This window comes from Phascolarctos cinereus, unplaced genomic scaffold, assembly GCF_003287225.1.
Source record: "Phascolarctos cinereus isolate Bilbo 61053 unplaced genomic scaffold, phaCin_HiC Scaffold_8;HRSCAF=390, whole genome shotgun sequence".
Lineage (NCBI taxonomy): Eukaryota > Metazoa > Chordata > Mammalia > Diprotodontia > Phascolarctidae > Phascolarctos > Phascolarctos cinereus.
The window spans coordinates 74223468-74280156 of NW_027556291.1; the positions used below are offsets into that span (position 1 = coordinate 74223468).

The window sequence follows — 56689 nt, forward strand, 5'->3', positions numbered from 1 at the left end:
GCTGTGTTCCTAGAGCATTTGGCTGAAGTATGCTGTGGCAGATTCCACCATCTGGGGCTGAGATTTGAAAACAGATACTATCAGAGCCAGAAGCTCTTTGGAGCCCTTGGCTGCTCATCCAGGAGCAGGATGGTGGTGAGACAATTTCATCCTTCCCCTGAGATTTTGAAAGCAGAGAATTGGAGACAGCTGCAAGTGTCCCAAAAAGTTATTTGGGTACAACTGGGTAACATGAGGCACAGAAGATGGGATGGATGGTGGAAAATTGGGATTTCAGACTTTAATAGGAACAGTGAGGTGCTACTGCTCATCAATTTTAAAACTAACATTTAGTTTTGTCTTCACTAAAGTAAAGTGCCTCAGGGAGCTGAGATTTCAGACTGCCCAGGATCAACCCTACTGCTCCTGATTAATATCTTCATAATAATTTTGATTCCACTGTAGTTTTTACTACAGTGCTATACATGTACTATAATCTGTACATGAGACAGTAATCCTTTTGGGTCATGAAGTTGGCAAGGAGGTTAAATCTCAATGAGTTGAGGCAAAAATGAGCCAAATTAAGTTATGAATTGGTCAGAAATATTGAGTCTTTTTTTTTATTAATTTATTTTGATTTATCAACAATCACTTCCATATGCTTTTGAGTTGAAAATTTTTCTCCCCCTTCCTCCCCAAGACTCACACAATCTGATATAGGCTTTACATTTACATACCCATTAAACAAGAAATATTGAGTCTTAAATAGGGGGTTAGATTAGACCAGTGATTCCCAATGTTTTTTGTTCTTCAAACCCCTTTAAACAAAAATTTAAAATCTACTGTGTATCCTTAGGGTAACTGAATATGCTACTCACATACTACTAAATCTTTTAGATTTATTCATTTGGTGCTTATAATAATTTACAATAATAACTTCTGCCCCCAAAACTCCAAATTAAAATTTACACTAAATAATAAAATATAACATTTTATTCTACCTATAATTATGAAAACTCTAAATACAAAGTGATAAAACTCTAAATATAAGACAGTTACAAATATTTTATGTGGGATATTCTGTGTGACTTCTTAAAAGGAGTAATCCAGCAAAACCTCATACACATTTCACCTGCAGGACTTCATTTGAAATTTCTTTATTTTATAAATCTCGTTGAATATAAATAACATTTTAGTGAAATAAGTTAAAACTTGGAAGATAATTAACATGAATTTCATTGTCAGAGTTTTGTACCTGAGCAAAGTTTTGCAATGTTTGGCTCAAAACAATCTGAAATCTAGTTTAACATGGAGTTAATTGTTGCATTTTTATTTAAAATGAGAATACTGAAAATGTTTTCTTACACAAATACACAGTAGAAAATGGTAGAATTTTACAAGATCTCTCACAGAGATGGAAATTCATTCTTTTCTTTTTAGTCACCTAACCAATCAACAAAAATGAATAATTGCAATATTAAACATTTACTTTTCTACCGGCTAATGACAAACACCATATTAAATGATAAATGTACTTAAAGTGCTGCTTCATTTTTTGTTGTTGTTATTTTAGGCAATGGGGTTAAGTGATTTGCCCAGGGTCACAGAGCTAGTAAGTGTTATGTGTCTGAGGCCAGATTTGAACTCAGGTCCTCCTGAATCCAGGGCCGGTACTCTATCCACTGGGCCAGCTCACTGCCCCAAATATTTTTTTTCTTTAAGGCAACGGGGGTTAAGTGACTTGCTCAGGGTCACACAGCTAGTAAGTGTCAAGTGTGTGGTCTGAGGCCAGATTTGAACTCAGGTCCTCCTGACTCCAAGGCCAGAGCTCTATCCACTATGCCACTTAGCTGCCCCTGGTGCTGCTTCATTTTTAACAGTTTCTATGTAAACTAACCTTTGTAAGAAAAGAATCTTGTCAGATGTAACTATCTTCTCTTATATCCTTGGCCCAGCAGCCACTCACTCCTAGAAACTCTACAGAACAATTGCCACATTGCCAACCCATTCATTTAAAAATCTGTCAACTAGAAGAATAGTAACATAAACTGAGAATCAGTTTAAACCAGAAGACAGTCTTAATACTGCAATGAGAAGAACCTATGATGAAAAATGCTATCCACCTCCAGAGAAAGAACTGATGGAATATGAATGCAGATCAAAGCATACTGTTTTATTTTTTACTTTCTTTTTCTTTTGTCTGTTTTCTTTCACAAACATGACTAATATGGAAATATATTTTGCATGACTACACATGTATAACCTTTATCAAGTTGCTTGATAGGGAGGGGAGGAAGGACAGGAGAGAATTTGGAACCCAAAATTGTAAAAAGAACAAAGGTTAAAAATTATTTTTACATGTAATTTGGGGGGAAATATTAAAATTAAAAACAATACTGCCATGGGAGGCAATGCAAGATTTGTTTCTACAGACTGTTTATGATGGTTTCAAGACCATGGTTTTCAGCCTGACATTAATGGCTCAAGAAAGAAAAGGTTCGTAACATTTTAATCATGTAATTTCACAGCTAATGAGGTAGGATCACAAGGGAATGAAGGAGCTACTCCGGGGCAATATACAGAACCCAAATGAGGGTATGAGCCTGACCATATGTTGGGAATCTGTGCTGCAATGTTGAACACTCAGGACAATCTGGAAATAATTTGACAAGTTGAGAAATTGTAAGAAGGAAAACATTGTTTAGTCAGAAGCATAGTTTAATGTAATTGCTGCACAAATAAAAGTGTTGTGTGTATGATCACAATGGTTTCAAATCTCTGCAGAAACAAAGCTATAATACTTCAATGTACATGCTTATTGTCACAGAGGAAAACATATTTGTAGCATACATTCATAATTGTTGAACTCTTAAGGAGTTCTTGAACCACTGGACTAGGCCAAACCTCGTATGGTCACTAGGAAAAACACTAGAAAGTGTGGGGACCCAGGCAAGACCCATGTGTGCATATGCACCAAAAATAAAATAAAGAATAACTTTTCATAAAGAAAACTATTCTGTACTTTTTTACGATCTCCAATTCACAAATGTTTTCACTAGTCCTATTGCTTTTGGAACATTTCAGTAGGATGATATGGCTATTCTTCTAGCATTTCCCATGATCCTTCAACAAATTTCTTGTACCCCAAGGTGGGACCCCGCTAACTCAGAGAATCTACTCTAGGGTCAGCTTTTATGTGGTCAAAAAACGGTGCTGGAGCATCTCGAGATTGGAGCGCCACCTGACGGCGGATGGTTCACTTGCATTCTGCGTCTGAGGTGAATGCAATCAGAGGAAGATAAGGACAGAGGACTAAAGGAGAACATAATGGGCAGACAAAGTAATAAAGGTTAGTAAAAATGGGTCGTGAAACAAAGGAGAGAGGGCAGGAAAAGGAAGGAGGGTGACACTGGCCAGTTAGGGAGTGCTAAGAGGCTGTAAAAAGGGTGCTTTGAAAGCGCTTAAAGCTAAGGTGCGAACATTCCTGGGGAAACTTGGGCAAGTCATTGTCCCTCCGGGGGCCTCAGTTTCCTCCTGTCTAAAAGTAGATGGCCGGGAATCGTTCTACCGCTCGGAACCGTTCCCGAACAATGAAAAGCAGGGAGCCCAGAGGCCTCCACCCCAAGACGAGACAGTCTCTCACCCGCAAGGTAAAAGGAAGCGAAGGCTTATGGGGGAACAGGAGGAGCCGAGATTTTGCTTGTTGTCCCGGTTACAGGCTCTGCCCCCTCTGAAATAGGACCAATTGCATTCCCGAGTTTCCACCCTGTGCGCTGGCTTTGGTTGGTTCCCGAATCTGTTTCCTTTGGAGTGCATCAAGGCCGGAAGTACCGCCCCCTCCGTCCCGCCCTTCTTTCTTCAGCCGGTCTCCGATCTTCCTGGTCTGAAGGCGCGAGGGGGCGGGGGCGGGGCCGTTGGCTTCGAGCCTTTGGTGGGCGGGGAGGAGGCGGGGACTTTGTGCCCTCGGGGGCGGGGCGGAGGCGGGGCTTTGCGCCCTCGGAGGGCGGGGCCGGGACGAACGCTTGCCTGCTCTAATGCTGCCTGGAGTTGCGGCTTTGCTCTGCTCAGTTTGGCTCGGCTCCGCTCCGCCCCGCCCTCCAGCCGCCACCCCGAGGCTCTGCCAGGATCTCAGGTGAGAGTGCGCAGCCCGGGCCGGGAGGCCTTGGCCTGTTCTATCCTCTGCCCGGAGCTGGGCTCGCTGCCCCCGTGCCCGTTGAGTCGCGCGTCCCGCCACCGGCCCCCATCCCTTTCTTTTCAGATCGGGCTCGGCGGTCTTTCGCCCCGCCGCCGTCCCTAGGCAGCCGCGCTGCAGTGCCTCCCATGCGCCCCCAGCCCTCTGGCAGGGCACGGCACGGCCCGCGCCACCTGTCGGGAACTCTCTGCCAAGGCCTTCCTCCCTCGGGTTCCTGGCTAGCCCTGTTCTCTGGGAGAGCCTCTCCCAAGTTCCCACAGTTAGGTCGCCTGCTCTCCTATGTTCGCCGTTTTCTCCTATCTGTGGATTCTTTCTCTCCTGCTTTCCTTGGCAATGACCGGGAGTCCTGTCTATTCCAGGGTTTCCGGCAGTGCTTATTTTCGGTCCCTAAACGTGATGAGGCGGCCTTCTAGGGCTCACCTCCCTGCCTGGTGTGCCTGCCCTGAGCAGGAATGGGTGTTCGTCAACTGCTGGGAGCTGACTTCTCCCAAAGCAGGTGTCTTTCGGACAAGCCCAGAATCCTCAGCTCTTCTGCAGGAGCTAGCCTCTTTCCAGTCACTCCTGCTTTCACCACATCTTTTACACTAAAACAAAAACCATTTCCTCCAGTATATAGAGACCTTCGGTAAAAACTGCCTTGCTTATTCAGCCCAGCCCTCGGTGTCAGAAAGTATTCTCTTATCCCTCGTATAATAGCTCTAAGCCTGTTTAATCCTCCGGAAATATGGAGGAAGAGCTGATGTCAACACTAATCCTTCCTAGTCTTAAGAAACCTCAAGAAAAGACCATTTTCTTTTCCTTCCCATTTTCTGGCTCTTTGGGGGGAATCTTTCTTATTCTTGCTGAACTGTAACACCATTGCTTTTAAGCAACTAGTTGGATAAAGTGTTCCTCAAAGTCATCTCACTAGGGCTACTCTCCTGAAATCCAGCCCTAAGGAAAAAGGGGGTGAAGCATAGTGGGAACCTAATGAAGTTTTTCTTTTGTCTTCATTTGCCATTTAACAAATTGTGCAAGAGGTATGTCTGTATGTATGTCAAAACTGTGGACTCACCCCATTTCGACAGCATCATTCCCTTCCCCTTTCCCCAAGTCCTTTATAATGGGAGTGTAGGGTAGATAATGTAAATGGAGTTAAAATCTCCCCCTGGGGTTTCTGGACTTGCTACAAGTAGTATGGAGGCCTTGAGGGTAGCCCTGGGTCAGTTACCTATCTCAGGTACTTCCAAGTTTCTTTTTCCCCAGTGCAGTGCTAAGAATTGGGGGGAGGGGGATCAGAACTATGGTGTATTAGTGCAGAGCACTAACCTAGAAGTCAGGGGTTCTGAGTTCAAGTTCTAGCCTGCTACAGGAACTAGCTGTTTCACTTTGAACAAATCCTTTCTCTTTTCTGGTCACCAGTTTTCCCCTCTGTAAATTGGTGGTGAAGACAGAGACTGGAATGCATAGCTTTTTTTGTTCTTTTTATTAAAAAATGTTATTTTTTTAACATTTAAGAATATTTGAGTTCCAAATTCTCTCTTTCCCTCTCACCCCTCCCCAAAAAGGTAAGCAATATATCAATTATACATGTGAAATCATGCAAAAAAAAAAAGCAAGAAAACTATACTTCAATTTGTGCTCAGAGTTCATCAGTTCTTTCTCTGGAGGTGAAAAGCATTTTTCATCATGAGGCCTTTGGAATTGTCTGGATCACTGTATTGACCAGATTCGATAAGTCTTTCACAGTTGATCATCATTACAATGTAGTTACTGTGTACAGTGATCTCCTTCTGCTCGCTTGCTTTGTATCAGTTCATATAGGTCTTCCTATATTTTTCTGAAACTCTCCCCCTTTATCATTCCTTGTAGCACAGTAGTTCTCCATTATAATCATATGCAACAACTTGTTTGACCATGCTCCAATTGATGGGCATCCTCTAAATTTCTAACTCTTTGCCACCACGAAAAGTTGTAATAGGTATTTTTGTACATATAGGATCTTTTCCTTTTCCTTTGATCTCTTTAGGGTATAAACCTAGTGATATTGCTGGGTGTACAGTTTTATAGCCCTGTAGGCAAAATTCCAAATTGTTCTCTAGAATGGTTAGACCAGTTTACAACTCCACCAACAGTTCGTTAGTGTACCCATTTTATCTCATCTCTTCCAGCATTTGATACTTCTGATAGGTATGAGGTAATACCTCAGAGTTGTTTTAATTTGCCTTTCTCCACATCAGTAGTGATTTAGAGCATTTTGGCATATTAGAGCATTTTTTCATATGACTATAGATAACTATAATGTGTTCTTCTGAAAACTACCTGTTCATATCCCTTGACAATTTATCAATTGGGGAATGGTTCTTATTTTTATAAATTTGACCAGTTCCCCATATATTTGGGAAAAGAGGCCTTTATCAGAGAAACTTGCTGTAAAAATTTTTTTAATTACTTCATTGTCTATAGCACTTTTTATGAAAATGTAGTATTCCCTGATTATCTCTGTTAATTAGGTCTAATTTTTCTTTTTCTTTGTCTGAACTCATGGTTGCTACCCCTGCCTTTACTTCAGCTGAAGAATAGTAAAGTCTGCTTTATCTCCTTATTTTAACCCTGAGTGTGTATCTTTCAGTTTCAAGCATGTTTCTTGTAAACAACATATTGTTGGATTCTGATTTCTCTTTTTTTTTTTTTCAATTGGGGTTAAGTGACTTGCCCAGGGTCACACAGCTAGTAAGTGTCAAGTGTTTGGTCTGAGGCTGAATTTGAACTAAGGTCCTCCTGACTTCAGGGCCAGTGCTCTAACCACTGCGCCACCTAGCTGCCCCAGGATTCTGATTTCTAATCCTTTCTGCTGATTTGTGGGTGAGTTCATCTCATTCACAGTTGTGATTGCTGTGTATTTCTCTCCATCCTGTTTTCTTCTGTTTATCGTTCTCTCTCTCTCTTTTTACCCTGTCCCCCCTCAGAAATCTGTTTTGCTTCTAACCACTGCCTCCCTTATCTTCCCTCCCATTTTAATCCCCACTCCCTTTCTCTCCCTTCTCCTATTAACTTGTTGGATCATACAGATTTCTATATCCAACCTGAGTGTATGTGTATGTGTACGTATATGTATTCTTCCCTCCTTAAACTGATTCTGATGAGACTGAGGTTCAAGCATTGCCCTCCCATTTTCTCCTCTGCTAGAAAAGCTCTTCCTTGTGTGCCTTTTTTATGTGAAGTAGTTTCTCCCATTCTTCCTCTCCTTTCCCCCTTTTCCCAGTGCATCCCTTTTTCTTACCCCTTAATTTTGTTTTAGATCATCCCAACATAATCTACTCAGACCCATTCCCTGCTTCTAACTTCCCTAATAATGATAAAGTATTAAGGAATTACACATATTATCTTTCCATATAAGAATGTAAATAGTTTAACTTTATTGAGTCTCATGATTTCTCTTTCATGTTTACCTTCTTATGCTTTTTTTTTTTTTGGCTAGGCAATGGGGTTAAGTGACTTGCCTAGGGTCACACAGCTAGTAAGTGTTATGTGTCTGAGACTGGATTTGAATTCAGGTCCTCCTGACTCCAAGGCCAGTGCTCTATCCACTGTGCCACCTAGCTGCCCCAAAGAGAAAGTTGGACCTAATTCTTCTTTTGCTTTTTTTTTTTAAATTAGGCAATTGGGGTTAAGTGACTTGCCCAGGGTCACACAGCTAGTAATGTCAAGTGTTTGGTGTGAGGCTGGATTTGAACTCAGTCCTCCTGATTTCAGGGCCGGTGCCCTATCCACTATGCCACCTAGCTGCCCCATCTTCTTATGCTTTTCTTGAGTCAGGTTGGAATGTCCAATTTTCTATTCCACTCTGGTCTTTTTTTGGGGGGGGGGCAAAGCAGTTGGGGTTAAGTGACTTGCCCAGGGTCACGCAGCTAGTGAGTATCATGTGTCTGAGCCCGCATTTGAACTCAGGTCCTCCTGACTCCAGGGCTGGTGCTCTATCCACTGTGCCACCTAGTTGACCCCTTAGTTCTGGTCTTTTCATCAAGGATTGCTTGAAAGTGCTCTATTTCATTAAATATCCATTTTTCCTTGATGGATTATACTCAGTTTTGCTGAGTAGGTTATTCATGGTTGTAATCCTAGCTCCTTTGCCTTGTGGAATATCATATTCTAAGTCCTCCACTCCTTTAATGTGGAAGCTGCTGTATCTTGTGTTATCCTGACACGATGTTTGAATTGTTTCTTTCTGGCTGCTTGCAGTATTTTCTCCATGACCTGGGAGTTCTGGAATTTGGCCATGATGTTCCTGGGAGTTTTCATTTGGGGATCTCTTTCAGGAGGTAATCGGTGGATTCTTTCAAATTTCTATTTTACCTTCTGGATCTAAGATATCAGGCCAGTTTTCCTTGATAATTTCTTGAAATATGATGTCTAGGCTCTTTTTTTTTTTATCATAGCTTTCAGGTAGTCCAAGAATTCTTAAATTATCTCTCCTGTATCTGTTTTCCCAGTCAGTTTTTTTTTCTGTTGAGATATTTCACATTTTCTTCTACTTTTTCACTCTTTTGACTTTGTTGTATTGTTTCTGAGTGTCTCATGGAGTCAGTAGCTTCCACTTACCCAATTCTGATTTTTTTTGTTTTTACATGTAATTGGTGGGAAATAAAATATTATTGTTTTAATTTTAGACTCAAACACCAGAACTCAAATGTAGAATATAGAAAAGAAAGAGAAACATATCATAAACTTAAATATTGAAACTTAAATACAAAGTAAGAAAAGAAAAAAGAAGCATATCATGTGCACAGCAAAACATAAAGAGGATTCAAAATATATAGCAGTAAATTTTCATTTCAAGAAAGCCTGTATGATAAATAGTACATGTTGTGTTAAGAGCTGTCCTTCTTTGCTTCCTTGTAAGTTTTCCTTTGTTCTCTGCTGTGCACTTTTTACTTTGTTCTTTTTTCCCCCTTCCTTCCTCCCCAAAGGCTACAGTTAAGTGCAGGTATATGTGTGTGTGTGTGTGTGTGTGTGTGTGTGTGTGTGTGTGTGTGTGTACGTGTGTGTGTACACATATACATATATGTATGTGTACATATACATATACACATGCGTGCATATATACCTATGTACATAGACATATACTTTCCCTAACAAATTGTACTACTGATCTTTGTTTTTATGTTTGTGCTTATCTCTTATTTCCTATCCCTCCTGACTCCTCTTCTTTACTTCTATCCACTACCTTGCCTTCGTATTACTTAGCCTACCCCTCCCCTCCAAGGATCCCTCTTTCATCCTCCCATTCCCATAAATCTAAACACCCTTCTATACCCCTTTTAACCTATTCCCTCGCCCTCCCCTCTAAAGATCTTTCCTTTATCCTCTCCCCGATCCCTCTCCCCTTACCATTTTATTTCTTCTGAATTTAGAAGACTTTTATTCTCTTCTAGATATATATGTATTGTTCCCTCTTAAACTCATTCCCAATGAAAGTAGGTTTCCAGAACTACCAGTCCTTCTCCCGACACAGACAGAATCTGTGTTGATTTTGCCTCTTGCACCCCATTTGTATAAAATAATTACTTTTTTTAAGCTGTTCCTAAATGGTTTTACTTTTTAAAGTCATATCATAGTCAGGTCTACCCCAATCTTTCTTACGAACTACCCAATTACTAATGACAATCTTGGACATATGTTTTACATTTTACATACATAAAAGGTAAATGGTCTGTCCTTATTGAATCCCTTGTAATCAGTCTTTGGTATGTACCTTATATTTCTTTTGGCTCTTGAATGTCAAATCTTCTATTAAGTTCAGGTGTTTTTTTGTTTGTTTTTTTCCAAGTCCTGAAAGTCTGACAGTTGATCATGTCTCCATTTTTTTTCCATTCAGGATTATACTTAACTTTGCTGGCTATGATATTTTTGGCCACAACCCCAGTTCTTTTGCTCTTTAATATATAGTGTTCTAAGACCTGCGGTCCTTTAGTGTCTCCACTGCTAGGTCTTGTGTGATTCTAATTGTGGCACCATCATATTGAAATTGTTTTTTTCTTCTGGGAGTTTCAGAATTTGACGATAATATTCCTATGAGTTTTCTTCATAGGCTCTCTTTCAAGTGGGGATCGATGGATTTGTTTCCATTTCTACTTTCCCACCTTTTTCTAATACTTCAGGGCAATTTTCTTTAATTATTTCTTGTATTATTGTATCAAAATTCTTTTTTTTTATCGTAGCTTTCAGGTAGTCTGATTATTCTTATGATTTTTCTTCTTGATCTGTTCTCCAGATCAGTTGTTTTTCTTATAAGATATTTCTCTTTCTCTTCTATTTTTTCCTTCTTTATATTTTGTTTAATTATTTCTTGATCTCTTTTTATTTTATTTTATTTTTTGGTTTTAGGCAATTGGGGTTAAGTGACTTGCCCAGGGTCACACAGCTAGTAAGTGTCAAGTGTTTGGTCTGAGGCCGGATTTGAACTCAGGTCCTCCTGACTTCAGGGCCAGTGCTCTATCCACTGCACCACCTAGCTGTCCTAGTTCTTGATCTCTTATAACTTTGCTGGCTTCCCCTTGCCCAATTCTAATTCCCAGGGTGTCATTTTCTTCCTTAAGATTCTGGATCTCCTTTTCTAAACGGTTTACTTTCTTTTCATAATCTTCTTGGTTTTCTTGGATTGTTCTTGTGACTGACTCCCAGCTCACCTCTCCTCCCCAGAACTGTGTATGGGCAATAGAGTTGCCAGTGGGTGCCAGCTACACTCACTGCCAGGAAAGGGTCCCCTGTAATCTCTTTCTGACCAGTTGTCTGACTTCCTTACCATCTCTGGACTTCGAGCTCCCAAAGCTACTGCTGCTGTTAGGGCTACCTCCAAGGCATACCTTGGGTGCTGCAGATTCATGGCTGGCTCCCACCCTGGTGTCACAGACCTCTCCTGACAACCTCCTAAGTTGTCTTAGGCTGGAAAAATATATCACTGATCTTTTGTTGGCTCTGCTGCTCCAAAATTTGTTTTTTGGCATTATTTTAAAGTTATTTGGAGGGGAATGTTAGTAGAGTTTGCCTGGGTTGCTGACTCTAATCTGCCATCTTGGGTCCACCACCGAATGGATAGCTTTTAAAAAATTTGTATTAATGCTGTTAATTTTTACTTTACCTGCCTCTTCAAATGTGCCCTTCCTCCACTTTTCCCCATACCAGTGTGATGATAATACATACCCCTTCCATACCCATGAAAAGAGAGTGGTATGTTTTCTCATCTCTTCTCCATATAGATGGTCTCTTTAGGTTCCTACTTGTTCTAAAGTCTGTGATCCTAGGAAGGAAGAACTCAATATCTGGAAGGCTGAAACCCAAGTACAGGAAATAGTTTGAGAGAAACTGAGTCCCATGATCTCAAGAACCTGATAAATAAATCCAAGTATCAAATGTGCACTGTCACCAAGATACCTGACATGAGCTTCACTTCCCAGGGCCCCCAGAGTCATGTTTGCCCTTCATCAGGCCCCCATCATTTGACAGAACTGGGGAGGCAAGAAAATAAGAAACTTGCCTTTCTTGGTCTCGGGGGGTGGGTGGCAACAACTTGAGGGCCTAGTCCTTTATCTTGCCCTAGCCCAAATTCAATGCTTTTAGGTCTTTGAGGGAGCTGCTACTTTCTAATCCTAGGCAGAAGTACAGAGTAGGTATGTCAAATAGGGATTTGTCCACAGCCTCCAATTTTGCATGCACCAGTGCCGTGGTCAAAAACACATAGACTTCATGCTGGGAGGGACCATAGAAGTCATCTGTTTCAACCATCTTACTTTACAGATGAAGAAACTGAGGCACAGACAGCTTAAAGTAACTTACCTAGGCAGTAAGTGGTAGACTAGGGTTTGAATACAGATCCCCAAGCTCAGTGGCTCCCTATGGTCAGCAGGCTACAGCTTGGCATTCCAGATGTTTTATAATCTGACCACTACTTCCCTTTCCAGCTTTCTTTCGCACTGTTTCCCCTACATGCACTGTAGTCCCTGGCTAGACTGATCTTTCCGTTCCCCCTCACTGATGTCATGTCACACAACTATTAAGTACAGTTTGGCACAGGGGCCTGGGTCCAGAAGGAAGAGGATGATGATGACTCCCATTCTGCCCTAGGCAAAAAGGGACTGGGTGGGCACTTCTTACTCTGTGTCTCCTGAGCATGTGGGCACAACTGTCAGAGTGACAACAGAGCCTTCAGAAGTCAGGGCTGGCTTTTCAGACCCTGTATCAATATGATCCTAAGCACAGCAACTCCTGTGGCTGAGAACGATGAAGGCCTCCTTGAAGTGGGGAGGGGGGCGTGGAATAGAGAAGCAGGGAGTGGGGAGATGGCCAGAGAGAATGATCTGAATCCTAGATATGGCTCCTCTGAATTGGGGGTGGGACAGCTGGCCACTGCTGGTGCTGCCACTCACTCAGTTTTGAGACCAGAGTGGAAATAGTTTCTAGGGATATCTGAGGCTCTAGTGGCACTGTTTTTGGTAGCTGGAGGTGTGAAACCTCATGTCTACAATGAAGGAACTACTGGAGGGTGGTGACCTTTGTCTTTTGCTTCCCCAGCCTGGCATTCTTCCATAGCACTACATCCTAAGGCTCTCTGACCCACCCTACCTGCTGCTCTCACACTTCTCCATCTCTTCTCTCCCCAGGCAGGGTTGTGCTATCAGCGACAACAGCAAGAAAATTGTCAACTTCCACAGATCCATCCCAGAACCAACCAGTGGCACTTGTTTAGGATGCACTGCTGAGCCCCACGGGACTGAGGCAATCCTCCCTTCTCTCCCCACCTATTTGAGTGGATGGCCCCAGTCCTTGAGCAGAGATGGCATTAGTTAGCAGGAATGGCAGAACCAGGGGAAGTGCTGGCATTGGATGGGACCATGTCTGCTCATCTCCTGTAGACATGCTCTGGTGTGCCATGCTACTTGCCAACCAACTATGGGTGGCTCAGGGAGTACCAGACACTAACTTCAGCGTGGCCCCAGGCTCCAAGACCCCATTCTCAAGCAGCAGGTATCTGAGCATTGGGGAAGACTCAGTTATGGAGTTTGAGTTCCCAGAGAAAACCAAAGGGATCATTGTGGTCTCCAGTTGTTACCCAGGCCAGAGCAACAGGACAGCATTTGGGCCTGTGCTGAGTGTCACCTCTCTAGACACAGAGGTGCTGAGCATTGAGAATGTGACTGCCCAGAGCTGGGATAATAGCCACTTTGTCGTGAACATCCAATCTGGCCTGGCGGGACTGGCGCCACTGCACATTCAGCTACTCGACCTCCAGAAGGTCCCCCCTTTGTTGATTGAGGAACGACAAGACTTTCTCATCAAAGTATCTCCCGTGGAGGACGATGCCACTGCCCGCCAGGGCGCACTGGGCCGCTTCTCAGAGAGCCCAGTGCTCTACATGCTACTTCCATTTGTCTTTGTCAACAAGTGTGCATTTGGCTGTAAGGTGGAGCTGGAGGGCCTGAAAGGGCTGGTGAAGAGTCCCCACCCTGTGCTGCTGGGCATTGTGGGCCAGTTCCTACTTATGCCTCTCTATGGTTTTTTGATGGCCAAGGTCTTCACTCTGCCCAAGGCCTTGGCCCTGGGGCTCATCATCACCTGTTCCACACCTGGTGGGGGAGGAAGCTATCTTTTTAGCCTGCTCCTTGGGGGGGATGTGACCTTGGCCATCTCCATGACCCTGATCTCCACAGTGGCAGCCACTGGCTTCATGCCACTGTCCTCGGCTATCTATGGCCGCCTCCTCAGTGTCCATGAGACACTGTACATTCCTTTCTCTAAGATCCTCCTGACCTTGCTCTTCATCGCCATCCCCATCTCAGCTGGCATGGTAATCAAATATAAAATGCCCAGGGTTTCAAGGGTCCTGCTCAAGGTCATCAAGCCTTTCAGCATCGTCCTTATCCTAGGGGGGCTCTTCTTGGCCTGCCGGATGGGGGCCTTCATCCTGGCTGACGTCAGGCCCCCAATCGTGCTTGCAGGGCTCACAGTGCCCCTGGCTGGCCTCCTGGTGGGCCATGCTCTGGCAGCCTGCCTCAAGCTCTCCATACCCCATCAGCGGACAGTCAGCTTCGAGGTGGGCGTACAGAACAGCCTGCTAGCCCTTGCTGTGCTTCAGCTGTCCTTCCGTCACCTGCAGGCTGACCAGGCCTCCCAGGCTCCCTTCATTGTGGCCCTCAGCAGTACCTCTGAGATGCTGGCCCTTGTCATTGGTCACTTAGCCTACAATAGCCTCTACTCTGTCACCTAAGGCTTCTCCCTTCCTCTTCCTGCCCTTATCAGAAGTTATCAGATACCAAAGGCCTTCAGTCTCTATGCACTATGCACCCAAAGTCTGGGCTTATTTTTTTTTTAACCAGTGTTTTTATACTCCTGCCAGCCATGGCCTTCAGTGCCAAGGGAGAGGGGCAGGCAGGTGGGGAGAAGGGTTCTACCAGGCAAACATATTTGAATAAAGAAAAAGAAGAAAGTTCTGAGTGATGAAAATTCTCTGCTATTTTGCATTTGGGAGAGGATGTGGGGAGGGAAGGGAAGAATGAGTTCCCAGGCATGGGGGCTGAGGGTAAGGTGACACATGTCGGCTTCCAGCTTGCCTTTTTTTTTTTTTTTGGTGCCAGCTTGCCTTTCGTGAAGTACTTCTTTAGTTGCTGTTCCTGAGAACAGCAAGAGCAGAAAAGCCCAGCTGAAGCTTCCAGCATACAAACCTGTCCATTTGGGGTCATAGATTCCTATTAGTCTACCCAGCGCCCCAGGGCTGGCTATTGTTCTACTACTACCCACAGTTCACTGACCTGGTTATGCCTAGGCAGCTTTGTTTCTGCTTTATTTGACATGTTTAAATTTACTGAGACCACTGTCCCAGGCCCAATCATCTCCTCTCAAAAGGGATTTGGGGGACCCATCCCTGTGATATAGGGAGCCCAACACCCATGGCTTTTGTGCCCTGAGGAAGGAAGGCAGGCTTCTTTCCACAGGGGAGTCCAAGCAAGTTGGTATTGTCTTCAGGGACAAGTTCAGGCCTTTCTCTGGGACCGCCCTCATTACTTCTGTGTATTCCTCCTACTCCTTATGAATGGGACAATAAGGTCATACAGGGTCATTTTTTTTTAGAAGAGGGGCACCAGGAACCTCACCTGCCCCTGTCCCTCTCTATCTCCAGTAATTGTAACAAAGGGGTAGAGAATGACAACTATACAGCTGGGTTGGGTTTGACTGTGTGTCTGTGTGTATGTGACTGTATGCCTCAACTCTGGGGCAGAGAAGGTGGACGTGAGCTGAACAGCCAGCTGATGTCACCGCTCTCACATTAACTCCTTGAAAAAGGGTTTGGGGGAGTGTGAAGGGATGCAGCCACCTGAATTGCAGTGGAAGGCCCTGCCCTGACTATCCCCAGTGTAGGCACCGTTTTCCTGCTAGAGTGGTTCATTTCTGTAAGGTCAGATGATACCAGCTTGAGTTCCTAGGGTGAGGTCAGCCTGTGTCTACCCAGACACTTTCAGAGTAGTGGGAGAGGATAGGGCTTCCTCTGCCCACAACTGGGATCAAAGCCCCACCCTGCCAGTAGCACCGAGGAGAACTGGCACCCTCCATACATGTAGTACAGTGGGAGCTTGAGCAGGTTCATGGGACTATTTTGCAGCTGTGGTGGCCACAGTCTGGCCTCCTGATTTCATCACCCAGCCCAGCCCAATCCAGCCTCACCTAGTGATTTGAATTCTAAGGGTAGGAGAATTGTCTGAAATGTTTTCTGGAAGACTGGCTGTGCTTCCTTCAGTTTCTGACTGTGGAAGGGAAGTTGTGTTTTTACATCCATTTGTTCTTGTATTATTTGTCTTTAAACTCCAACTATTAAAGTAGTTTTCATTGGGTTTTTATGGTTCATGAGGGCTGACTGCATTTTAAACAAGCAACAAAAACCCTTTGAACCCAATGGACTAAACCAAATTTAGACACAGCCCACAATGATGCCCAATACACAATAATACCCACATCAGGGGAGTGTTAGGGTTTACTAAGGTGTTGAGGGGAACCTTAGTAACCGCAATTGGAGAGACCTGATATTTGCAGTACAGTTTCCAACATGCTTGGATTCTCAGGTGATTCAGTGGACAGTGTTGAACCAGAGTCAGGAAGACCTGAGTTGGGATCTTATCTCAGAATCAGCTGTTTGACCCTGGGCAAAGTAACTTAAAACCTCCTTGGGCCGCAGTTTCCCCATCTATAAAATGGGGATAATAGCACATACATGTAAAGCACTTTGCACATTTTAAAAGTGTTATATAAATGCTGTTGTTCAGTCATTCAGTCATGTCTGACTCGTCATGACCCCACAGACAATAGCACACCAGGCCCTTCTATCTGCTGCTATCTCATGGAGTCTGTCCAAGCTCATGTTTGTTTCCATGACACTATCTATCTCATCCTCTGCGGTCCCCTTTTCTTTTTGCCTTCAATCTTTCCAGCATCAGAGTCTCTTCCAGTGAGTCCTATCTTCTCATTATGTGGCCAAAGTATTTCAGCTTCAGTATTTGTCCTCCCAATGAATATTGGTTGCTGTTCTGTCGTGTCCAACTTTTCATGACTCCATTTGGGGTTTTCTTGGCAAAGATACAGGAGTGATTTACCATTTCCTTCTCCAGCTCATGTTACAGATAAGGAAACGGAAGCAAATGGTTAAGTGACTTGCCCAGGGTCACATAGCTAGTAAGTGGCTGAATCTGGATTTGAATTCAGGTCTCCTTGACTCCAGGCCTGGTATTCAATCCACTGTCCCACCTAGCTACCCTATTCTGATCAGTAGAGTTAATTTCTTCTAAGTATTGACTGATGTGGCTTGTTGTCCAAGGAACTCTCAAAAGTCTTCTCCAGCACCACAATTTGATAGTGTTGATTCTGCAGTGCTCAGCTTTCCTTATAATCCAACTATCACAGCTATACATTAGTACTGGCTTTGACTATGAGGACTTTTGTTGGCAAGGTGATGTCTGCTTTTTTGTTTGCTATCTAGATTTGTCATACTTTTCTTTCCGAGGAGCAAGCATCTTTTCATATATAAATGTTAGCCATCATTCATTGTTACCATTATGGAACTGGCTACCTTGAAGGGCTGGGTTTGTTCCATGGCATAGCAAGCATTTTTTCTCTTTGGTCTCCAGCTAGTGGAGAATACAAAATATAAGCCGTCAGCCTCCTGGCCTGCGTCCTCAAACCTATGTGACCTCATACTTTGCTTTGTGTTTACTCCTCACCTTAACCCAGGCAAAAGCAACAATCTTGCCAAGTGCCTGAGAGCCTTAGGAAACTGACCTGCTTAGGTGAGATTGCTGGGCATTGGAGTCCCACTGGTCTGAGGAAGCTGTGGGTCACTGTCTGGTCAACCCTCTCGCTCCAGGAGATCCCAGGGCACAAAAGGGTCAGCTTGAGGAGCTAGTTGACGGGATAGGAGCTGAACTTAAGTTATAGTATTGGGAAAGTATCCAATCATTCATTCAAGAAGCATTTATTAAGCACCTGTTATGTGCTAAGTGCTGGGAATGCAAAGATATGAAACAGGCTTCCTAAGGGAAACAATATGTGTGCATATAAGCACATACAAAATACATACTGAATGCTGTTTTGTTCTGTTCTTCCTGACCCAAAGGATAGAGGGTCAGGTCTTGGCTTCACACTCAACAGCCAGGACAGGAAAAATTGACAAAGAAGCCAATCTAACCCAAGGCTCAGATCACTGCTATTTCCTCTCCTGGCATGACCCAGAAAGATTCCTCCAAGGGCACAAACTCATGCCTCTTCTGAGCCTCCCTCTTTCTGCCAAGGGCACCGCTATCCCACTCATACTGGCAACCTTGGAGTCAACCCCAACTCTATATTACCACATCTTTTTCTGCTGCTCCTCACTGTGCTGGAGGTAGTAACACAATTGTGCTGTCTCCAATTTATATTCAAGGTAATCCTTCTACTTGTCAAGGCCAACCCCCCCCCCCAAAAATGTGCCATTAATCCCATTCTGTCCCCATTATCATTCCTCCTCTCTCTCTCATTTCTATCTCCTAGTTCATTATGGCCTACAAACACACTCATATATCCACCATCCTTAAAAAAAAATAACTCTCACAAGGTGCTACCGTCACCTCAATCTATTTAATCTTGTATCTCTCTTCCTCCACAAACTCCCAGAGAAAGTTGTCTATACTCATCGATTCTACTTCCTCTCCTCACTCTTCATCACCTTGCAGTCTTGGCTTCTAACCTCATCATTCAGCTGAAACTGATCTGTCCAAAGTTACAAATGACCAATGGCCTTTTCTCACACCTCATCCTTCTTGGTCTCTCTACAGCATTTAATTGATTGCCCTCTTCTCTGAGTTTTTATGATACTACTCTCTCTTGTTCTCTTCCTACCTATCTCCATGTTCTACCCCTAACCATGATTTTATCTCAAGGTTCTATCCTGGGTTCCTTTCTCTTTTCTTTCTGCACTTTCTCCCTGGGTGAGCTCCTATTAATTCAATAGTCATCTCTATGTAGTTAGAGGTCTCTTTGCCTCACCTCTCCCTACTCCAGTCCATCCTTCATTCATCTGGCAAAGAATTCTTATTAAAAGTCATGTCTAGGGGCAGCTAGGTGGTACAGTGGATAGAGGACCAGCCCTGAAGTCAGGAGGACCTGAGTTCAAATGTGACCTCAGACCAAACACTTGACACTTACTAGCTGTGTGACCCTGGGCAAGTCACTTAACCCCAATTGCCTAAAAAAAAAAGTCACGTCTAATTATGTAATCTTGTGGCCCTCCCTCCTCACCCTCCCCAGCACCACCAATAACCTCCAGCGACTCTATTTCCTGCGGAACAAACAAACAAAAAATTTTAATCTTCTGTTTGGCTTCCTTCACAAGGGAATCAGGAAGAATGGAACTCATAACCCAGTGTTTGATAAACAAGAAAACAAAAATTACTTAGGAAAAAATTCTTTATTTGATAACAACTGCTGGGAAAAGCAGAGAACAGTCTGGCGAAATTAGGCTTAGGCCAACACTTTAAACCATATTCCACAATATATTCTAAATACACCAAAATATTTATAGCAAGACTTTTTGTAGTAACAAAGAATTGGAAACAAGGTAGATGCCCATCAATTGAGGAATGGCTAAACAAATTGTGGTACATGAATGTAATGGAATATTACTGTGCTATAAGAAATGATGTGTGTGATGAATACAGAAAAGCATGGAAAGATCTAAATGAACTGATGCAAAGTAAAGTCAGCAGAGCCAAGGAAACAATATACACAAAAACTACAACAATGTAAATGGAAAGAACCACACACATAGAAAAAGAAAAAGCAAATGTTGCAAATTTATAAAGAGCAAGCATGATTTGAAAAAAAAAAAATATGAGAAGACACTCCCACCCCACCCCTTTGTAGATGTGGGAGGTCCACAAGTTGTGTACTATTGCACGTTTTCAAAATTTTTCAACGTACTGATCAGCTATGATGATTTTTTTTCCTCTTCTTTTTTTAAATACTATTTGTTATATGGGGTGGCATTCTGAGTAGAAAGGATACTGAAGAAGATTAAAAATGATTTTTAAAAGACATCAATAAAATATTTTTTAAAAATAAAGCTCTTAAAAAAAATAAAGCTCTTAACAACTTGGACCTTCTAGCTTTCTAGTCTTATATTTAACTCCCCTCCATGTAACTCTACAATCCAGCAATACTGGCCTTCTTGCTGACTCTCGAACACCACACTCCATCTCTCTTTTACTGGCTGACCCTAACCCTCATTCCTCTTCTGAGTTTCCCTGGAATGCTCTGCCCTCTTACCTGTATCTCCTGGCTTCCATGCCTTCCTTCAAGACTCAGTTCAAATCTCATGTTCTACAAAAGGACCTTCCAGGTGTCCCTCCCCACCCCTGCCATGTTAGTGCCTTCCCTCTGAGATTACCTCCAATTTACACTGCACATATCTTCTACTGTATAGTTCCATTCAACTCAATAAACATTTATTAAGCACCTACTCTGTGCCAGGTACTGTGCTAAGTGCTGTGCTAGTTTGCATATTTGCATGTTATCCTCCCCATTAGAATGTGAACTCCTTGGGGGCAGGAACCCTGCTTTGGACTTTGTATCCTTAGTGCTAAGAACAGTGCCTGACACATGATAAGTGCTTAATAAATGTTTGTTGATTATTGCTTGATGGTGACTGCCAGATTTATAAATACAGCCCAAATCACCATCCTGTTCAATCAATGCCAGTAGCAACTTATTACCTCTAGGAGCAAGTACAAACTCCTTCATTTGGCACTTAAGGTCCTTTACAACCTGGCTCCAAGCTACCTTTCTAGTTTTCTTACACATTGTTTCCCTCCTCAAACTATGATTCAGCTATACTGAATCTCCAATATCATTTCCTTTTAGGAATTATTATTGCACTTTGAATAGGACAGTGATGTAAACTTCATTCAAAAAAGCTATAATAGTCACAATAACTCAAGAATTTTAAGTAGTTGTAGTGATGTTAAATTCTGGCTGATGGCTGGGAGCCTTCTGAGAGAATTGTGATGTTACATAAGAGAAGTGCCTTGGAGAGACTATGGAGCATGTGTAAACACTGTGACTGGTTCTGGTCTGATAACCCTGTCAGTCAGTAAACATTGATTAAGCACCTACTATGTATCAGGCACTTCACTAAGCACTAGGGATATAGAAAGAGGCAAAAGACAAGCTCTGACCTCAAGCTCTAGACAGGAGAAAATGGAGATCACCAGGGGAGGCACTACTATTATTGTGGATCAGGAAAGGCATCCTATGTTGAAGTGAAGGCTCTCCAATTGGCTCACAGCTTCTGGTGAGTAACTGTGTGGGAAGGGGAAAGGCTTAGGGGCCTTCTCCTACTCTGAGGACTATGACCCAGTGAAAGAGCTTCAGTCCTCTGTCTCTGCATGGCTTTTTTTTTTTTTCTGTTCTAGGTAAAGGGAATGGGATCTCCAAGCTTGTGTGTTTTGAAGGATCCAGAGAATAAGCCACAGGAATCTGGGAACTGGAGTCCAGGTCAGGTCAATCATCCCAACATTTATCCTCCAAGGAGCACTGACCTTTTGGGAAGACCTTTGGGATGCCAGATAGTAGAAGCTGAGATTCATCTGGCAGAGATGTCTCATGTGGACATGCATTTGGTGGGAGGAATGATATGTAGGAGCTGAGCTAAATTTTGAGCCTACTCTCTCTCACAGACCAAAGTGATATAATGGGAGAGTATATCCTGAGGAGTAGGAAAAATGTTTGTATATTAGTTTTTGCTATAGCTTTGAAGTAAATATTCCTTTGTAAATGCTCATTGATGTTAATGGAACTGGGGTGCTTGGAATTGGTCACTGGCCCCTAACAATGGGGAGAATACAACCAGTGGGGACTTAAGCCAATAGCAGTAAAGAAGAGACACCCCACAAATCCCTTAGGTACTCTGACACTAGTGAGAGGGAGATATACCCAGCCTGGCTCTGGGAGAGAGGGCCATAGTATACAAGTTACAAGTGTATTTTGCTTTGTTTTTTTTTTAACAAAATTTTTTTTGCAAAATAGGAAATAAAATTTAGTAGTTATACTTGAGGCTGTATATTGAAGTTCTGGAATGCAGCCCCTCAAAATGACAACTTGCTTTTTGCACAGTTACAACACTTTCTCTCATTGCCATGCCTTCACACTGGTTATTCCCCAACATTTCTCACCTCTGCCTTTTAGAATCTCTGGGTTTCCTCAAGACTTGAGCTATCTTTTTTTTTAAAATCATTTTTAATTAATTATTTTATTTTTAGTTTTCAACATTCACTTGCACAAGATTTTGAGTTCCAAATTTTCTCCTCATCTCCTCCCTCTCCCCACCCCAATATGGCATGCATTCTAATCTGCCCTCCCTTCTCTCTCTCCCCCCCTTCCCCTTCAATTTTCCTGTAGAGCAGGATAGATTTCTATACCCCATTTCCTGTATATCTTATTTGCCAGTTGCATGTGAAAACAATCTAAAATTTTTTAAAAAAACATTTGTTTTTAAAACTTTGGGTTCCAAATTTTCTCCCTTCCTCCCTCCCCACCCACCCTCATTCAGAAGGAAGCAACCCAATACAGGTTATACTAGTCATGCAAAACACTTCCATACTAGTCATGTTGTGAAAAACTAAGTATATTTCCCTTAATCCTATCCCGACCCCCATTCATTCTATTCTTTCTTTGGAACCTGTCCCTCCTCAGAAATGTTTACTTCTGATTACCTCCTCCCCAAATCTGCCCTCCACTCTATCATGCCCCTGTTGGGCTATTTTTTAAGCTCCACCTTCTATAGGAAGCTGTTGCAAGTTCCTTCTGATGCTTGTACCCTCTCTCCCAAAACTACCTTGCATTCATTTTGTATATATTCTGTATACAGCTATGTAGTAGGGGTTTGGATTGGAGGTTTACACCACAGGGAACATGTATGGGAATAAGCTTATATGGGTCATCCCAGAAAGCATACACAGAAGGCTCCCCTTGGAAACTTCCAGAAATTCCAGGGATATGTGCGCCACAGCACTGAAGGGCTAGTGCTTTGAGATAATGAAGCAACTCCTTTATTGGCCACTGAGCAGGAAGAGCCAATGACTCACTGGATCTTTAAAAGGATACACCTTCTCTTTCAGGTACATGTTAAGTTTCAGGACTATCCTAGCTTTTCCCATGGAGGGATAGGGGCCATGAGCAATAAGCCACATGGGAGCTAGTGCTGGGGATGTCTAGCTAGAAGAGGTTGAACCCAGGCCACTGGATGCCTCTTCTAATCTGTGTCCTTTTGCCTAATCATAGGTGAGTGAACAGCAATGCCCATAGGGATATATCCAGCCTTGGAGGCAGCCTGCCGAATCTGAGAGGTCTGGAGATTCTAGGTCTCTTGGTCTGAGCTGACTGGCAGCAGGGAGAATTCCTGCACTGGAGAAGATGACCACTACCAAGACGTGGAGACCAAACACTAGACTGGCTTGCCAAAAGACATGGACTTGAAGCCATTTAGACAGTGCAGAGTTGAGGCAAAATATGAAATGTCTATTTAACAGTCTCACAGACTGCTCCATGCTATGTTTGTTTCAACCTACCAGCACGGTACAAATTATTGTGATTGAGTTACTTGCTTATTAAGTATTCTATCAATATGCCCTTCTAAGTTCCTTTTGTGTTAAGCATTATTTTTGTGAGCGTAAGAAATAAATAGCTGTCCTGCACCTGATTCATATCATATATATAGCACCTATTTACTCTCCCCTTTGGGGAGACCCTAAATAACGAATGAATTTCCAAATCTGTATCTCCAAATCAAATCTCTCCATTATGCTCCAGTTCCCCACTTTTAAATGCTTGTGGGATATCTCCACCCGGATGTCCCACTAGCATCTAAAGTTCAATGTATCCCAAAGTTGTGCACCCCGCCTCCCCAATTCGGCACCTGACCTAACTTCCCTATGTAATCTGCCTTTTGGCCCCACCCACAGAGGACAATGACTCAGTAGCCTTGGGAAAGGGGAGCTGCCTGATGGCCTGCAGTTTACCCAGTATTCCTCAAGTTCTTGTACTCTGGCATCTGACTGTGAGGGTGAACCATCTGGTTAGCAGGGAGTTCCCAGCCCCCAAGGTTACTGAGTCAATATTTTCCTAAAGCTCAGGTCCAACTATGTGACATCCCCGCCCCAACTCCAGTGGGTTCCTATTGCCTCCTGGACCAAAGGCAAAATCCCTTTCTGTATTAAAAGCCCCTCACAACCTTACACCCTCCTGCCGTTTCCAGTCTTCTTACACCTTACATCCTCCCCTCCCCCCTCAACTACTGACGCTAGCCTCCTAGCGCAGCCACTAGGGAGGGTGAGTGCGTGAGATGGCACTGGGCATACCCTCCAGGCCTGAAGAGGGCGCTCATCCCGCAGCGGCGTCGCGGCCCCGCGGCCCCGCAATCCCTCCGCAGCTGCCACCTCCCTCAGCCTCACATCCGGCCCGCCCCAGCCGCGGCCCCGCCTTCCAGGCTCCCAGCAGCCTCGAGGGCCAGCCCCCCCCCCCAGCTGGCTGTTGGTTCCGGCTGGGCCTGAAGTTGAGGCGGCGGACGGGGAGGTGCAGTCCAAGTCCGCTGGGAGCTCTTAAAGGCGCCGCTCCCGCCGCAATGCAGCTGACCGTGAAGGCACTCCAGGGCCGGGAATGCAGCCTCCAGGTACTCCTTCGCGTCCCGATAACGTTGATTTCCTCCCCTCCACCCCACTCTGGAGGGGGGGTCGGGTGGCGCGCTCCCAAGGGCTGGGGCGATTGGCTGGCCCAAGCGGGCTAGGGCTGGGCGGGGCCGGGGGCGGGGCCGGGTCGGCCCCTTCCCCCCAGAGGAGCCGGGTGTGGGGTGGTGGGCGGGGTGATCGGGGCCAGCAGCCGCCTCAAGCACCGCCTCCCTGCTCGCCGGCCCCGCCTCGCCCCGCCCCTACCCCGCCCCCAGGTGCCAGAGGACGAGCGAGTCTCCACCCTGAAGCACCTGGTGTCCGAGAAGTTGAACGTCCCGGTGGTCCAGCAGCGGCTGTTGTTCAAGGGCAAGGCCTTGGCAGGTACCGACCTCTCTCGGCCCCCGAGCCCCTTTGAGGCCGCCGAGGAAGGGGGAGGGAAAGGGAGGAGAGAGGGCTGCCCTGGCCTCGCTCCAGCCTCCAGCCCTGGGGTGCTTAGCCTCCTGTGGACTTTTATCAGTCAGTCCGGAAACATTGATTAAGCGTCTACTGCGCGGGCTAAGCTCTGGGGGTACAAAAAAAGATACAAGACCCTGTCCTTGAGAGATCACATTCTAATGGGGGAGATGATATGCAAAGAAATGCATGCGAACAAAATAAAGGACAAATTAGAGATAGTCTCAGAGAGAAGGAAGGCACTAGCTTTAAGGGGGTGGGGAGGGATTTTATCTAGGACTTTGAGGCAGTCATTAGTCAGAGATGAGGAAGGAGAGCATTCTAAGTTTGGGGGCCAGCCAGAGAAAATGTCCAGAGCAGAAAGGTAACTGTCTTGTTCCAGGAATAGCAAGGACATCAGTGTTACTGGATCAAAGAGTACTTGGGAAGAGGCTGTAAGCTGTAAGAAGACTGGAAAGGTAGAGGGTTATGAAGGACCTTGAACACCAAACAGGATTTTATATGTGATCCTAGAAATGATAGGGAGCCACTGGAAAATCACTTTAGTGGCTGAATGGAGGATGGATCAGAGTGGGGAGAGACTTAAGGCAGGCTGACCAGCAGGCTATTACTGTAGTCCAGGTGTGAGGTAGTAAGGATCTGCACCAAAATGGGGGCACTGTCAGAGGAGAGAAGGGGGTATATTTGAGAGATGTTGCAGAGGTGAAATCACAGGCCTTGGCTACAGCTTAGATATGGGAGGGAAGAGATAGTAAGGGATCCAGGATGACTGCTAGGTTGTGAGTCTGAGAGCTGGGAAGGGGAGGGGGGGAGGGATGGTGGTGTTCTCCATAGTAATGGGCAAGGTAAGAGAAGGGAAAGGTTTAGGGGAAAAGATAATGAATTCTGTTTTGGACATACTGAGATTAAGATATCTACTGGATATCCAGTTTAGATGTCTAATAGGCAGTTGAAGATGCAGAACTTAAGATTATGGCTCTATAAGTAGATTTGAGAATCATCAGGATGGAGATAATAATTGAATCCATGGGAGATCACCAAGTGAAGTAGAGAGAGAAGAGAAGAGGGCCAAAAACAGGTCCCTGAGGGAGACTCACAAGTTACCAGGCATGACTTAGGTGAAGATCCATCAAAGGAGACAGAAAGAGAGTAATCAGGTAGGAAAAAGAACCAGGAGAGAGAGAGTAGTGTCCCAAAAATCTAGACAAAAGAGAGTGTCAAGGAGGAGAGAGTTATCAGCAGTATTAAAGGCAGCAAAGAGGTGGAGGAGAATAAGGATTGAGAAAAGACCGTTGTATTTGGCAGCCAGGAGATCATTGGTAACTTTGAAGAAAGCAGTTTACTAAGGGCAGAAGCCAAACTGTAAGGGATGAGGACAGAAAGTGGAGGCACTGAGTGTAGGCTTTTCAAGTTTAGCTACAAAGGGCAGAAGAGATATAGGATGCTGGCTAGAGGAGATGAATGAATCAAGTGAGGGTTTGGGAAGCATGGGGGAGACAAGCACATGTTTGTAAACAGTAGGGAATGAGCCAGTAGACACAGAGAGATTGAAGATAAGTGAGAAAGTGAGGATGATTAAGTGGGGTCAGTCTATTGGAATAGACAGGATGGAATGGTTGAAGGAGGAGAAGATGGCAGAATGTACCTGAATGATAAGAGATAAGGGGGCAGCTAGGTGCTGCAATGGATAGAGCACCAGCCCTGGATTCAGGAGGACCTGAGTTCAAACCCGGCCTCAGACACATAACACTTACTAGCTGTGTGACCCTGGGCAAGTCACTTAACCCCATTGCCTAGCCAAAAAAAAAAAAAGAGAGATGAGGAAAAGAAGAGGGGAAAAGGGAGCTATTAGAGAATGGCCTCAATTTCTTCTGTAACACAAGTTATAGATGGGATGAAAAGGTTTGGAAGAGCCAACATGCAAAGTGGATGAGTTGATAGGGGAGGTATAGTAGGATTACCTCAAAGCAGTGAGGGTCCAGTGGAGATTGTGTAACAAAATTTATTGTGTTTGGCAATCTGGTTAAGCTTATGAAGCCCTCCTTAGAATATTGTTTTTAAATGCATAAAATAAAATACATAGGATTATTACAAAGGCAATAAGAGTTATCAACATTTTTCCCCTCCCGAGGCAGTTGGGGTTAAGTGACTTGCCCAGGGTCACACAACTAGTAAGTCAAAATACTTTTTAAAAGCAAGGTCACAGACTCCAGGTTAAAAACTTGCTCTAGGACCTGGAACAGATAGAATGCTAGCTCCTTGGAGGCAAAGACTATTTCCCTTTTTTAAGTGCCTGACACATAGGGGTGCACCTAGTAAGTGCTTGTTTATTGATTCATTAGAGACTGAAAACATGACCGTGGGATTGAGCCAAAATGGGAGAGATTCACGTAATATCAATGATTTCTTTCTACTGATCCCAAATACTAGGATCTTTAACTTTGATATTCCCCCTCCCACCCCATACATGTATGTACTCCCTGGGATGGTGAAGGAGCTCTGTGGAGTTGGTTGAGGGCATCAGTTGGATCTAGAGGCCAAGCTGGCCCTGAGAAGTCAGGGTATAGGGTAGCACACAGGTGGTAACCTATTCAACTATGAGGTGCTATTAAGAGGTAAGAGGCCTCAAGTTGGTTCTTTTGGTAAGGAAACACAGAAGCCAAATATCACCTCCTCCTCTTCTTCCTCTTCCTCCTCCCAGACGAGCTTCGCCTTTCAGACTATAGCATTGGGCCAAACTCCAAGATCAACTTAGTGATCAAGCTTCCTGATGAGGGGACTGCTCGACACCTGCCCTCAAAGCCTCAGGTCCAGTCTCAGCCACTGCCCATCTGGTTGCTGGTCTCTCAGATCTTGGCCCGACACTTCAGCACAGCTGATACCAGGAGAGTCCTAGAACAGCTACAAAAGGTGAGGTCCAGGACTATGAGGGCAATCTCTCTCATCCTAACCTAGTGCTTGCAGACATTTTGAAGTATTTGGCTAACTGGACATCCAGCCCTTAGTATCATGAGATCAGAAATGCAGGGCTGGAAGGGACCTTAGATCTCATCTCTTCTACAGAGGAAGATATCATGGCCCAAAGAGGAGTTCGAACATGACTCTTCTGACTCCAAACCATTTGTTTTTTTCAGTTCACAAACATTTATTTTCTCTCCCTCCCACCTCTTCCCTCTCAATTGGGGAAAGAAAAGACAAACAGAGCCCTTGCAACAAATAAACCTCATGTAGAACCACCAGATCCACAAACATAGGCTTTATTGAGTGCTTGGATTCTGTTCTTCCTCTCAGGAGGTATGAAGCAGGCTTCCTTGTGGGGCCTTTGGGATCCTGGTGGTTCATTGTATTGATCAGAGGAGCTCAGTCTTTCAGGATTGATCATTGTTACAGTGTTACTGTTGCTGTGCACAATGTTCTTCTGATTCTGTTCACTTCATTCTGCGTCAGTTCATATAGGTCTTCCCAGGTTTTTCTAAAACCAGTCCCCTTGTAATTTCTTAGAGTACAATAGTATTCTATCACAATTACATACCATACCTTGTTCAGACATTTCCCAGTTGGTGGTCAGTTTCCCATTCTCCCCGCAAAAACAGCTGCTATATGGGTCTCTATGGGTCCTTTCCCTCTCTCTTTGATTTTTTTGGCCACCCCAACTTCCTTCCCAATCCTTTGACAATGCATTCCTCGTGACTTGGACCTGAGGTCAAGGCCATCTCTTTTCTCCCTTCCCTTCCTGCCCTCCTCCCTCCTACTCCCCACAGGACTATGATCGGAGTCTACGCCTCCTGAGCTTGGATGATATTGAACGTCTGGCTACCCGTATGCTCAACTGTACTGTGACTGAGCCTGTGGAAGTTGGCTTCCTGGACTAACTCCCTCCATCCCTCTCCCTGAAAAACAAAACAAAACAAAACAACACTAGGCTTGGATGGAGTAGTGGGGGTTGGTTTTCTGGCTGAAAGCTGACTCTCTGTCCCTGCTACCCTCATCTACTCCCTAGTAGGCATGGAAGGAAGAAAGGATGAGGGAAGTAGTATTAGAGAAGGGGGTTGGCTTTTATAGTGCAGAGTGGGATGGTGGCCAGGGACTGGCTACTATGACACCTTCCTCTCCCCAGTTTTTTCCCTGGGATATGACTACTTGACTTTATGATGTCACCATCCGACTCTGCATTCCAGGCATCCTTGGCCCCTTGTCCCCAGCAGTGTTTCTTTGAGCACAGAATCGTGGGCTTTTTTCTCCAAGTATAACCCTGTTCCCAACATGAACAAAACCCACTTCAAAAGGGCAGCCTTACAGAGGGATCAGAAAGCCTTCAGGGAAGGGAAACCTTCCTTCCTCAGTCATAGTGACTGTGAGAACAGCTGCCATCTGTGGTAGTGGCCTCTCTTTTTCTCAGAGCCTCAGGGCTTGGGGCCAAATATGTTCCTATTTAGCCATCCCCTATCCTTGTCTGAAGGTGGGGCCCTTCGTATAATATTCTTCTCTCACTCTCACTCGTGTACAAAAGGGGTCAGTGCTTGGGTGATGGGGCTGTGGTGAAGCTCAGGGTTACTCAATGCCATTGTGAGGCCTCACCTTGTGGGTGTTCCTCAGCAGCTTCCTGACTCAAAGAAAATCTACCCTAGACCTATGAGGCAACAGTGGAGAGCAGTTAGCTCTGAGTGAAGGGAGTTGGGGGTGAAGGAGCCCCCAGGGCCTCTCCTACTAGGGAGAGAGAGCCTAGCTTTTCAAACTTTTGCTTCCAGTTAATTCAATTAAACCTTTATTATGCACCTCTACTCCAGGCTTTTGGGTTTTTGTTCTCTGCATTAAAGACCAGTGATTTCTTGGATGTGACTTAGCGTCTCCCCCACCTCCACCCCTCCTTGACTGTCCCTCCACAAGGTCAATGAATTGTCACCTAAAATATTATTCTCCCTGACCAAACAGGGCCTCTCCCAGCTGACTGAAGCTAATCTGTGGAAGAGACAAGGTCCAGGAGCTGCCAGAGCCTGCAATAATCTCCAGTAACCCTGATTTACCTCTATTCATGCAAAGCTCATTTACTGAGTGGGCCACATGCTAGACCCTGAGGAGAATCATAATAACAGCTAGCCTTTAGCACCTGAAGATTTTCAAAGTGCTTTAAAAAGATCTCATTGCATCTTCACAACAACCTTGGGGGATAGGTGCTATTATGATCCCCACTTTATAGATGAGGACTGAGACAGACAAGTTCAGTGACATGTGCAGGATTACACAGCTAGCTAGTGTCTTCAGACTCAGATCCAGATACACAAAATCAGAAACCATTATGGCCCTAATGGAGGCGATAGGAAGAGGCAACCAAGAAAGACCTGAATGGAGGGCTGAGGTCCAATGATCAAAAATCAGAGGTCATGTGCTCAGAGTTTTCAGTCTAATTTGGGGGAAGGGGAAAGAGTAGTACTCAAATCAGCATGATATTGTGGAATGGGGGAATGGGAGAGATCTGCCCCAGGTCTCTCCTGAAACTGGGAGGAAGGAGAGGACTGCCTCTACTGGGCCTGAGGCATTGGGGGATCTGGACAGGAGGACGAAGGAGTGGGGAAAGGGACCATTTGGTTTGGCCTAACCCTTGGAGCCTTGAAGGGAGCAGGGTTGAGGCTGTTGTTCCCACCCCTACTCCACCCCCTTGGCCCACCTAATCTTCCAGCTGCAGCCCAGGCAATCCAGCCCAGCTCATCCTAGTCCAGCTGGCTATCCTCATTAGGCTTGGGCTCCCCAAGGTGTGTCTTCTATAACTTGTATCCTACAGCTAGCCCTGAGTAAAGGACATGGGGTGACATCAGGGTGAGGCCAGGGCCCAGGTGTCATATGCCTACGTGCAACTCCCCAGTGGCAGCAGAGAAGAGGCCCACTGCTCAGCTTGCACTATCAGATCCCTGACGTGCAAACAGCCAACAAGAGCTGTCTTCAGAAATGAGCTGGCCCTGGCTTCTTGGCAAGCACTGGACTCGTGTGTGAGTGTTTGGCAGGGGGAGGGAAATAAGGCCACATCCTTGAAGGGTCATCTACCTGTGCCTGTCTACCGAGTTTCTTGATTCTGATCCATACCCTGTAGCCACTGGAGATTAAATGAAGCCTGCCATCCTTTGAGTCTCTATCACTACAGTTAGCTGGCTTCCACTTCTTGGAATGTTTGGGGTTCCCATGCCCTACTGAGCTCCTATTCATGTGTTGACCACAATGTCCCTTGATCTCCACACCTCCCTGCTCCCCTCCCTCCAAGACTGAACTGGGAGGAGATGAAATATCAAAAGCCAGGATCTGTGCATACCCTCTGACCCAGCAATAGGTCTATACCCCAAATAGATCAAAGAAAGAGGAAAAAGACCCATATGTAGAGAAATATTTACAGCATCTCTTTTTGTGGGGGCAAAGAATTGGAAACTCTGCCCATTAATTGGGGGTTGTCTGAACAAGTTAGAGTATATGATTGTGATGGAATACTATTATGCTATAAGAAATGATGAAGGGGATGGTTTCAGAGAAACCTAGGAGGACCTCTATGTATTGATGCAGAGTGAGCCAGGAGTAACACAGTAACAGCAATATTATCGGGATGATCCACTGTGAAAGACTAGCTACTCTGATCAATACAGTGATCTACCACAACTCCAAAGGGCCCATGATGAAAAATGTTGCCCACCTCCAGACAGAACTGATGGACTCAGAGGGCATATTGAAGTGTCTTTTCTTTCTTTTTCTTCTTTTCTTTCTCTTCCTTCCTTTCTTTGACTAATGTGAGATTTTGTTTTGCACGACTGTACGTAATTGTAATGGTTTTATTTTTGTTGTGTTCTCAAGTAGGTAGGGGAAGAAGAGAATTTAGAATGAAATAAAATAAAATTGAATTTTAAAAAATAAAACATCAAAAGACTAAGAGCCCAGACAGTAAGCAGTAAATCATTGTTGGTCTCCTATGTTCACCTCCAAACAACCATAAAATTAGTGCCCCAGAACAAATCCTGGAACAGTGGAGCCAGTGGAAAGACAGGGTGGGGCAGTGTTTTATCCCGGAAAACTTGGAGGATTGGCAAGAAAGGTCTGTCTCACTTGAGTAAAGGGGGAGCACATTTCAGGACAGTAAGCATCCCAGCAAGCCCCATCTCAGCAAAGCAGGGGGAGATTCTGAGCCCCTTTGTGGTGGAATAAGCAAACGCCAACATGAGGACCCCCCCATATGCCTTAGCACAGCCAGGGGAGTGGGCACATTCCAGCTCCGAGAACTACCATATACTTCAGTGCAGCCCCAGGTAGGCAGGCATCCTCCAGCAGCCAGACCTCCAGGTGCTTCAGTGCAGCCCAGAACAAATACGCATCCTCTAAGACCCAGACACATGCGTGCTTCAGAGTAGCCCCAGGGAAACAGAAAGACCCCACCTGGCCTCAGCACATGCCAGATACCACCACTAGGACCCCAGCTCAGCACCAGGTAAGCTGCCAGACCCATATAGCTTCCAACTATAAGCACCCGAGGCCCCAGCACACGAAGCCAGTGACCAGGTGCTTGCCCCACATCAAAAGAAGCTTGGGACAGTGTCCCCTGTGCTCCAGCAGGAGAGCTCAACTTTAAAAGCCAGGAAACAGGCCAAAAAAAATGAGCAAGAAGCAAAAATGAACATTGACCATAGAAGGTTACTATGGTGACGGAAGACCAAAACACAAACTCGGAGAGGACAACATTGTTGATATACCTGCATCTGAAACCTCAAAGGGGAATATGAATTGGTTTCAAACCCAAAAATCTTGGAAGAACTCAAGAAGGATTTTAAAAGTCAAGAGAGATAGAAGAACAATCAGGAAAAGAAATGAGAGGTATGCAAGACAGAGTCAACAGCTTAGAAAAGGAAGGACAAAAATTGACTGAAGAAAACAATTCCTTTAAAAGTAGAATTGGGGGCAGCTAGGTGGCGCATTGGATAGAGCACTGGCCGTGGAATCAGGAGGACCTGAGTTCAAATCTGGCCTCAGACACATAGTACTTCCTAGCTGTGTGACTCTGGGCAACTCACTTAGCCCCAGTTGCCTCACTAAAAACAAAAAAGGTAGAATTGGCCAAATGGAAGACATAGTACAAAAGCTAACCAAAGAAAATAATTCCTTAAAAATTAGAATTGGGCAAGTAGAACCTAATGACTCTATGAGACATCAAGAATCAGTCAATGCAAGGGAATGTGGCCTAGCTATACCAAATCTTAAATTGTATTATAGAGCAGCAATCATCAAAACTACTTGGTACTGGCTAAGAAACAGAGTAGTAGATCAATGGAATAGGTTAGGTATGTAAGACACAGTAGTCAATGACAATAATAATCTACTATTTGATAAATCCAAAGACTCCAGCTTCTGGAGAACTCACTAATAAAAACTACTGGGAAAACTGGAAAATGGTATGGCAGAAACTGGGGATAGACTAACATCTTACACTCTATACCAAGATAAAATCAAATTGGGTACGTGATTTAGATATAAAGACTGATACTATAAGCAAAATTAGAGAGCAAGGAATAGTTTACCTATCAGATCTATGGAGAAGGGAAGAATTTGTGACCAAACGAGATAGTGACCATTATGAAATGCAAAATGGATGACTTTGATTACATTAAATTAAAAAGGTTTTGCACAAACAAGGCCAATGCAACCAAGATTAGAAGGGAAGCAGAAAGCTGGGAAACAATTTTTACAGCCAGTGTCTCTGATAAAGGCCTAATTTCTAAAACATATACAGAACTGAGTCAAATTTATAAGAATACAAGTCATTCCCCAACTGATAAATGGTCAAAGGATATGAATAGGCAGTTTTCAGAGGAAGAAATTAAAGCTATCTATAGTCATATGAAAAAATGCTCCAAATCACTATTGATTAGAGAAATGCAAATCAAAACAACTCTGAGGTACCACATCAAACCTATCAGATTGGCTAACATGACAAAACAGGAAAATGATAAATGTTGGAGAAGATGTGAGAAAATTGGAACACTAGTGCATTGTTGGTGGAGTTGTGAACTTATCCAGCCATTCTGGAGAACAATTTGGAACTGTGCCCAAAGGGCTATAAAATTGTGCATACCCTTTGACCCAGCAATACCACTACTGGTTCTGTATACCAAAGAGATCATAAAAATGGGAAAAGGACTCATATGTACAAAAATATTCATAGCAGCACTTTTTGTGGTGGCAAAGAATTGGAAATTGGGGGATGCCCATCAATTGGGGAATGGCTGAATAAGTTGTGGTACATGAATGTAATGGAATACTATTGCACTATAAGAAATGATGAGCTGGAGGCCTTCAGAAAAACCTGGAAAGACTTATATGAATTGATGCTGAGTGAAATGAGCAGAATTAGGAGAACATTGTACACAGTAATAGCCATATTGTGCGATGACTAACTTTGATAGACTTAGCTTTTTTCAGCAATGTGAGGATCTAAGACAACTTCAAAAGATTCATGATGGAAATTGCTATCCACATCCAGAGAAAGAACTGTGGAGTCTGAATGCAGATGGAAGGATGCTATTTGTTCTCCTTTTCTTTTGTTGTTTTGTTTTATTTCTTCTTTCTTGTGGGTCCTCCCATTAGTTCTAATTCTTCTATACATCATGACTGATGTGAAAATATGCTTAATATGTATGTATTAGTAGAGCCTATGTCAGATTACATGCCATCTTGGGGGGGGGGGCAGAGAGGAGGGAGAAAATTTTAAACTCAAAATCTTATGGAAGTGAATGTTGAAAACTAAAAATAAATTATTTAAAATTTTAAAAAAGAATCAGTCAAACAAAACCAAAAGAATAAAAATAGAAGAAAATGTAACATACCTCATGGGAGAAACAACTGACCTAGAAAATAGATCCAGGAGAGATAATTTAAGAATTATTGGACTACCTGAAAGCCACAACAAAGAAAAAAAAAGAGAGAGAGAGCCTGGATAGCATCTTTCAAGAAATTGTCAAGAAAAACTGCCCTGATATCCTAGAACCAGAGGGTAAAATAGTCATTGAAAGAATCCACTGCTCACCTCCTCAAAGAGATCCCAAAATGAAAATTCCAAGGAATATTGTAGCCAAATTCCAGAATTATCAGGTCAAGAAGAAAATAGTGCAAGCAGCCAGAAACAATTTAAATATCATGGAATCATAATCAGGATTATGCAAGACTTAGCAGCTTATACATTAAAGGATCAGAGGACTTGAAATATGATATTCTGGAAGGCAAATGAGCTTGGATTACAACCAAGAATCAACTCTCCAGCAAAACTGAGCATAATCTTTCAGGGGGAAAGATGAATTTTCAATGAAATAGGGGACTTTCAATCATTCCTGATGAAAAAACCATAGCTGAACAGAAAATTCAGTCTTCAAATACAAGACTCAAGAGAAGCATAAAAAGGTTAACAGAAAAGAAAAAAAGAAAACAATGTTATTCAATAAGGTTAAACTGTTTACATCACTACATAAAAGATGATACTTATAACTCTTAAGAACTGTATCTTTATTATAGCATTTAGAAGGGGTATACATAGAGGGTGTGGGTTGACTTTGATGTGATTAAATGAATTAAGAGGTTAAAAAAAGGGATTGTACTTGGAGAAGAGGAAAGGGGGAGGTAGAATAAGGTAAATTATAACACACGAAGAGGTGCAAAGACCTATTACAGTAGAGGGAAAGAAGGGAGGGAGGTGAGCATTATTTGAACCTTACTCATCGGATTTGGCTCAAAGAGGGAATAACATATATTCAGTTGGTTATAGAAACCTGTCTTACTCTGTAGAGAAGTAGGAGGAGAAAGGGAAAAGAAAAGGGAAGGGGTGGAGAGAAGGGAGGGAAGATGTAAGGGAAAAGGGAAAGAGAAGAGAGGGCAGGTTGAGGGAGGTGGTGGTCAGAAGCAAAACGCTGGTGAGAAAGGAAAAGGTGAAAGGAGACAGAAAAGTATAAACAGGAGAAGATAGGATGGAGAGAAAGACACAGTAATCATAACCATGAATGTGAATGGAAAGAACTCTCCCATAAAATGGAAGCAGATAGCAGAGTGGATTAAAACCTAATCCTAAAATACATTGTTTACAACAAATACTTTTGAAGCAGAGAGATACACACTCAGCTGAAATCAAAAAAGCAGGAGTTGCAATCCTGATCTCAGACAAGACAAAAGCAAAAATAGATCTAATTAAAAGAGATCAGGAAGGAAACTACATCTTGCTGAAAGGTACCATAAGGGCAGCTAGGTGGTGCAGTGGATAGAGCACCAGCCCTGGAGTCAAGAGGACCTGAGTTCAAATCCAGCCTCAGATATTTGATGCTTACTAGCTGTGTGATGCTAGGCAAGTCACTTAACTCTGAATACCTCAAAAAAAATAAAAGGTACCATAGACAATGAAGTAATATCAAAACTAAACATTTATGCACCAAGTGGTATAGCATCCAAATTCTTAGAGGAGGTTAAGTGAGTTACAGAATGAAATAGCAAAACTATACTAATGGGGGGGGGACCTTAACCTCCTCCTCTCTAAACTAGATGAATCTAACCACAAAATAGACAAGAAAGAAGTTAAGGAGATGAATAGAATTTTAGAAAAGTTAAGATATAGTAGATCTCTGGAGAAAATTGAATGAAGATAGAAAGGAATATACCTTTTTCTCAGTGATACATCCACACAAAAATTGACCATGTACTGGGGCATAAAAATCTCACAATCCAATGCAGAAATACTTAATGCATCCTTTTCAGATCATGATGCAATAAAAATTACATGTAATAAAGGGCCATGGAAAGATAGACTAAAAATTAATTGGAAACTAAATAATCTAATCCTAAAGAATGAGTGGGTCAAACAACAAATCAGAAACAATAATTTCATCAAAGAGTGACAATAATGAGACAAAATCCCAAAATTTGTTGGATACAGCCAAAGCAGTTCTTAGGGGAAATTTTCTATCTGTAAATGCTTACATTAGTAAAATAAAGAGGAGATCAGTGAATTGGGCATGCAACTAAAAAAGCTAGAAGAAGAACAAATTTAAAATCCTTGATTAAATACCAAATTAGTAATTCTGAAAATCAGAGGAGAGATTAATAAAATTAAAATTAAGAAAACTATTGAACTAATAAATAAAACTAAGAGCTGGTTGTATGAAAAGACCAATAAAATAGATAAACCTTTGGTTAATTTGATTTTAAAAAGAAGAAAACCAAATTACCAGTATCAAAAATGAAAAAGGTGAATTCACCACCAATGAAGAGGAAATTAAAACAATAATTAGGCACTATTTTGCCCAATAAATCTGACAATCTATGTAAAATAGGTGAATACTTATAAAAATTTGTAAGATATACTAGAATTACCAAAAAAATTAAAGAAATATAAATTGCCCAGATTAATGGAAGATGAAATAAAATACTTAAATACCCCCTTTTCAGAAAAAGAAATTGAACAAGCCATCAATGAACTCCCTAAGAAAAAATCTCCAAGGCCAAATGGATTTACAAGTGAATTCTACCAAACCTTTAAAGAACAATTAATTCCAATACTATATAAACTATTTGGAAAACTAGGTGAAAAAGGAGTCTTATCAAATTCTTTTTATGATACAAATATGGTGCTGATACCTTAACCAGGAAGAGCCAAAACAGAGAAAGAAAATTATTTCCCTAATGAATATTGATGCAAAAAATTTAAATAAAATATTAGCAAAGAGATTACAGCAACTTCTCATGAGGATAATATCAGGTGGGATTTATACCAAGAATGCAGGGCTGGTTCAATATTAGGAAAACTATCAGCGTAACTGACCATACCAATAGCAAAACTAACAAAAATCATTTGAGTATCTCAATAGCTGCAGAAAAAAGCTTTTGACAAAATACAGCACCCATTCCTATTTAAAAACACTAGAGAGCATAGGAGTAAATGAAGTTTTCCTTAAATTATATGTAGGATGTATCCAAAACCATCAGCAAGCATTGTATGTAACTGGGATAAGCTAGAAGCATTCCCAATAAGATTTGGGGTGATACGAGGATGTCCATTATCACCACTATTATTCAGTATTGTACTAGAACCATTAGCTTTAGCAATAAGAGAAGAAAAAGAAACTGAAGGAATTAGAATAGGCAATGAGGAAACAAAGCTATCACTCTTTGCAGATGACATGATGGTATACTTAGAGAATCCTAGAGAATCAAATTAAAACTAGTTGAAATAATTAACAACTTTAGCAAAGTTGCAGGATATAAAATAAACTCACATAAATCATTAACATTTCTATATATTACTAACAAAGTCCAACAGCAAAAAATAGAAAGAGAAATTCCATTTAAAATAACTGTAGTCAATATAAAATATTTGGGAGTCTACCTACCAAGACAAATCCAGGAACAAAATTACAAAGCACTTCACACAAAAAAGTCAGATCTAAATAATTGGAAAAATATCAGTTGCTCATGGGTAGGCTGAGCTAATATAATAAAAATGACAATTCTACCTAAATTAATTTACTTATTCAGTGCCATACCAATCAAACTACCAAAAAATTATTTTATAGAACTAGAAAAAAGAATAACAAAGTTAATCTGGAAGAACAAAACGTCAAAAATATCAAGGGAATTAATGAAAAGAAATGCAGGGGAAGGTGGCCTAGCTGTTCCAGATCTTAAATTGTATTATACAGCCACAGTCATCAAAACGATTTGCTACTGGCTAAGAAATAGAGTGGTGGATCAGTGGAATAGGTTAGGTATGCAAGAAACAGTAGTCAATGACTATAGTAATCTACTGTTTGTTAAACCCAAAGACTCCAGCTTCTGGGATAAGAACTCACTATTTAACAAAAACTCCTGGGAAAACTGGAAAATACTGTGGCAGAAATTAGACATAGACTGCCCTATACAAGATATGGTCAAAATGTATACATGATTTATTTGGGTTTTTTTGTTTGTTTGCTTTTTAGGCAATTGGGGTTAAGTGACTTGCCCAGGGTCACACAGATAGTATGTGTCAAGTGTTTGGTCTGAGGCCGGATTTGAACTCAGGTCCTCCTGACTTCAGGGCCGGTGCTCTCACTGCTCCACCTAGCTGCCCCCAAGGTACATGATTTAGACAAAGGATTATACCATAAGCAAATTAGGAAAGCAAGGAGTAGTTTACCTGTCAGACCTAAGGAGATGGGAAGAATTTATGACAAACAAAAGATAGAGAACATTATGAAATGCAAAATGGATAATTTCAATTACATTAAATTAAAAAGTTTTTGCACAGAGCCAATGCAACCAAGATTAGAAGGGAAGCAGAAAGCTGGGAAACAATTTTTACAGCCAGTGTCTCTGATAAAGGCCTAATTTCTAAAACATATACAGAACTGAGTCAAATTTATAAGAATACAAGTCATTCCCCAGTTGATAAATGGTTGAAGGATATGAACAGGTAGTTTTCAGATGAAGAAATTAAAGCTATCTATAGTCATATGAAAAAATGCTCTATGCTCTGATCACTATTGATTAGAGAAATGCACATTAAAACCTCTGAGGTATCTTACACCTATCAGATTGACTAATATGACAAAACAGGAAAATGATAAATGTTGGAGAAGATGTGGGAAAATTGGAACACTAATGCATTGTTGGTGGAGTTGTGAACTGATCCAACCATTCTGGAAAACAATTTGGAACTGTGCCCAAAGGGCTATAAAATTGTGCATACTCTTTCATCCAGCAACAGCACTACTGGGTCTGTATCCCAAAGAGATGGCGGAATAAGAAGCCTTATTAACCTCTGAAAGCCCAGAAAGTGTCACCCCAGGAAAAACCCTGGAACAGCTGAACCAGCAGAAAGACGGGGTGCAACAGTCCAGTAGCCCAGGTAGCTTGAGGGATTAACGGGAAAGACCCATCTTGCCCTGGAGGAAGGGGAGCAGTACATAAGGTGAGGTGTCCCAGCAAGCTATCGGAAAGCCCCACTTTAGCACACCAGGAGGAGATCCTGAAACCCAGGTGGTGGAGCAGGCAGACACCAACACCAGGACCCCCGAATGCCTCAGTATGGGCACAGGAACCAGTGCAAACTGGCTTGGAAAACCACTATGTGTCACGGTGTTCTCTTGCAGCCAAGTCTCCTGGTGCCTCAGCAAAACTCTAGGAAGCACAGCTCCAAGAGGGAAAGTTCCAGGTGTTATTAATAAAAGCAAACTGTTTACATCCCTACAAGGGAAGATGACACTTGTAACTCTTGAGAAATGTATTGTTATTACACCACTTTAAAGGAGCATACATAGAGAGGGTGGGTGTGAGTTGACTTTGATGTAATGATAAAAAAAAATCTAATCAAGTGGGTTAAATGGATCTAAGTAAATGAATTAATCTGATCTAAGGGAATGTACTGGGAGAAAAGGAAAGGAGAAGGCAGACAAGGGTAAATTATGTTATAGGAAAAGACACAAAAACTCATTAGAGTAAAGAGAAAGAAGGGAGGGAAATGAGCATTGTTTGAACCTTACTCTCATCAGATTTGGCTCAAGGAGGGAATGACATAATCAGTTAGGTATGGAAATCTAATTTGTCCTATAGGCAGTAGGAGGGAAAAGGGGAAAGAAAAGGGAGGGGCGTTAGAAGGGAGGGAAGAAGTAGTAAGGGTAGGGGGGAAGAAAAGGGAGGGGGGTAATAGAAGGAAGGTGGACTGAGGGAGGCAGTGGTCAAAAGCAAAACACTAGTGAAGAGGGAAAGGGAGAAAGGAGAAAGAAATGCATAAACAGGGGAGAAATAGGATGGAGAGAAAGACACAGATAGTAATCATAACTGTGAATGGGATGAACTCTCCCATAAAACAGAAGCAGATAGCAGAGGGGAGAAAAAAACAGAATCCTACAATATGATGTTTACAAGAAGCACATTTGAAGCAGAGAGCCATACACAGAGTAAAGAGGCTGGAGTAGAATCTATTATGCTTCAGCTGAAGTAAAAAAAAAAAAAGCAGGGGTAGCAATCCTGATCTCCGACAAAGCAAAAGCAAAAATAGATCTTAAAAATAGAGATAAGGAAGGAAACTACATCCTGCTAAAAGGCACCATAGACAATGAAGTAATATCATTACTAAACATATATGCACCAAATGGTATAGCATCCAAATTCTTAGAGGAGAAGTTCAGGAGTTACAGGAAGAAATAGACAGCAAAACTATACTAGTGGGGGACCTCAACCTCCCCTCTCCGACTAGATAAATCTAACCACAAAATAAAAGAAAGAAGTTAAGGAGGTGAATAGAATATTAGAAAAGTTAGGTATGATAGACCTCTGGAGAAAACTGAATGGGATAGAAAGGAATATACTTTTTTCTGGCAGTACATGGCACATACACAAAAATTGACCATGTACTAGGGCATAAAAACCTCACAATCCAATGCAGAAAGGCAGAAATATTAAATGCATCCTTTTCAGATCATGATGCAATAAAATTGACATATAATAAAGGGCCATGGAAAGATAGACTAAAAAATAATTGGAAACTAAATAATCTAATCCTAAAAAATGATTGGGTCAAACAACAAATCATAGAAACAATCAATAATTTCATTCAAGAGAATGACAATAATGAGACAACATACCAAAACTTATGGGATGCAGTGAAAGCAGTTCTTAGGGGAAGTTTTATATCTCTAAATGCTTACATAAATAAAATAGAAAAAGAGGAGATAATGAATTGGGCATACAACTAAAAAAACTAGAAAAAGAACAAATTAAAAATCCTCAATTAAACACCAAATTAGAAATATTGAAAACCAAAGGAAAAATTAAGAAAATTGAAATTAAGAAAACTATTGAACTAATAAATAAAACTAAGAGCTGGTTTTATGAAAAAACCAATAAAATAGATAAACCTTTGGTTAATTTTTTAAAAAAGAAAGAAAAAACCAAATTACATATCAAGAATGAAAAGGGTGAAGCACCACCAAGGAAGAGGAAATTAAAACAATAATTAGGAATTATTTTGCCCAACTATGCCAAAATTTGACAATCTTAGTGAAATGGATACATATTTACAAAAATATAAATTGCCCAGATTAAAGAAGAGGAAGTAAAATACTTAAATAACCCTATCTCAAAAAAAAAAATTTGAACAAGCCATTGATGAACTCCCTAGGAAAAAATCTCCAGGGCCAGATGGATTTACATGCGAATTCTATCAAACATTTAAAGAACAATTAATTCCAATACTATATAGACTATTTGGGAAAATAGCCAAAGAAGGAGTCTTACCAAATTCTTTCTATGATACAAATACGGCACTGATACCTAAATCGGGAAGAGTCAAAACAGAGAAAGAAAATTATAGACCAATTTCCTTAATGAATTTAGATGCAAAAATATTAAATAAAATATTAGCAAAGAGATTACAGCAACTTATCACAAGAATAATACACTATGACTAGGGCTGGTTCAATATTAGGAAAACTATCAGTGTAATTGATCATCATACCCACAACAAAACCAAAAGAAACCACATGGTTATCTCAATGGATGCAGAAAAAGCTTTTGACAAAATAAAACCCATTACTGTTCAAAACACTACAGAGCACTGGAATAAGTGGCGTCTTCCTCAAAACAATAAGTAGCATTTACCTAAAACCTTCAGCAAGCATCATATGTAATGGGGACAAGCTAGAAGCATTTCCAGTAAAGTCAGGGGTGAAACAAAGATGTCCATTATCACCACTGTTGTTCAATATGGTACTAGAAACATCAGCTACCACCAAGTGTTAGGGTTGCCCAGAATTCAGAGCTCTCTCTTAAGGGGACAATTTTCCTTCCTGTGGGACAAGTTTATACAGCTTTAGTTAATACACCTTAGGCCTTGAAAAATTAACTTTTGGGGGCAGCTAGTTGGCGCAGTGGATAGAGCACCAGTCCTGAAGTCAGGAGGACCTAAGTTCAAATCCGGCCTCAGACCAAACACTTGACACTTACTAGCTGTGTGACCCTGGGCAAGTCACTTAACCCCAATTGCCTAAAATAAAAAAATAAAAATAAAAAAAATTTTAAAAAGAAACATCAGCTTTAGCAATAAGAGAAGGAAAAGAAATTGAAGGTATTAGAATACACAAAGAAGAAACAAAGCTATCACTCTTTGCAGATGATAAGATGATATACTTAGAGAATCCTAGAGAATCGAGTAAAAAACTACTTGAAATAATAAACAACTTTAGCAAAATTGCAGGCTATAAAAGAAACCCACATAAATCATCAACATTTCTAGATATTACCAACAAAGCCCAACATCAAGAGATAGAAAGAGAATTTCCATTTAAAGTTACTGTAGACATTATAAAATATTTATGAGTCTACCTGCTGAAACAAACCCAGGAACTCTATGCACACAATTACAAAATGCTTTCCACACAAATAAAGTCAGATCTAAATGACTGGAAAAACATCAGTTGCTCATGGGTAGGTTGAGCTAATATAATAAAGATGACGATTCTACCTAAAGTAATTTACTTATTCAGTGCCATACCAATCAAACTACCAAAAATTTATTTTATACAGCTAGAAAAAATAACAAGATTCATTTGGAATAACAAAAGGTCCATAATATCAAGGGAACTAATGAAAAGAAATACAAGGGAAGGTGGCCTAGCTGTTCCAGATCTTAAATTGCATTATAAAGCAGCAGTCATGAAAAGTACTTGGTACTGGTTAAGAGATAGAGTGATGGATCAGTGGAATAGGTTAGGTATGCAAGAAACAGTAGTCAATGATTATAGTAATCTACTATTTGATAAACCCAAAGACTCTAGCTGGAGTCTTATCCCAGAGGATAAGAACTCATTATTTAACAAAAACTTTTGGGATACTAGCTGTGTGACCCTGAGCAAGTCACTTAACTCTGATTGCCTCACCAAAAAAAAAAAAATACTGCTGGGAAAACTGGAAAAGCGCATACAGAAACTAAGCATAGACCAAAATAAAGTCAAAATGGTTTATGATTTAGATATAAAGGTTGATACTATAAGCAAACTGGGAGAGTAAGAAATAGTTCACCTATCAGATTTATGGAGAACAGAAGAATTCATGACCAAACAGGAGATAGAGAACATTATGAAATGCATAATTGATAATTTTGATTACATTAAATTGAAAAGTTTTTGCACAAACAAAGCCAATGCAACCAAGATTAGAAGGAAAGTAGAAAATTGGGAATTTTTACAACCAGTATCTCTGATAAAGGTCTCATTTCTAAAATATATGGAGAATTAAATCAAATTTATAAGAATACAAGTCATTCCCCAATTGATAAATGGTCAAAGATATGAACAGGCAGTTCTCAGATGAAGAAATTAAAGCCATCTATAGTCATATGAAAACATGCTCTAAATCACTATGAATTAGAGAAATGCAAATCAAAACAACTCTGAGGTACCACATCACACCTATCAGATTGGCCAACGTGACAAAACAGGAAAATGATAAATGTTGGAGAAGATGTGGGAAAATTGGAACACTAATGCATTGTTGGTGGAGTTGTGAAATGATCCAACCATTTTGGACAGCAATGTGAAACTATGCCTAAAAGGCTACAAAAAGGTTCATAGCCTTTGACCCAGCTCTTCTAGGGCTGTATCCCAAAGAGATCATAAAATAGGAAAAGGACCCACATGTACAAAAATATTTCCAGCAGCTCATTTTGTGGTGGCAAAGAATTGGAAATTGAGAGAATGCTCAGCAATTGGAGAATGGCTGAATAAGTTGTGGTATATGAATGTAATGGAATACTATTGTGCTATTAGAAATGATGAGCTGGAGGCCTTCAGAAAAACCTGGAAAGGCTTGTATGGACTGATGCTGAGTGAAATGAGCAGAACCAGGAGAAGAATGTACACAGTAACAGCCACATTGTGCAATGACTAAGGTTGATAGACTTAGCCCTTCTCAGCAATGCAAGAATCTAAGACATCTCCAGAAGTCTCATGATGGAAAATGCTATCCACATCCAAAGAAAGAACTATGGAGTTTGAATGCAGATTGAAGCATACTATTTGCTACTTTTTTTCTTCTGTTTTGTTTTCTCTTTCTTGTGGTTCCTCCTGTTGGTTCTAATTCTTCCTTACAACATCACTAATGTGAAAATATGTTTAATAGGAATGTGTATGTATAGCTTATGTCAGATTGCATGCCATCTTGGGGAGTGAGGGGGAGAAAAATTTAAAACTCAGAAGCTTATGGAAGTGATTGTTGATAAAATAAATTAATAAAAAGGGATAGGGCCCCACATGTGCAAAAATATTTCTAGCAGCAATTTTTGTGGTAGCAAAAAATTGGAAACTGAGGGGATGCCCATTGATTGGGGAATGTCTGAACAAGTTGTGGTATATGAATGTAATGGAATACTATTGTGCTATAAGAAATGATGAGCAGGTGGGTTTCAGAAAAACCTGGAAAGACTTACATGAACTGATGCTGAGTGTAGTGAGCAGAACCAGGAGAACATTGTACACAGTAACAGCAACATTGTGTGATGATCAACTTTGATAGACTTAGCTCTTCTCAGCAATACAATGAACTAAAACAATTCCAAAAGAGTCATGATGGAAAATGCTATCCACAACCAGAGAAAGAACTGTGGAGTCTGAATGCAGATGGAAGCATACTATTTTCTTTTTTTGTTGTTTTTGTTTTTTTTTCTTTCTTGTGGTTTTTTCCCCTTTGTTCTGATTCTTTCACCACATGACTAATGTGAAAATAGGTTTAATATGATTGTATATGTATAGCCTATATCAGATTGCATGCCATCTTGGGGAAGGGGGAAGGAAGGGAGGAAGAAAACAAATTTGGAACTCAAAATCTTACAAAAGTGAATGTTTTTTAAATTTATTTTATTAATTTATTTTGATTTATCAACAATCACTTCCATATGCTTTTGAGTTTAAAATTTTTCTCCCCCTTCCTCCCCACCACCCTCCCCAAGACGGCGCGCAATCTGATATAGGCTATACATTTACATTACTATTAAACATATTTTTACATTAATGATGTTGTAAGTAAAAATTAAAACCAATAGGAGGAACCATCAGAAAGAGGAAACAAAACTCAGCAGAAGAGAAAAAGAAGATAGCAATTCAACTTCCGTAGTTCTTTCTTTGGATGTGGATAGCATTTTCTATCCCGAGGCCTCTGGAGATGTCTTAGATCCTTGTATTGCTGAGAAGGGTTAAGTTTATCAATATTAGTCATCGCACAACGTGGCTGTTATTGTGTACAATGTTCTCTTGGTTCTACTCACTTCACTCAGCATCAGTCCATACAAATCTTTCCAGGTTTTTCTGAAGTCAGCCTGCTCATCATTTCTTATAGCACAATAGTATTCCATTACATTCATATACCACAGCTTACTCACCCATTTCCCAATTCATGGGCATCCTCTCAATTTCCAATTCTTTGACACCACAAAAAGAGCTGCTATGAATATTTTTGTACATGTGGGTCCTTTTCCCATTTGTTTGATCTCTTTGGGATATAGCCCTAGAAGTGCTATTGGTGGATCAAAGGGTATGCACATTTTTATAGCTCTTTGGGCATAGTTCCAAATTGTTCTCCAAAATGGTTGGATCATTTCACAACTCCACCAACAATGCATTAGTGTTCCAATCACAAGTGAATGTTGAAAAGTATCTTTACATGTAATTGGAAAAAATAAAATGCTATTAAGTGGGAGAAAAAAAGTACCTGACATAAGTATGTATGTATGTGTATGTATGTATGTATGTATGTATGTTAAGAGTATATGTTGAGTGTGTGTATGATTATGTATGAATATATTATATGTATATGTGTATATATTCCTATATGTTCCTGTATGTGTATATATACTATATTGTATATTTTGTGAATCTGTGTGTGTGTGTGTGTATAAAATCTGGGCCACTTCCCCAAACTGTGACCTTTGAATTCCACTTTTTTTCCTTAATCAGTAAGATGGATCATGCAACTAATAGGAAGGTGGAGGGCTCCTGAGCATCCCCTATAGTGTGGGTCATAGGAAAGGCAGAGGAAAAACTGTCATACTTCTGATCTGAAGTGGGGAAATGGGAGACAGAGAATGTCTATATTCAAGGAATGATGAGAAAGGCTATCATAGACAAAACAAACAGAAAAGAAGGGAAGGGAAGAGAAGGTAGTGTTCTTCAAAACATCCAAGGGGGAAGAGTATCCATGAGAAAGCGTGGTCAGCAAAGGTGAGGACTGAGTTTGGGGACTAGCAGAGAGGACATTCAAGAAAGCAGTTTTAATACAGGGGTTTGGGCAGAGACCACATTTGTAAGGGGTTAAAGAGTGGTGAGTCAAAATGACGAATATGGAAATGTTTTACATGACTGCACATACATAATCAATATCAGATTGCTTACTGTCTCAGGAAGGGGAGAGGGGAGGGGGGAGGGATAGAATTTGGAACTGAAAACTTTTTTAAAAATTGAATGTTAAAATTATTTTTATATATAGCTGAGGGGAAATGAACATATTTTTAAAAAGAGTGTTGAGAAGCTAGGTGAGCTAGGGACTGTAAGAATTTTAGGGGAGAGGCAGTGAAGAAAATGTTTGGGTTTGGGAGGGGAGGGGAATCAGAAGGAAGGGCATGAGCATGGTTGTGTTAGTTGATGGGAAGGAGCCTGTCAGAACCAGAAGACATAGTGACAGAAAATGGCACAGGGGAAAGAGCACCTGCTTTGAAGGGAAAGGACCTGGGATCATAGCAAATTCTGCTATTTACTACCTATGTGTGACCTTAAGCAAGTTATTTCCTTTGGCCTTTTTCCTCAACTATAAAACAGTTAGAGTGGACTAAACAGCATCCAAGGTCTCTTCTAGCCCTAAATCTAAGAAGCTAAGGCTGGGGTGAAGGTGTGGGGCGCAGAGGCAAGGTCAACATATTGGTGAAGTGTTCAGTTGAAGATCAATTGCTAGGTGGTGCTGTAGTGGATGCAGTTCCTGGAGTCAGGAACACTCACCTTCCTGGGTTCAAATTTGGCCTCAGACACTAGCTATCTGTGTGACCTTGGGCACACAGGGTCTTTTCACCCTATTGGCCTCAGTTTCCTCATCTGTAAAATGAGCTGGAGAAGGAACAGCAAACCACTTCAGTATCTTTGCCAAGAAAACCCTAAATGGGGTCATGACTGAAACATGACTGAACAATAACAATGACAACAACAAAGATGGGTTTCTGAACTTTGTGGCTGGCTGAGGCTGGGCTCTGTAGACATGAGGCGGAGCCTCTAAGCATCATGATGAGGTATAGGAGGTAAGGGCTTATAGAATAGAGTAGATTGATAACTGGGGATGGGGATTGGTGGTGGTGAGGGGACTCTCACTCCCAATGTCCCAAAGACTGGGACTTTGAACTCATTCTTCTGACTAAATCCACTACGCAAAAAAAAAAAAAAAGAATCCCCTCCAGAAATATAGTTAACAATAGCAACTAAAAAAAATCTTGAAGCAAGTTTCTCTGATAAAGGCCTCATGTCTCAAACATATAGAGAACTGAGTCAAATTTATAAAAATAAAAGCCATTTCCCAATGATTAAAAGATATGATCAGTTTTCAAATGAAGTAATCAAAGCTATCTATAGCCAGGGCAGCTAGGTGGCACAGTGGATAGAGCACTGGCCCTGAAGTCAGGAGGACCTGAGTTCAAATCTGGCCTCAGACACATAACACTTACTGGCTGTGTGACCCTGGGCAAGTCAGTTAACCCATTGCCTAGCTAAAAAAACAAATTAATTAATTAATTTTTTAAAGAAGCTATCTATAGCCATATGAAAAAATACTCTAACTCACTTTTGATTAGAGAAATGCAAATTAAAATAATTCTGAGGCACTTCCTGATACCTGTTAGATTGGCTAATAGGATAGAAAAAGTAAATGACCAATGTTGGAGGGGATGTGGGAAAAATGAGACTTTAATGCATTGTTGGTGGAGTTATGAACTGATTCAACCATTCTGTAGAGCAATTTGGAACTATGCCCAAAGGGCTATGAAACCATGCATACCCTTTGAGCTAGCAATACCACTACTAGGTCTGTATCCGAAGAGATTTTAAAAAAGGAAAAGGACCTATATGTACAAAAATATTTATAGCAGCTCTTTTTTGGGGGTAAAGAAATGGAAAGTGAGAGGAAGCCCATCAACTGGGGAATGGCTGAACAAGTTGTGGTATGTGATTATGATGGAATGCTGTTGTACCATAGAAATGATGAGCAGGATGCTCTCAGAAAAACCTGGAAGGACTTGCATGGGCTGATGCAAAGTGACAAAGTAACAGCAATATTTTAGGATGATTAGCTATGAATGACTTACCTATTCTCAGCAATACAGTGATCCAAGACAACTCTGAAGAATTTATGATGAAAAGAACTGATGGTGTCTGAATACAGGTTTAAGCATACTTTTTTAACTTTATTTTTTCCTGAGATTTTTTTTTCTTGTCTATGTATTCTTGTACTGCTCTTTTGGGGGAGGGGGGCTAGGCAGTGGGGTTAAGTGACTTGCTCAGGGTCACATAGCTAGTAAGTGTTATGTGTCTGAGGCTGGATTTGAACTCAGGTCTTCCTGAATCCAGGGCCGGTGCTCTATCCAGTTGTCTATGTATTTTTTCACAACATGACTATTATGGAAGGGTTTTGCCTGACTACACATGTATAAACCTATGTCGAATTGCTTACCTTCTCAATGAGAGGGGTAGGGAGGGAGGAAGGGAGAGAATGATTTTTTTAAAAGAATGTTAAAAATTGTTTTTATATATAACTGGGGGAAAATAAAATACTAAAAAGTAAATATTTTTTTTAAAAAAGAAAAAAAAGTCCCCTCCACTTTGGCAGGAGTTTTGAACTTCCCAGGTCCCAGCTGTCTTAATCCCAGGAGGCTACAGATTGGAACATTCCTCCTAACCCCCCAAGCCCCCCCCCCAATATCTCTGCCCACCCAAAATGCAGCTGGACTGGTTCCAGTCTGGAAAGCTAATTCAGGTATGACCATCCCTTCTATGGCTGAAAACCTCCCATAGTTTGCATATGTGCTCAAAGGCATTATGACCTGTGCAAGGCAGACATAGTCCAGGAAGCTATTTATCTAATCTGAATTAAAAGTGAGACGTGAGAAACTTTGTAGCTTTTTATGTAAAGGGTTCTGGACAGTATCAGCATCTTGTATTGTCAGTATCCAGCCATGCTCCAGCAAAAAGTCTTTACTTGAACAGTATCTGGGGCCAACCTAACTTGCCAGACTCTTCCATTTTGCATCATACCCTTTCACTCACTCAGTACTGGGGGCAGGGAGGATGAGCCTGTTCTCCTATTGGATAGCTCTGACTTGTTTTTTGGTTTGTTTTTTTTAGATCCCTAATATGGATCCTAGCTCTACAGTTCCTTTGAGTGATATTTCTTTTTTTTTCTTCATTTTTTCCATTTTATTAATTTATTTTGATTTATCAACAATCACTTCCATATGCTTTTGAGTTGAAAATTTTTCTCCCCCTTCCTCCCCCCCACCTTCCCCAAGACAGTGCACAATCTGATATAGGCTTTACATTTACATTCCTATTAAACATATTTTCACATTAGTGAAGTTGTAAGTAAAAATTAAAACCAATAGGAGGAACCATCAGAAAGATGAAACAAAACTCAACAGCAGGTAAAAATAAGTGATAGCAATTCAACTTCATAGTACTTTCTTTGGTTGTGGCCAGCATTTTCCATCCCGAGGCCTCTGGAGATGTCTTAGATCGTTGAAATGCTGAGAAGAGTTCAGTTTAACAATATTAGTCATCGCATAACGTGGCTGTTATTGTGTACAAAGTCCTCTTGGTTCTGCTCACTTCACTCAGCATCAGACCATATAAGTCTTCTTTGAGTGATATTTCTATAGCATGATTTCCAAATCCCTTCAATTCCCTCTGGATCATCATGGTGGTGTTGCCGATCTCAGTGATCTGCGCAGTTCAGAGTAAGGACTGCCAGATGATCACCTCTTTGGAATGTGACCTTTGGCCCACTGATAGGTACAAGGCTATTCTGCGAAAAAGCCATCCCTCATGTTTACAGAACAGCTTCCAGTGAGATCAATGAGGAACCACTGTAATCTAGAAGCCTAAAATGATGATGACAGTGGTGGGAGGTAGGCATCTTGAATGATTATCATTACACCCCAACCAGAGTCAACTTCCATCTTCAAGAATCAGAGATTGTTGGGGTAGCTAGGTAGCACAGTGGATAGAGTACCGACCCTGGAGTCAGGAGGACCTGAGTTCAAATATGGCCTCAGATACAACACTTACTAGCTGTGTGACCCTGAGCAAGTCACTTAACTCCATTGCCCAATCAAAAACAACAACAACAAAAAACCCAAATGCTAAAAAAAAAAATTAGAGATTGTTAAAGATGAAAAGGAGTTGAGAGAGCCAAATATAGCTTGACCTTGAGGCCATTATGAATATTCGTGTAAACACTGTAAGCCAGGATCTAAGTCATTTTGCCTTTAATTCATGGGCAAATGTTACAACCTGTAACCAGTCAGAGAGAGCATACAGTGCCAGACAAGGTGAACTGTTTCTAGGCCTCATCCAAGAGGTTCTATATGTTGGTACTGTCCTAAGGTTCACTTTCTTAGAAGTTGTGTACTCTGCACTCATGGCCTTAGGAGCTGAGTACCTGGCTTCTGCCTGCCCAGAAGTCATAAGGTAAACTACAGATACTGTATAGTATGGTCCATACTCAGCGATAATATCAATCATCTCTCAAGCACCCTAAACTCTTAATTCTTCAACTTGCCTATTTCCCATGTAGTACTCCTCCACCCCATCTCAGCTACATACAGAGATGGTCGTACCCTTGACCTTGCCATCACCCACAAATGCTCAGCTTCCATGTTCATGAACTCTGAAATTCCCTTATCTGATCACAATCTGTACTCATCTTCCTTTGCCTTGCAATCTCAAAGCCTGTGCTTTATCTTCCCCATGACCTTCACTTCCTCTACCCCTCAGTTCTTTCCCAGGCCATCACCCCTGCACTGGCTGAATTCTCCTTTCCCCATCTTGCACCCTTGGTAAACCAGTTCCATGCTGCACTGGTCTCTTCCATTGATACCTCTGTCCCCTTACCATAGCACCAGTCTTGTTCTACCAAGCCCTGGATAACTTCTACCATCTGCTGCCTTCACTCCTCCTCACATGCTGCTGAACAAAGCTGGAGAAAAATCATGAAACTGTTCTGGCTAGCTCCATTACAAATTTATATTGAACAATCTCAACTGGGCCCTTGCTGCAGCAAAGCAATACCTTTAGACCTCCCTAATTGACTCACTGTCCCACTCATCACAGTGGTTTTTCCAAACCTTTTCATTTGTTTTTTTTTAAGGCAATTGGGGTTAAGTGACTTGCCCAGGGTCACACAGCTAGTAAAGGTCAAGTGTTTGGTCTGAGGCTGGATTTGAACTCAAGTCCTCCTGACTTCAGGGTCAGTGCTCTATCCACTGAGCCACCTAGCTGCCCCTTTTCCAAACCTTTTCATCCTGACTCCCCCTGTACCCACCCCATTCAATAAACTCCAGTGTCAATTCCCTATTTACTATACTCCAATGGTTCTCTTTCACCTCCAGGATCAAAACCAAAATCCTCTGCCTGGCATTCAAAGACCTTCACAATTTGCCTCCCCTCCTCCTTTACAATCTTCTTACACTTTCTTATATCTTTCCATGTACTGTGCAATCCAGTGGCACTGGCCTTTTTGCTATTTTTTGCTATTTTTGCTATTTTTTGAACAAGATACTCCATCTCCCAACTCCAATTTCCCATGTCTGGAATATTCTCTCTCTCCATACCTCTGAAGTGTCAGATAAAATTTCACCTTCTATAGGAAGCCTTTGGCAATCCATTTTATCCTGCATATAGCTTGTTTGTACAGTTATTTATATGTTGTCTCCTCCAATAGACAATGAGCTCCTTGAAGACAGAGAGTATCTTTTGTATCCCAGGCTCCGCGCCACCTAGCTGCCTAGCACATAGTAGCTGCTTAATAAATGTTTATTGAGTAACCACCTCAGCTGAGAGCCTCACCTCATATTTCTCTGAAAAAAATCAAGGCCATTTGCCAAGAGCTCTCTCTTCTCTCATCATCCTCTCACATCACTTAGATGTCTTTTCGCATTTATCCCTTTGTTCACCCCTGTCTCACATGAAGAGATTCCCCTTCTCCTTGCTAAGGAAACCCTCTATATGTACAAGTGATCCCCATTCCATCCCATCTTCTCCCACAGATTGTCCTCCCTATCATCCCCACTCTCTCACTCATTTTTTTTCTTTTGGTTAGGCAGTGGGGTTAAGCGACTTGCCCAGGGGTCACACAACTAGTAAGTGGTATGTGTCTGAGGCCAGACTCTCACTCATTTCCAATCTCTCCCTCTCTACTGGCTCATTCTCCACTGACTACAAACATGCCCATGTCTCCCCAGCTTCAAAAAACCCTCACTTGATCCATCCATCCTCAGTAGCTATCATCCCATAGCTCTCTGTTCTAGCCTTTAGCCCAGCATGTAGGCCTGTCATGGAATAACCAGGGCAGGAGTCCCAGATCAAAAGGGAATCAGCAGTTCAGTCATTCTAAACCTGTAGAACCTCCCAGCAGGCTCATAGTGACTGAGTCCAGCAGCTGTCTACTGAAACTCCCAACCATGAACAAGTGAACAGACCAAAACTTGGGTCAGGAGCTTACAGAACTCAGGCCAGGAAGGCAGGGAGCAGAACTCATCTCAGATCTCACCACTTTGGGAGCACTAAAAGCTTTTAGGCCCCCATCCCAGAGCTGTGAAAGCAGCAGAAGGATATAAGAGGACAGAAGGCCAGTCCACACATCCTCCCCACACAGAAGTTAGCAGAGCCCAGCACTAATATCAAGTCCAAAGTCAAGAAGCAGGATAAGCAAACAACCATAAAAGACCATAAAGAACTATTACAGTGACAGGGAAGCTCAAGATGCCAAATATAGAAGAGAATAATTTGAAAACATTTTCAAGCAAAACTTGAAAGAAAAATTCAGTGTGGACATGAGTCCACTAAGAATTCCTAGAAGAGGTTGTTTTGCTTTTTTAAGGCAATTGGGGTTAAGTGACTTGCCCAGGGTCACACAGCTAGTAAGTGTCAAGTGTTTGGTCTGAGGTCCGATTTGAACTCAGGTCCTCCTGACTTCAAGGCTGGTGCTCTATCCACTGTGCCACCTAGCTGCCCCCCTAGAGGAGTTAAAGAAGGAATTTTTAAAAAGAGCTAAAATTTGATTTTTAAAAAACTAAATAAAGGAAAAAATGAGGACAAAACCTGAGAGCTGGGGAAGAAAGATATGAAAACATAATTAACAACTTAGAAAAATAAATACAAAATCTTACCAAAGAAAAAACTGTGGAAATTAGAGTCAGCTGTATGGAAGCTCATGACTCCATGAGAAATCAAGAAATAATAAAACAAAGTCAAAAAACTGAAAAAATGGAGGAAAATGTGAATTATCTCATAGGAAAAACAACTGACCTAGAAAACAGATCAAGGAGAGATAATTTAAGAATCATGGGACTACTCAAAGACCATGGACAAAAAAAGAGCCTAGACATCATAAAAATCATAAAAGAAAGCTGACCCGATATGTTAGAACCAGGGAGCAAAGTAGAAATTGAAAAAAAATTCACCAATCACATTCTGAAAGAAACACTAAAATGAAAATTCCAAAGAATACTATATTATATTATAGCCAAGATCCAGAACTCCCAGGCAAGGAAAAAATATGGCAAGCAGCCAGACATAATGAACAGTTCATGGTTAGGATCACACAAGATTATGGAACCACCATCCTAAAGAAGCAGTAAAGTTGGAATATGATATTCCAAGGATCTAGGATTATAATGAAGAATAATCTAGCCAGCAAAACTGAGTATTCTCCTGTGTGGGAAAAAAATGAACCTTTAACAAAATAGAGGACTTCCAAGCATTCCTGATGAAAAGACCTGAACTGAAGAGAAAATTTGACATATAAACATAGGCGTCAGGAGCAGCATAAAAAGGCAAACATAAGGGAGCAATCATAAAGGACCAAATAAGATTAAATTGTTTACATTCTTATATGTTTTGATGAGCTCAAAAAAAGAATGGAATGGTTGAGGAAGAGGAGAGGAGGAAAGGGAAAGGAAGAATGGGAGAAATTATCTTGAATGCACAAAGAGAAGTTCAAACACTTAGGAGGGGGGAAGGGTGACACTTGAACCTATTCTCATCTGAACTGGTTAAAGGAGAGAAGAATTTACATACATACACAGCCGGGTACAGAAATACATCTTACCCAAAGGGAAATTTGGGGGAGAGGGGTTAAGGAAGAGGGGGAAGGAATAAAAGGGAGAATAGATTAAGGGAGGCATTAGTCAGAAGCTAAATAGATTCTTAAAGAGGGGGCAGGGAAAAAAGAGAAGGGATAGATAGCATCATTTTTTTTTTTTTGCAAAATGGCTAATATGGTAACGTTTTTCATGATTTCACATATATAACTGATAATCACATTTCTTGCCTTCCTGATGAGTGGGGGAGGGGTGGAAGGGAGAGAATTTGGAACTAAAATTTTTTAAATGAATGTTAAAAATAAATTAAGAAGATATATGAATAAGTAAATAAATAAAAACCAACCTGGAAAAACTACTATTTTTTATTTGGAATGGCTTTCTGGGAAGAGGAGGGAGAGAGATACTGGGGATAACCATGATGATATATGAAATAGAAGATATCAACAAAAAACATTTTTTAAAAAAGAATGCTCAAAATTACTATTAGAAAAATGCACATTAAAATAACTAAGGTTTCACCTCACACCCATCAGATTTGCTAAATTGACAAAAACAGAAAATGACAAATTCTGGAAGGGCTGTGGGACAAACAGGTTCTTTAGTGCACCGTTGGTGGAGCTGTGAACTTATCTGACCATTCTGGAAAGCAATTTGGAGCTGTGCCTAAAAAAGCTATTAAATTGTGCCTGCCCTTTAACCCAGTAATACCACATGTAGGTCTATGCCCCAAAGAGATCAAAGAAAGAGGAAAAGGACCCATTTGTACAAAAAAAAAATTTATAGCATCTCTTTTCATGGTGGCAAAAAATTTGGAAAGTGAAGCTCGTCATTTGGAGAATAATTGAACAAGTTATGGCATATGTAGGTGGTGGAATACTATTGTGCTATAAGAAATGATGAAAAGGAGATGATTTAAAAAAAAACCTGGAAGACTTTTATGAAGATGCAAAATGAAGTGAGCAGAACCAAAATGATTTCTACAAAGTAACAATATTGCAAAGACTAAGTAGGGGATCTAGATGGTGCCATAGTGGATAGAGTGCAGGGCCTGGAGTCAGGAAGAGTCATTTACATGAAATCAAATCTAGCCTGATCCTTACTAGCTGTGTGACCTTGGGCAAGTCACTTCACCCTGTTTGCCTCAGTTTCCTCATCTGTCAAATGAGCCAGAGAAGGAAATGGCAAACCACTCCAATATCTTTGCCAAGAAAACCTCAAATGGGGTCACAAAGAGTTAGACACGACTGAAACAATCAATCCAATGATCAAATTCCAAAAGATTCATGATGAAACATGCTGCCCATCTCCAGATACAGAGGTCTCAGAGGACAGACCGAAGCATATTTTCCTTTCTTCCCCGCCCCCCCCTTTTTTGGACGTGGCTAATATGGTAATTTGTTTTTTGAATGACACTCCATATTTGTATCAGGTTTTGTTTTTCTTGCCTTCTCAGTGGGTGGGAGAAGGGAGTAG

The 56689-nt window shown here is 41.7% G+C and overlaps 2 protein-coding genes across 3 annotated transcripts; both read left to right on the forward strand.

Annotated features, from left to right (window-relative positions):
* The first annotated feature begins 3980 nt into the window (after positions 1-3980).
* Positions 3981-14633, forward strand: SLC10A3 (solute carrier family 10 member 3). The gene is made up of 2 exons (XM_020975628.2): positions 3981-4111; positions 12811-14633. The coding sequence occupies exon 2, from the start codon at positions 12984-12986 to the stop codon at positions 14412-14414; it is 1431 nt and encodes a 476-aa protein (XP_020831287.1). The 5' UTR covers positions 3981-4111; positions 12811-12983; the 3' UTR covers positions 14415-14633.
* Positions 14634-24214: 9581 nt separating this feature from the next.
* On the forward strand, positions 24215-31746 carry UBL4A (ubiquitin like 4A). Of its 2 annotated transcripts, none has more exons than XM_078147867.1 (4): positions 24215-24389; positions 24660-24765; positions 27539-27747; positions 29770-31746. In XM_078147867.1, the coding sequence occupies exons 1-4, from the start codon at positions 24342-24344 to the stop codon at positions 29848-29850; spliced, it is 444 nt and encodes a 147-aa protein (XP_078003993.1). In that variant the 5' UTR covers positions 24215-24341; the 3' UTR covers positions 29851-31746. The 2 variants fall into 2 exon arrangements, with proteins under 2 accessions (XP_078003993.1, XP_020831288.1); XM_020975629.2 differs by lacking the exon at positions 29770-31746 and adding an exon at positions 28599-29618 and having other exon boundaries at positions 24219-24389.
* Positions 31747-56689: the final 24943 nt, after the last annotated feature.

Bases quoted from the DNA above. Each gene is read 5' to 3' on its own strand.
- SLC10A3 (XM_020975628.2), top strand. From the start codon at position 12,984: ATGGCATTAGTTAGCAGGAATGGCAGAACCAGGGGAAGTGCTGGCATT.
- UBL4A (XM_020975629.2), top strand. From the start codon at position 24,342: ATGCAGCTGACCGTGAAGGCACTCCAGGGCCGGGAATGCAGCCTCCAG. The intron at 24,390-24,659 runs GTACTCCTTCGC...CCCCGCCCCCAG, and splicing joins GCCGGGAATGCAGCCTCCAG to GTGCCAGAGGACGAGCGAGT. The intron at 24,766-27,538 runs GTACCGACCTCT...TCCTCCTCCCAG, and splicing joins CAAGGGCAAGGCCTTGGCAG to ACGAGCTTCGCCTTTCAGAC.